The 72,089-nt window shown below is 44.3% G+C and overlaps 2 protein-coding genes, 2 long non-coding RNA genes and 2 pseudogenes across 6 annotated transcripts; 2 read left to right on the forward strand and 4 right to left on the reverse strand.

Annotated features, from left to right (window-relative positions):
• The first annotated feature begins 3,891 nt into the window (after positions 1 to 3,891).
• On the forward strand, positions 3,892 to 6,262 carry LOC100844615 (selenoprotein H). The gene is made up of 4 exons (XM_003577175.4): positions 3,892 to 4,382; positions 5,352 to 5,448; positions 5,569 to 5,628; positions 5,974 to 6,262. Exons 1-4 carry the CDS (start codon positions 4,039 to 4,041, stop codon positions 6,052 to 6,054), a joined length of 582 nt encoding a protein of 193 aa, XP_003577223.1. The 5' UTR covers positions 3,892 to 4,038; the 3' UTR covers positions 6,055 to 6,262.
• A 366-nt stretch (positions 6,263 to 6,628) lies between these two features.
• Positions 6,629 to 47,954, reverse strand: LOC100832065 (annotated as a pseudogene).
• On the forward strand, positions 9,189 to 9,912 carry LOC112272301. Its single transcript, XR_002965910.1, has 2 exons — positions 9,189 to 9,572; positions 9,657 to 9,912. It is a non-coding gene; the product is annotated as an uncharacterized LOC112272301 (long non-coding RNA).
• LOC100831761 lies at positions 18,597 to 28,971 on the reverse strand. Its single transcript, XR_002965909.1, has 6 exons — positions 28,834 to 28,971; positions 20,786 to 20,859; positions 20,535 to 20,603; positions 19,473 to 19,579; positions 19,128 to 19,373; positions 18,597 to 18,920 (listed from the first exon to the last, which is right to left on the reverse strand). It is a non-coding gene; the product is annotated as an uncharacterized LOC100831761 (long non-coding RNA).
• A 10,835-nt stretch (positions 47,955 to 58,789) lies between the features above and the next one.
• Positions 58,790 to 69,310, reverse strand: LOC100832361 (putative disease resistance protein RGA4). 3 transcript variants are annotated; one of them, XM_014902742.2, is made up of 9 exons: positions 69,134 to 69,310; positions 68,079 to 68,177; positions 66,888 to 67,940; positions 63,820 to 65,980; positions 62,308 to 63,333; positions 61,148 to 62,164; positions 60,426 to 61,018; positions 60,282 to 60,339; positions 58,790 to 59,391 (listed from the first exon to the last, which is right to left on the reverse strand). In XM_014902742.2, the coding sequence occupies exons 3-7, from the start codon at positions 67,926 to 67,928 to the stop codon at positions 60,921 to 60,923; spliced, it is 5,343 nt and encodes a 1,780-aa protein (XP_014758228.1). In that variant the 5' UTR covers positions 67,929 to 67,940; positions 68,079 to 68,177; positions 69,134 to 69,310; the 3' UTR covers positions 58,790 to 59,391; positions 60,282 to 60,339; positions 60,426 to 60,920. The 3 variants fall into 3 exon arrangements, with proteins under 3 accessions (XP_014758228.1, XP_014758229.1, XP_014758230.1); XM_014902743.2 differs by lacking the exon at positions 68,079 to 68,177; XM_014902744.2 differs by lacking the exons at positions 68,079 to 68,177; positions 69,134 to 69,310 and having other exon boundaries at positions 66,888 to 67,102; positions 67,239 to 67,378.
• Positions 69,311 to 69,708: 398 nt separating this feature from the next.
• The window catches only part of LOC112268627, a 7,823-nt pseudogene continuing 5,442 nt past the window's right edge, over positions 69,709 to 72,089 (reverse strand).

Consider the following 72,089-nt stretch of genomic DNA (forward strand, 5'->3'; position numbering starts at 1 on the left):
AACTGCTGACTTTTAACCCTTCATTCACTTACTTTTCTGTTCCATATACAGAAGATTAAAGATCGCATGTTTATCCATTTATCGCAGGACTAGTACTTAACACAGTTCGACTTAAATTGCGCCAATGGCAATGAATTCACCGTGAAGACGGCGTAAGTTCAACATTTGCGGCAGATCCTTGGTTCAAGCCACCAGTAATTTACATATTAGTGGCGTGTGTCCGTGGCATGGCACTAGTATATTACCAAAAATACTAGTAACAAAAACACCAGTGGTGAGTAAATATAGGGTCACACCATTAACATAATTTTTAAAATTTAAAAAAAGGTGCTGCTATTATTGAATTCAACAACAATGTCATATGACACGCCGGTAATCCAGATAACAGAACAGTAAAATTAACATCATCCATGCCATTATTGAATTTGGTCCGGGTCAGGCATATTACTCGTTGTGGATGATAACATATTAATGGGGTCACGGTCTTCAGAGTCTTCATGATCTGAGTAGTCGCGGTACTTGTAGAAGAAATAGATGGTGTCAAAAGCATGGTTGAGATAGAATTTGCATCTCCCCCCAGCTTCCAGCCCATAAACATTTGCAAGTTGTGTCCAACGAGGGCAACCAAAATAGCTTCGGTCTGCCTCGTTGGTGACTTGAACCCTGTAGGTCCTGGTGGGCACTGTCATCTGGACCAGGGTGACCTCAAACGATCCCTGGTGACGAATGTCTCTCTTGACATGGTCCATGAAGTCACGCCTTGCGCTGCAGGGAATGGGCTGAGCAAAATTATAAGAAAACAACAATTAGCTGGGCGCAACTATGAAAAACTCAGTCACAACATACATGTTGAATTGAAACATACGTACCGTCCTAATTTCACAGTTCTCGGGGAGCAGTATCACAAACTTCTTATTCTTGCACACGGCATAGCCACATTTGGCGCACGCGGGGAAAATGTGCCGCATGATCCTGTTACTGATGTTTAATGTGCAACTAAGAAATAATTTCACACAATTTGCATCTATGTGCCTAAATCAACTGCAGTAAATCTAAATCAAACTACACTATAACTAAATCTAAATCAACTACACTATAACTAACTCTAAATCAACTACACTATACATCTATGCCTAATAAGAAAATCAAAAGCGTTTCTCTCTTCGTTCATCGTCTGAGCGCCTTTGTATTTCTTTGTAAGTAGTGTTTAGTTGTAGAGCAACGTGGAATGGAATAGAATGGTTATATTCTTATAGGCTAGAATGGAATGAACGGTTCTAGTTTTCTATATTAATTCTAGAAACCAAACACCTCGAATCACTGGTTCCACTTGGAACCAAATGTTTCTTACGTTTTGAGTTACCACATGGTTAAGATTGTTTAGCCATAGGATGCGAGATTGAAATGGCTCAGCCCCTTCAGGGGTGGAACTACCAATATGGCATGCTATGGCTATGCCACACCTCTGCTTTCGGTATTCTATATATTTGACTTAGTTTTGATGCAAGTTAGCAGATCAGGCCGCTACTGCACACACTCTTCAGATCGTGCCAAACCCAACATACTCCTAGGTGCAGTTACCTCCTGTTGAATGTTCTACCATATTGTAGTATATATTCTACTTTATCATTTTTAATAAATTCATATGCAATGTGTAAGATACTCCAATGCGAACTACAAGAAAAAAATTACAAGTTGGAACGTAGTTTTTACTACATTTTAGAAATACCTTCAGATTTGTACACACGGTATGGCTAAAAAAAAACTACATATTCTAACTACAAATTCAATTCCTATTCGTTCTATTGGTGGCCCTAAATATTGACCATAGGTACGTCCCTGTATTTGTCCACTGGACAAAGAGCCGATTTTGGTATTTGTTGAATGCAAGATATTGTGTATACACTATCAGGAACAGAAGAAGGTGATGATGTGGGAAGTAGGAAGATTCCTTTTTTTTTTCTCAATCCACCCCCTTCTTCCCCAGCCCCATGTCGACCTCGGATGAATTTGATGAAAATCCTTCCCTGACGATTAGTTTGTCTTCTTCTTCTCTGACCTGAGGGAGGTGAAGACCTTTGCGGATGTGGTGCATGCGGTGGAGATGACGGCGCATGGCTCTATTGGCACTGGCGCATATACCAAGTGGCCGGGCTAAATTGGCGGGCATAGGAGGCAGGTTGTGGAACTGGCTAGTTTCTGTGACACACCTTAGCCGTACTAACGTGAACTTACTTTGTATGCCTCTGCGGCATAGATTTTTCTCTCCCGTTGCAACACACATGCATGTTTGCTCATAAATTAAAAAGAGAGGAATTGGACGGCTCACCTTGGGGTCGAAGGAGACGTGGCGCGGGCGGAGACGGAGACGGAGATGTAGCACGCCGAGAGGGTCGACGCGGTCACAACGGCGGTCTTTGACGGTGGGAGGAGAGGAGGAAGGGGCGGCAACGGCCCGAGAGGATAGGAAGAGGAAGAGAGGGAGGGCGGTGGCGCGAGTGGGAAAAAAGGGTTTTGGCCGGGGAGGGGGACGCACGGTGGTCTTATGATGTTTGCCTCAGGGGTGGGCTGGGCTGCACTATTGGTAAGGCCCACTAGCCCACGCCACATGCCACGGGGTAGGCTGGCCGGCACTGGCTAGTGGCGTAACTAGTTTTGCCCACCCATGGTACTAGTGTGCTCAAATGTACCACGCCACTAGTGATATGCTCCGGGCCAAGACAATTGGGACCACAAACCAGCAGTGTGTCCCGTCCACAAGCGCGCAACTGCTATCAACTTACATGTGGCATATGGAAAGTTTCACACAACTGGTAATACTAGTGACGCGGAGTTATAGTCATGCGCCACTAATAACGTGTCTCTATTAGCGGTTTCCTACTAGCTTCATCTCAAATGCAGTACTTTTGTTAGACAGAGAGTTTGCCTCATAAACAGCACATATGGTAGATCAACGATCACTACAAATTGGACACATTCTATATAAGCGGCTCAGATAAAACAAGGGGAGATCCTTGCCTTTGTGTTCGCTGTTCGCACCATGTCGCGCGTCGTCCTAAAAACATGGCCTCAGGTGCTGTTGCTGAAGGAAACAGATCACTGTGACGTCAAAATGAGCTGGATTTGATTTTTTGTACTGCTTGTTGGAAAATACGATGCAGGAAATATTGATTCTAGAAGAGGCACGGCCCAGCCTCTAGCATGCTGCAAAAGGATCAAGCTTGCTCCCTTTGCACTACATATATCTTACAAAATACAGAGTGTCTTTTTTTTCTTTTTTCTTTTTTTGCAGAAAGGAGCTTGATAAGGCAAAACAAAATGGGCATGTAAGAGGGAATTGACACCTACTTGATGATCTGAGATGCAGAACTTATTCTTGTCCGGCGCCACAAAACGAAGAACAAAACAATTCATCACCATAAAAATGTGCAGTGTGTATTAATGCTGCCAATGACAGATCTCGAGGATAGAATGGAACACGGCAAACGAATCGGGACCAAGTGTCGCCGTGGAACTGCAAGCTCAGGCATCTGCCGGTACTCAGTAGCCTTATCCTGCAACTGCAACAGAGGTTCAGACAACTTTGGTTCTCGACTATTCATCTCAACTTTTGTACTTCTTCCGTAACATAATTGTTAGTCTCAAATTTGTTTCAAAATGGACGTATTTATTGCTAAAAAATTTAGATACATGTAATATTTCAACAAGAATTATACGAAAACTCTCGTGGAGCTCTCTATTTGTTTTTTTAAGTCCTGGAGCTCTCGTATAACGGCGCGTGCGCGGCATCGTCCAGTACCGGCTGAGCGTAACGGCCGGGCGATATCCCCAGTCGGGGCCTATTGGGCCTGGCACCTGACGCGGAGGCCATGAGCCTATTTGGCATCCCCTGTTGGCGGGAAATGTTCTCGAGTTCTTCCCCACGCGCGCCATTTCCCATCAAACGCCCCGAGGCCGAGGGTTCAATCTCTCTGTCTCCCAAGCGCAAGTCCCCGGAAATCTAGGCGAACCAGCCCAAGCCCAAGCTCAAATCCGGCGATGGCTCCCAAGCGCAAGTCTCCGGCTGCGGCGGCTAAGGCGCCGGCGATGTCGCCGAGGAAGACGCGGAGCATGGCCGCCGGGAAGCGGGGCGCGGTGGCGCCGGCCAAGGAGGAGGGGGAGGCTGAGGCGGTGCCGGTGCAAGCGGCGACTGCGCTGAAAGGGTGGAAGAAGGAGGTGGCGGCGGCGGCGGTGGAGAAGGAGGATGCAGATGCGGTGCCGGTGCAGCCTGCCGCGAAGCAGAAGGGGAGGAAGAAGGCCAAGAAGGAGGTCGCGGCTGCGGTGGCGGAGGAGGATGAGGGTGCTTCCGTGCAAGACGGGAAGCGCGTCGTCGTGGAAGCTTGGTGAGTTCGTTCGCGTGACGGTTACAGGTTTTACCTCTTGGGATTCTGGACGAATTTAAGGAATTTAGGGTTCGATTTAGTGGGGTTTTGGGTATGATTAATAATAATTGATAAAAGAGGCGAAGTTTTAAGATTGTTTTGTAGATTAGATTGGGGCAAAAGGTGCCAATTTTGGGGTGTAAGATGAACTGACTGAACTGTAGTAGGTATCCGATCTATTGGGGTTTACCTGAAGCAGGTATCTGACTTTCTGTTTGCAAGTGTTGAGTGATGCATGAATCATGATCAATTGAAGTAGGTATAGCATGTGCTCCAACTTGTAAAGAAATCCAACAGGAGTCGCAAGCTGCAAACCACGACTAAAAATTAGTTCCATCCAGTAGTTTCCATCTTCAAGTTGGAGCCTGGGTGTCGATTAAGCTGCCCTGGAGAATCACCGATATTTCAAGGGTAACGCACCTGCTGAAATAGTACCATTTCCTTTTGTGGACCTAAAATTTGCTCTCCAGCGGAGTTTGAAGGTTTGCAAGATTAAATTATTTTGGGTAACTAGAGATGTAGAGAACCTCATTTGCACAATATTTATTCGCACCTCTTTTCCATTTTGGAAATTAACAAATGGGAAACTACTAGGAACAAGCAAAACATGTTATTTATTGTTTGCTGGAGATAAGAGTTACTTTTTCTTATGATTACTTATGTAGGAAACTTGGAGTTTTTTGTTACATAAACGCCGAACATTGTTCTGCACTGTAAATTTCAAAATGTTTCAGAGATGACCCCATTTGATGCAAACTTATTTCTTCATTGCACATATGAAAGTACTATTTGAATCTACCTGGCAAGTTGAATGCTCTGCAGCCCATCCCTTTGTAAACTTGATATGATCTTGTATTTGTTTTGTCAACTCTGGCTGGAATTATGGTTGTAGTTTCCTCTTACCACTTTCTTGTTTGTTCAACTCTCCAGCACCCAATGCCAGCACTTTAAGAAAAGAGCTTTGAAGGTGAAGGAGGATTTGGAAAGTGCTGTCCCCGGGCTTTCTGTGATAATCAACCCTGAAAAGGTATCTCCAGTGTGTTACTTCTTCATAATCATCATGAACTTCACCATGCCATGATTGACATTTTGTTTTTGCATCTCATGCTTTTCTTGATCGTCACCCTTTTTACTGCCTCATTCTCAGCCACGCCGTGGGTGTCTTGAGATACGTGAGGAAGGCGGTGAAGTCTTCATATCACTGCTGGTAATCTCACTCATCATCCATGGGATTCTTAATCACATAGCAGTACTCAGTTAGCTATAATCATACTTTTATTTTGCCAAAAGCTTACTTTTGATTCATACTCGTTACAATTCCGTTTGATTGTTTCATAGTACTAGGCAACATTTCAACCAGATCCATAATATATGTGTTGCTTCAGTTGCAAAATCAAACTCTCTGCATTATACTGATAATTGAGGCCTATCAACATGCGTGTTTTCTTACATTGGTTTCTTGCCGCCATTCTAATTAATATTACTGCATTGGTTCAAGATGCGGGGTGACTTTGCAATTTGATTTAAGTAACATGCTGAAATTGACGTGCAGAACATGCCTCGGCCCTTCACAGCGATGAAGAAGCTTGACATGGACGAGGTCATCCAGGACATTGTCAAGAAGATTTCCTGAATCTGATCAGGCATTCATGATTGGAGGCCCCCCTTTTGCGATGGAAAACATGAGCGTTCAGGGCTAATTTTGGGTAGGAACTTGATATCACAGTGGCCATAAAATGTGGAATCACTGGTCTGTTAATTATGCATCTGATGTAGCCGAGACATGTCGAATTAATCGAAGTGGCAAATGGATATTAATGCTCAATAGTCCATGTTCTAGATGTGTGATCTTGTATGTGCTTTCTGTGCTGATCATGGCCTTGGCTGTTTCCTCATTTTGGATTACTTAGCTGTTCTATGTTTACTTAGAAGTCCCCATCAGCCTGAATTGCTGTGCTCATCTTGGTAAGAGATAATCAAATAACAGCTTAGCACTTTAGCAGTCATCTCTGTTCTTCTATGTAACCATTTCACAAGGTACAACTCTAAATTTCCAGGCGTGTCAAATCAGTTCATCTGTTGCACAAATGAGACAGCCATATATGTTCTTTGCTCAATAGCGACAGCGATCGACTAAAGATGGCCTGTGCAGACGGCATCAGCATGAATAGCTGGTATGGATGTACGATTGAATGATTGCCATAAACTTATAGGACTATGTTTGCAAAATTTTCAGATTGCATCAACTGAAGGGTTAGAAATTACATTATGAATTTCATGACACATAAAAGCTCACCCCTCGTTTATACAATACAAACCACACAGTAGTACTATTTGACAAAGAGATGAACCGAAAATTAAAAAATGTTGGAACATTTGATCCATGTTGTGCAGCTCGCATTATGCTTTGGCTCCATTGCCAGGGCTGCTCTGCATTAATGCATAACTGAAGATGAACAAGGCTGGCTAGCTTCACTTCCACCTGCTCACATCAATATTTAAAGTATATCAGTTTCACCGGATATATATAGGACCATGCAGCTGGGTTTAACTTATCGACATTTTACATTTCATCAGAGCAGTTTGACATATCAACTAATCATGCAGTCTGTCGAATGGATCATCAAAGCGATCGCCAATAATACAAAAGGAAATACATGTGTACGTGGAAGTATTGGTTAACAGCTAATGTTTTGCTTAGCAAATTGCTAAGAGGTGTATCAACTTACTTTCTATCCGAGTAATTTTACATATCACCGAAGGAGTCAAGTACCAAGAATGAAATTAGAAGATGTGGCAGAAAAACAATAATACCAAATTAGAAGAGTGCAAGGACGATCTAATTACCAGCAGGCTAGCACCGCTTCTCTTCCCGTGCTTCGCATTTTGCTCTATACCCTGAGCCGGGTGAAGCAAATATTTCCTGTTGCTCCTCTGGGTCAACAAAACAAATGAAGAATGGAATCAGCATGAGGAAGTAAATTGAAGAAACAATATGTGGACAGGGCATTCTAACAGATAATGGAGAGACTTAGAGTAGAAGATGTAGCTCGAAGCAGTCGTGTTAACTTACCTTCAGATTGAGATGATATGCTGGTTAATAAGTGCTGGGACAGTATATCCCTCATCCTGACAGCGTCTTCATCTGCTAACTGGCGCACTTGATCGCTGTAATTCACCTCCCGGTCACTGAGCATGCCTGCACCCTCTTCCATGTCTATCACTATGTTATGCAACCTGCAGCACACGCTGATTGCTCTGGTCATCTCGCTTGGATTGTCCGGGCGCCACTCGCTGTGCATGATCTTCCATGTGCTTTCGAACCTTGCCATCGCCTTCAGCGCGATGTTTCTAGCTGCAGAGTGTCTCCTGTTGAACTCGGCTTGATAAGAAGAAATATTTGGGAGGTCATTCTGTAGCTCATCATAAGGTGTGAGCAGCCAGGGCCGAAGAGGATATCCTACATCACCAATTACGTATTCCCCAACTTCTTCTGATGATACCTTGAGCTTGTTGCCATTCAGCCATGCACCCTTCTCGCACTCCTTGAAGAGCATAGAGTCATGCAAAAAGCTCAACTGGTTCGTGTTACCTACCCGCAGTCCCACCAAAATGCTTGTGAACCTCATATCTGGACCGACGACGCCTTGAAATACAATGCTGTCCTTGTCCTGATGGTCCCAGCTTCTTGACACAGATGTGATATGAGTTGTATGCAAAACGCCGCAGCAGTTTGGCAGGCCATGGATCTCGTCAAACTTGGATTTTATCTTCTCAATTTCATCAGATTGTGGCCAGCGTAGATGGCGCTTTGCTCTCTCCAACATGGCACCAGCAAAACTCTTGGTTACCATCGACACGGTTGACTCGTCCACTCCAATAAAGGATCCTACAATTGCAGGTGAGTCGCCAGAGTTGAGCATTATCAGAGCGATGGCTACTCGCTCCTCTAAAGAAAAGAACCTCACATAAAAAAGGAAGTAGTTGTTCATAATTTCCAAAGACGATTCCTTCAGCAAGCTGCAGACGTAGTCAAAGGTTCTTCTAGGCATTTTCAACACTGACTTGAGTGTTTGTGCATCCTCCAAAATACTAAGGGTTCCTGAAGAAGATGCAAAAGTGGAACATAAATTTCAATGCAACAACTCAGCTGCGACAGTGTTAAAATTTCATCCACAAATTCAAAAAAAAGTATTGTTCGACAACCCATACAACAGATAGAGATCAGTTCGATTTAGACTCTATCCTAAAACTGTAGCTAGGTGTGAGTGATCGTTTGTTAAAACTGTAGTAAGTAATCGTTTTGTTTTGATCAACTTTAGGTGTCAGATCAGACACGTAAAAGAGGAGGCCATCCGACAAAAGATAGAGATCAGTTCAATTAAGACTCTATCCTAAAAAAAAAGTTTAAATTAGACTCACTGAAGACAATATATACGGGCATTGAGTAAATTGCGAAAAAACACATATCCAGCGGATTGAGTAATCCACCAACCCAAGTAATTTTAACTGATACCCACGGGCACAAAACTATTGACTAACAAAACACCCAAAACTTGCAGCTTTGGCGAAGTTCCCACATGTCATAGTCACGAGCCATTTTTTGGCTTGATTCTTCCTCCCGACCCGCTGGAGCCGCATCTTGAGGCGAGCCGCTCACATCTACATCCTCCGGCGGGTTCAGCGGCAGATTCAAGTTGACGAACGCGCAGGACAGTGAACCTGCCGAGGAGGTTGCGGTGGAAGAAGCGGGCGGGTTCCGACCTCGACCGCGAACTCCATCCTCCGCCCAGCGGATCCCATCCGCGCCGGCTCTCTACGACGCCTCTAGCCTCTCGCCGTGGGAAACTGCTGCGGTGCGCCGTCATCGTCGCAGGGCGGCAGGAAGAATATGCGGAGGCAGAAGGCGAACCCCTTCACCGTCGCGTACAACCGGGGTGGGCTCATGGGGCAGTTCCTGTTTGGGTAGGGGGCTCAGGTGGCGGTTGCTGCTCGGGGAGGTGGGCTCCTGTCGCCGCCGGTGCTGGAGGAAGGGGGCGAGCAGGAGGGAGGATTGAAGAGAAGACCTGGCGGCGAATTTTGCCGGCAAATGGATACGGCTCGGCTTCCATTGAACTTGGTCAACAAACCAGGCTCGTGCCTATATGACAGGTGGGCCAGGATCATCAACTTGGCCAAATCTGCGATTTTCGGGTGTTTTGTTACTCATTAGTGTTGGACTTGTGGTCTGTTTAGGTGGGCGTGAGATTACCTTTTAACCTCCTGCGTTGGTACCTCGCCTTGATCGCTGGCCATTCACGTGATGGTACATGGAGGTACCGTCCATCTGCAGCCGTTAGATTTGAAGACATGGACGGTTGCAAAAATATCAAGCACCGGAGAACTTCCCAAAAAACAAAGTGTGGTGGCACGATCTACTGCTGAAGCAGAGTTTAGGTCCACGGCTTCGGGATTGTGTGAATTGATGTGGCTGACGATATTATTATCTGAACTCAAGCTGTTTGATGGTGGACCACTGGAACTCAATTGTGACAACCAAGCTGCAGTCAATCCAGTCATAGGGCTAAACATGTTGAAATTGATAGATACTTTATAAAAAGAAAAGACAGATGAGGGAACTCTCCAAGTTAACTTTGTTAGATCTGAAAATCAAATTGCTGATGTGTTGACAAAAGGTGTTAGGGCCAGTTGTTAAGGCTTCCTTGACCGGCTCCTCTGAAAAGCTGCCCTCCCCAGCTTCATGAAGTAGTCGACAACTAAATTTGATTAGTCTTTGGCCTAAACTACTTTGAAAATCTATCTAAATTTAGGATGCGGCTTCTCCAGGAAGATAGGTCCCGCCCAAGCAATCCCGCTTCAAACCAACCAAATCCATGTCCTCCTGCCAGACAATACATTTTTCCCCGCGCACGCGACGGTGCATTTCGCACCATGTCGGCGGTGCATTCCGCACCATGTCGGCGGTGCATTCCGCACCGGCAGTGCATTGCGTGCCGGCGGTGCATTTGTACCCGCGCCGGCAGTGCATCACGCGCCGCTACTGGTGCACCCATGCACCGCCATCGGGGTAGGCAGTGCATTCGTCGGAGCGCCGCCCGTGCACCGGTGCACTGCCGCCGGACCATCACCGGTGCACTGGTGCACCTCGCACCGGCGCTTTCGCAGGACAGTGCACTTCGAAATCAATGACGAATTGCGCCACCACGGCGCTGCTCCTCGCCGCCGCCGGTCGACGGCAGACCCCCGCCGGTGCGCCGCCGTCACCCCTCGCTCGCCGGCGGTGCGTCACGATCTGCCGCCGCGCGGCCTCCTAATGGTGCGCGCGGCCTATAGGAGAGCCGGTTGCAGAATATACTATACACACACATGTTACTAGCTGCTCGTGGTACACGGTGCAACATCGCTCAACGTGAAATTTCTAATTAGCATGATGACACTAAAAAACAAACTAAAAAGCCAGTAATTGTAACAGAACCAATTAAGAAGAGGGAGCGCAGTTGTGTTTCTTTACCTCCGGATTCCAATGGTTTGCTGGTCAACGACAACATATCCCTCGTTGCGACCGTGTCCTCATCTGCTAACTGGCGTACTTGCTGGCTACGGTTCATCTTCTGATACTTTACTGTGCCTGCCTTACACTCCATGTCTACCACTATATTATGCAATATGTAACATGCTTGGATTGCCCGAGAAAGCTCAAGCTGATTTTTTGGACGTCAACTCTCCGCGCAGGATCTTCCATGTGTCTTTCAACCTTGCTACAGAACTCGACACAACTATTGTAGCTTCTGAGTGTCTCCTATTGAACTCCACTCGACCATCTGAGAGGTCATTCTCCAACTGGTACGGTGTGAGCAGCCAGGGAAGAAGAGGAAATGCTCCATCACCAATTATGTATTCTGCAACTTGCCATCCATTCAGCTTGCTACCATTCAACCAATTACCCTTCTCGCACTCCTTGAAGAGCCTAGAATCCTTCAAAATGCTTGACTCATTCTTGTTGTCTAGCGACCCCAACCAAATTTCTCTGAACTTCATGTCTGTAGCAACTACAAGTTGGATTAGCCTGCCGGCATTCACCTCATGATCACTGTTTTCTGATCCAAATGTGAAGTAAGCTGTATGTACAACACCACAGCAGTTTGGCAGCCGTGAATGTTGTCAAACTTGTACTTGATCTTCTCTATTTCGCTGGAGTCTGGCCACCATAAGTGGTGCGAAGCTCGCTGCCACATAACATCTGCAAACGTCTGGGTGATCAGCGAGATGGTTGCCTCGTTCACACCAATAGAGGATCCTAAGGTTGCAGCTGGGTTGCCAGAGTTGAGCATTATCAACGCAATGGCTACTCTATCTTCTAAAGAAAAGAACCTTATATCGAAAAAAAAGTAGATGTTCATAATTCCCAAAGACAATTCCTTCAGCAAGCTGCAGATATAGTCAAAGGTTCTTCTTTGCATTTTCAACACAGATTCGATTAGTTGTGCATCTTCAAAAATATCCAGGGTTCCTGCACGAGAAGAGGATGCAAAAGTGGTTTCACAATCCATAACTTGAAGTCAAGAGCTGACTTGTCACAGGGTTAAAATTGCATCCATAAATTCAAAAGTAATTGGTCGACAACAGATACAGCAACTAGTAATTGCTAAAACTGAAGTAAATATTCATTCTTTTTTTTAACGAACTTTAGGTGTCAGATCACACACCTAAAAGAGGAGGCCATCCGGCCGGTTGCACACCATATATCAGTTTCAATTAAATACAGTGACGACAATATATACCTGCGCTACCTCATGCACACATATGGCAAATACTCATTTATTGTGTGTCTCTTGCTCCAAACTGCCGGACTCTCAATAGCGGAAGATCATATAACATCCCACACGACACATATGCATATATTTGTGCATCTATTGAATATGGAAATTAGATCAACTTCATGCAAGATCAAGATTCGCCTTTATGCACACATGCATGGTAATTTTGGTTACATATATATACATCTAAAATTCTATTACTAAAGAATAAGGTGTCATCACTCACGATGTAGCTCGGCTTTGACAACCGGCAGTAAATGAACCATTCACACCAGGTGACCTGTTCACAAAGTTAATTAACGTTGTTCTACGGTCGAGGTACTCTATAAAAATATCATTGCTCCAAGTGACGTCAACAGGGTTGTCAAGTTTCTTCTAGAACTTGTTGGTACCAGAAGAAAAATCTAACAGACACAGAAACCAACCGAATTAAGATGCAGCAATATTAGTACTAATTAATTTACCTCCAGATTCCGACGGTTTTCTAGTCAAGTGTTGCGACAATATATCCCTTGCTGCTACTGCATCCTCATCTGCTAACTGGTGAACTTCCTGGCAAAGCTGCATCTTGCGATAGCTCGCTATGCCTGCCTTACACTCCATTTGTATCACTATATTATGCAATGTGAAGCATTCTATGATTGCCCGAGAAAGCTCAAGGTGATTGTTTGGACACCAACTCTCTCCGTGCAGGAACTTCCACGTGTCTTTCAACCTTCCTACAGCCCTCGACACAACTGTCGTGGCTTCCGAGTGTTTCCTATTGAACTTCAGTCGACAATCTGAGAGGTCATTCTCCAACTGGTATGGTGTGAGCAGCCAGGGAAGAAGAGGAAATGCTCCATCACCAATTATGTATTCTCCAACTTGCCATCCATCCGATAAATTCAGCTTGCTACCATTCAACCAATTACCCTTCTCGCACTCCTTGAAGAGCCTCGAATCCTGCAAAATGCTTGACTCGTTCGTGCTGTCTGGCGGCCCCAACCAAATTTCTGTGAACCTCATGTCTGTACCAACAACAACTTGGACTGGCCAGCCGTCATTCACCTCATGATCACAGTTTAGTGATCCGAATGTGAAGTGAGCTGTATGTACAACACCGCAGCAGTTTGGCAGGCCGTGAATCTTGTCAAACTTGTACTTGATCTTCTCAATTTCGCCAGAGTCTGGCCAGCACACGTGTGAAGCTTGCTGCCACATAACATCTGCAAACGTCCGAGTTATCAGCAAGACGGTGCCTCGTTCACACCAATAGAGGATCCTACGGTTGCAGGTGGGTTGCCAGAGTTGAGCATTATCAGCGCAATGGCTACTCGATCTTCTAAAGAAAAGCACCTCAGATCAAAAAAGAAGTAGCTGTTCATAATTTCCAAAGACGATTCCTTCAGCAAGCTGCAGACATAGTCAAAGGTTTTTCTTGGCATTTTCAACACAGACTCAAGTGTTTGTGCATTCTCAAAAATTGCCAGGGTTCCTGCGCAAGAAGAAGATGCAGAAGTGCTGTCACAATCGATAACTTGATGGCAAGAGCTCAGCTGTGAGAGTGTTAAAACTGCATCCACCAATTCAGAGACTAGTACCGATCGGCAACCCAGGCCATACAACACAACAGGTACATACTTTTCTGTTTTAACCACAATATAAAAGAGGAAGCCGTCCGGCAGGTCACACACCATATTCGTGCACTACCTCATGTATTCATATGGCACATACTCATTTCGTGTCTGTTGCTCCAATCGTCCAGATTCTATAGATATATGATAATATAATATAACACGAACCAAACATTTAAATATGGAATTAGGATCAATGTGGTTTGTCAGAATTTTTTTGATCAATGTGCATGTGTGATAGACTCCTTTCTCCAGACATGCATGGTAATTTTGGTTACACATATGTACATCTAAAACTTTGTTCCTACACACACATGCGCATATGTTTTTTTGAGATTGACAATGTGTATATGTACATCTAAAGCTTATTAAAGAACAAGGGGTCATCAGACACAGTGTAGCTCGGCTTTGACAACTGGCAATAAATGAACCATGCACACCAGGTGGTCTGTTCACAAAGTTAAGTAACGTTGTTCTATGGTCGATGTACTCCATACAAATATCATTGCTGCAAGCAACGACAGCAAGGTTGTACATTTTTTATTATTTGATATTGTTTCTGTTAGAACAACTAGCATAACAAACAAGGCATTTGCGTGGCTAGATTTATTTGATATTGTTATGCTCCCTCTGATTCATATTACTTGTCTCAAACTTGTCCAAATATAAATGTTTCTATGTTTAAAAAGCGTCTAGATACATGTAATATTTCGACAAGTAATATGGATCGGAGGGAGTATTTTGATGTTCTGTCCTGTCGGCTGGGACACAATAACGAGTTATAATTCAATTTAATTTGCAGCTACACTCACAATGATATATCAATCATAGTATTGAAAAATTCAATAACCACATTTTGAAAAAAGACATAAATCTTTTTGGTCTCAAACAAAGATATGGTTCCTGAGAAAACTCTGTTAGTGTGAACAATCAGACTTAAAGGAATAATCATATAGTCAATTAGGTTTCTAAACTAGGTAATAACAATCTACTATATACTAAAAGTACATGAAGATAGAAAGACAAGAAAATGCAAAAAAAGGCAAAACATTTGACAGTTAATATGTGGACATGGATAATTACAGCCATTGGGATCTTCCTAATCGTAACGGCGGAAGATCTCTCCAGGAACATTACATTGATACCGCTGATCGAGGTTAGGCCGGGATCCTAGTTACTAAATTTATTAAAAGTGTAAAGAATGTTCAATGTAATAATAATTACTAAAATTAGAAAGTTGTATTTAGTAACATGACCAAACTTCCGAACTTTTGAAAATACATCAGGCATAAACATCAAGTTCTTCTAGAAATTGTTGGTACCAGAAAGCAAATTTAAAAGACAGCCAAACGAATTAACATGCAGCAACAGTTGTACTAATTAATTTACCTCCAGATTCCGATGGTTTGCTAGTCAAGTGTTGTGACAATATATCCCTTGCCGTGATCGCATCCTCATCTGCTAACTAGCGCACTTCCTAGCTACAGTTCATCTTGTGATAGCTTGACGTGCCTGCCTCACAGTCCATTTTTATCACTATGTTATGCAATATGCAACATGCTATGATTGCCCGAGAAAGCTCAAGCTGATTTTTCGGACGCCAACTCTCTCCGTGCAGGATCATCCATGTGTCTTTCAACCTTGCTACAGCCCTCAACACAACTGTTGTGGCTTCTGAGTGTCCTATTGAACTCCACTCGACCATCTGAGAGGTCATTCTCCATCTGGTACGGTGTGAGCAGCCAGGGAAGAAGAGGAAATGCTTCATCACCAATTATGTATTCTCTAACTTGCCATCCATCCGATAAATTCAGCTTGCTACCATTCAACCAAGCACCCTTCTCGCACTCCTTGAAGAGCCTCGAATCCTGCAAAATGCTTGACTTGTTCGTGCTGTCTGGCGGCCCCAACCAAATTTCTGTGAACCTCATGTCTGTACCAACAACAACTTGGACTAGCCTGCAAGTCATTCACCTCATGATCACAGTTTAGTGATCCGAATGTGAAGTGAGCTGTATGTACAACACCGCAGCAGTTTGGCAAGCCGTGAATCTTGTCAAACTTATACTTGATCTTCTCAATTTCGCTGGCACACGTGTGAAGCTCGCTGCCACATAACATCTGCGAACGTCCGAGTTATCAGCAAGACGGTTGCCTCATTCACACCAATAGAGGATCCTACGGTTGCAGGTGTGTTGCCAGAGTTGAGCATTATCAGCGCAATGGCTACTCGATCTTCTAAAGAAAAGCACCTCAGATCGAAAAAGAAGTAGCTGTTCATAATTTCCAAAGACGATTCCTCCAGCAAGCTGCAGACATAGTCAAAGGTTTTTCTTGGCATTTTCAACACAGACTCAAGTTTTTGTGCATCCTCAAAAATAGCCAGGGTTCCTGCAGAAAAAGAAGATGCAAAAGTGCTGTCACAATCGATAGCTTGAAGGCTCAGCTGTGAGAGTGTTAAAACTGCATCCACCAATTCAGAGACTAGTACTGATCGGCAACCTATACAAGACAACTTGCAATTGCTAAAACTGAAGTAAAGAACCATTCTGTGTTATCCAATTAACTAGTAATTACTAGATCAGACACGCAAAAGTGTAGGCCATCCATGCGGTTAGACACGATAGATCAGTTTCAATTGCATTCTATCAACAGAAATATACGTATATCAGAACATCATATAATATCCCATATGACACATACACGCACGAAGGGTAATTTTGGTTACATATATGTGCATCTAAAACTCTGTTCCTACACGCACTATGATATGTACATCTAAAGCTTGGCAGTGAATAAGGTATCGTTACTCTGTCCCTTGGCTCTGACAACTGGCAGTACATGAACCAAAGTTAAGTAATGTTTTTTCGGTCGAAGTACCACATAATGGACCATGCATTTGTGTGGCATATCTGTGTTAATTTTACGAACAACTAGCAAAATGGACCATGCATTTGTGTGGCTAGATTTAATGGTTATATTTAATTGAGGACACCACTGACCAGTAATTATTCAATTAATTTGCTGCTACACACTGATATATCAATCAAAATAATGAAAAAAAAATCTATAACCACACATTTTGAAAGGAAAAAAAAGGACTGTGTATAGTTTTTTCTTCTCCTTTGCTTCCAGCTGCCGCGAACTCCACGAATGACTGCCCATTCATGTGCGTCACTCTATTCTCTATCTTACTCTTGTCGATGTATTTTCTGCTGGACCCATGCATGTCGACGCATCTAACACATGCTTCATTGGCATTTGGCACTCCCTCACAATATATTGCATACTATCAAATAGAAACCAAATCAATAAAGTGCATCTGCAATCCCACTATGTATCTACATCTAAAACAATACTCCCTATGTTCCTAAAATTATGGCGTATTTTGTTTTGTTTGACCGAGCCATTGACCAAGAATTATCCTATTAATATATATTTTTTGTGAAATCAATCAAGATAATTGCATTCGTATTAAAAAGTACTTGTTTGCAGTTATGATTTGTATTACATAAGTCACACGTCGATGGAGTAATCCTTGGTGAAAGCCTCGGTCAAAAGAAACAAAATATGCCATATTTTAAAGAACGGATGGAGTACAGTTACTGATACATACATTTGCTTGAAGATGGAAAAAATTGGTGGGGTTTGATCTACTTTATTTTATATTTCCAAAAGGAGATAACCTTTGGCCTCTGTATCGATTTATGCACATAGTTATATACTATTAAAACCAGGCAAAGCTAGGCATAGAATCTTAAAAAGGTTGAATTAAAAAAAAGACATCGTATACCTCGCGACAGTAAATCCACCAGACTACCACTAAGCCTACGGTAAAAGGACAAAACAAACGAAAAGACATAACTCCTAGGCTAAGCCTTCAAGAAGGGATCGCCACACGTGTGCCGATGATGACGAGTCGTACCGTAGGTTGGACTCGAGATTTTGTACCCTTTAGCCGAGCTTGAAGCCACCACCTTCAACGAGGGCATGGCGCTAGTGTGCATCGACCTTGTCTTAGCAGCGGTCATGTGTTTCCACTAGATTGCACATAATCGTCATCGAAGTTGCAACTACAATCAACACTTGACCGGCTAAAGACACCTCACTAGCAAGATACTGGTCTAAAAGAGACTAGAAGCCGTGACGTGCCACACCATCACACTTGTCGTGTGTGAGAGCACGGACACTGGGACTGACGACACCCCCTTTCATGTTCGGTAGGGAGGGCGCGCACTACACGACGTCCCAGTTTTGGAGACAGCCAAACTGCCGGGAAAAGTGGCCTTTGCCGGCAGATAGAGTGCCCCGAAACTAGTTTTGCCGGCAGGCAGGGCTGCCCCCTCAATCGCTCCGGCAAAAGTCTTTGCCGGTAGTTAGACTTTTGCCGGCAGTTCCTCTGCCGGGAAAAGTGTCCTTTGCCGGCAGTTCTTCTGCCGGGAAAAGTGGCCTTTGCCGGCAGTTCCTCTGCTGGCTGTTTTGAACTTTTGCCGGCAGTTTCTCTGCCGGCTGTTTTGTATTTTTACCGGCAGTTCGATTGCCGGAGGTAATAGTTTTGTCGATAGATGGTTGCCACTGAAATATACAGTTTTCCCGGCAGGCAGATTGCCGAGCATACTTTTGCCGGCAGTTTACACGGTATGCATAAAAATATGAAATTCACAGCTGTTTCAATTCCACAATCCGAAATTCAAATAGGCTTTGACAGACAACCAAACAAGAACACATTCAATTTGCTCACATACAAAATATCTCAAAGTTCCGATCAACACAAATGCACATCACAACATTTTGTGTTCTGAAGAACATCATATATTATACAAAAGGCATTCACTCGATCATAGGTAGCTTCATCATACCCAGAAGTGCAAAAGACACATGTAGTATATCTAGAAACCCAAAATGATAGCTGGTTATGTTCTAAAGGCCTAATAGTCCATCTATAAACCCAAAATGATGACTTGTAGAGTTTGTGAACTCCATTCACACATGTAGACGTCATCCAGAATGTGCGCCGCCACCGACATCCGCTCGAACGGGTCGCGGAACCACATGATGTCCACGTCCTGCAAGCATAACATAGGTATGTTATGATTTAGGGTTATTAGGATCGCAAATGCTAAAATGCAACATAATTGTAAAAAAATGCTTGAAAACCGACTACATATAGAAGTTTCGGTGCTCATGTGCTGCATTTTTTTTTTGGCCTGACACGCCCCCACATTAGAAAACATCTGCTAGTTGTTTGTACGTGACTAAAACATGACTCACACCTCAAAATTTCGCACATTGACGAACTGACAGAGGCTCGAGGGATCTTTCTCTTTTGCCTCGGTTTGGAAAAAAAAGAGAGGATGTTTCTGTCAATGCCCACATCGGACCGTTTCTGAACAGACAGTGATTAGTTCCTCCAACCAATTCACACCAAAAAACAACAGAAAGTAGATAAAACTGTTGGGGGTTCAGGCTCCTTCAGGTGGTGTTGTTGGCTTCCCCATGGACCTTGGGTCCACCTCCATCTACATGTATACAGATAACACAAGACACATTACTATGTTCAAATAATTAAGACATACTCAAGATGGAAAGATATATTGCTTCAGAAGGATTCAACCTACATGTTTGGCATCAAAACACTTCCAAGCGGGTGAATCAGCAGGATGTCTTAGAAGTCCATCCTTGGTCCTTTCCTCATCATGCCACCTACAATTTCTTGCACTCAACCCTGAAATGAACAGCCGTCTAAGTCTCTTAGGAATCAGAAAATACCGAAGAACACTTCTTGGGACTTTGTGTACATGTCTCCCATCAGCTTTCTTCTTCACAGATTTCCAGCGAGGGGTTTTGCATATAGGACAACTATCTGCCTCTGCATGCTCCTTCCTATACAAAATGCAGTCGTTCTCGCATGCATGGATGCTAACAGAATCAAGCCTAAGGCATTTGACCATTTTTTTAGCTTCATGGAAGTTTTTAGGTAAAGATGCTTTAGGGAAGGCCTCTTTCAGCAATTCTAGCAGCATGTCAAAACTTTTATCACTCCAACTACCAAGAGATTTGGTGTGGAGTAACCTAACAGCGAAGCATAGCTTTGAGAAGCAAGTGCAGCCGGGATAAAGCGGTTCTGCATTGTCACTTGCTAACTGTTCGAATATTTCACTTTCATCATGCTCAATAGGATCCTCATTTTCACTATCACTAAACCCCCCTACCTCATGTCTCATGTCTCCAATCATGCCAGCCATCTCATCATATTCTTGAAAGAAATCCCTATCCTCAGCCTCGTCGGCTTCATCCAAATCAGCTTGATCTTCCTCGGCTTGACTAACATTAGATGGAAGTTGAGATGATGCCTCCCCATGATATTCCCAGACTATATATCCCTTCACAAACCCATAGCAAATTAAATGCTCACGAACAATAGCAGCCTCATGCTAAGAAAGGTTAAAACATTTCCTACAAGGACATAATATCGTGGTTCCTCTTGCTGAATGTGTAAAAGCAAACTCTAAAAACCCATCTACTTCATCGGAATATTTTTTTGTGTGTGTACCCTCATCCATCCAGCTCTTATCCATTTTATCTATTATGCATTCACGATTCAGCAACCCATAAGCAACAAATATCACCATTCACATGAGCAAAGGTAGATGCATGACAAAGAGGGGTTGAACATATACCTCTAATCATTGGTAGAAGCTAGGTGCAGTATCCTCTCCTAAGGGTCGCAATGCACACTTCGTCTGTGTCTGAAAACATGCACAAACAAGAATTATTCAGACTACTGCAATGTACAACCTGGATGCATTATGCAATTGAAAGGAAATAGACCCTAGCAGGCTGGCAGCTCATCATTGCATACTTAATTTGACCCTAGCAGGCTGGCAGCTCATCATACAAATGAAAAAAGTGTGAGAACAATGATGCTTACATGATAAAATAGTAGCACGGGTATCCCTTCTTTGTCGCTTCCACCTTAGCACCCAAACCTAGCTTGTACTGCTCCTGAAAGTGCACAAAATTAGTTAACAACAATGAAAACAATGGCCGGACAGATTACTTTAGTAACAACACAAAACAAGCGGGATAAACAAAGAGTCTATTACACTGCTAGGTAAATCACAAATGCAACCCTATAATGCAAAATGTATGTCTTATATTTCTGATAAACAAAACTGATGAGTTTTACTAAGAACACAAAAGAAAATGTTCCATACATTTTTTGACTGAACATGCAGGAACACTGCCATAGCATTTAGTTTCAGGAACAACAGTTACAAAGGGAGGTAAAAGGAAACAAAAAACTGTACTTTCACTAGCATAATACAAGAACACCATGTAGCCTGGCAGAGGCCAAAACGTTAACCTATCTTGTTAGGGCATTTTCCAAGTCAAGAATCTCATCCCTAATTAGCCAAACCGCAGCTATAGGGGGAGTCAGAAGAAAAACAAAGAGATGTGTACTGACCTGGACGAGCGTTGCAAGGGCGGAGGAGGGGCGGAGATGTGTGCTGACCTTCTCGTGCTGCCCGTGGCTGCCTGAACTGCTCGTTGCAAGGGGCGGAGGAGGGGCGGAGGAGTCCAGGAGGATCGAGCGGCGGGTGGAGGGAGGCGCGCGGGTGGAGCGAGCCAGGGAGGGAGGCTGAGGCGCGCGCGGGTGGAGGCGGCGTCGAGTGGGTGGAGGAGGCGCACCTCGCGGGTGGAGGGAGGCACGCAGGGAGGGAGGCGCGGCGGGTGGAGGGAGGCACGGCGGGTCGAGGGAGAGGAGCGGTGGGTGGCTGCGGCTAGGGGGAGCGGCGACGGAGTGCAGCGGCGGCGGAGGTGGATCTGCGCGATGGGGAGGGAGAAAAAGGCATCTGCGGGGAAACTTATTTTCCTTGCGCGCGTGAAGTTGCTGCCAGCTCGTTGGGTTTTCCCGCGCGGCCGCGCCATATATATTTCGCTTCTCCTCATGTACATGTGCCGGCAGCAAAGGTGCCACCAAGTATCTTTCCCGGCAGCTAAGCTGCCTCTAATATTTACTTTTGCCGGCAGATGCCTGCCTGCGTTTCCCAACTTTTGCCGGCAGGTAACCTTCACCGGCAACTAAATTGCCACCATATGTCCATCTTTGCCGGCAGTTTTGGGCCACCAAATTTGGGACGTGGTGTAGTGGCGAGAGCGCTACGAACCATCATTGTACCCAGGTTCAGGGCACCCAGAGGTGTAAAACCCTTTGTCCTACTTTTGTTGTATTGATCGAGTGGATTAGCTAAGGTATTAAACTGGCGGGCTTGAGCGGCCGGCTCAAGCCTTGTTCTTGGTGGCTGGAGTGGAGGAGAGGAACTCTCTCTCCCTTCAATGGTTTGAATCCTAACCTTTACTCCGGCTCGAAGCCTCCCTTGCCTTGACTACCCTATATGCCAACCTTGCCGAGGAAGCCAACGGCCTCCTTTTATAGTATAAGGGGACACCACAATGGCGGACAAGGCCACGCGCAGTGCATGTTGCTCTAGGGGAACATCCTAGTTGCTCTAGGGGAACATCCCTCGCTACAAGACGAATATGAAGCTGGCCGCCTGCTCTGTGGCTGTCCGGGGGTACTGTGCCAGGCCCGTGGCACAGTGGGTCTTCAGCCCCCATCAGGGCCAAATAGGTGATAAACCTGCACAAAAGGACTTTAGCCAGTCAAAACTTAAAGGCGGGACTGCTGCACCCGGCCTGTAGCCCTGCGTGGCAATCGTCACTTCCATAGTCACGCAGTTTGACCAATACCCACTTTTTAAGTGTTTTAATGAACTTTTGGTGCTAATCATGTTTAAATTTGTGCTTTTTGAATTTGTATTTGAACTAATTAATTCACAAAGGGTCAAATCGTTCATTTTACAGCCATGTTTGCTCTTTTGCATAAAAGGTGCAAAAAGGCACCAAATTCTCCTCAACTACTACTCCCTGAAGAAAAGGAGCATGAAGCACTCAACATGAAGGAGCTACAAGGTGTGATCAAGCAAAAACGTGGCTTAAAGTTGGGATGTTCTTTAGAGCAAAGGAAGGAAAACAAGGGCTTAGGTGCTTAATTCTCAGAAGATGCTTTGGTGATGTTGAGTTAATGTTTGATGCAAGTGATTATGCAGTTGGAGCTATTCTTGGGCAGACGAAGGAGAAGCAGCTGCATGTTATTTATTATGCAAGCAAAACACTTGATGATGCTCAAGCAAATTACACAACAACTGAGAAAGAACTGTTGTTAGCAGTGGTTTATGCCTTTGATAAATTCAAACCATATCTAGTTGGGTCCTGAACTGTTGTATACATAGATCATGCAACAATTAAGTATTTGTTGAACAAGAAAGATGCGAAGCCTAGATTGATACGATGGATTCTCTCCGGTCAAAAAAAAAACCTTTTCCGGTCAAAAAGATAAGATGGATTCGCATGTTGCAAGTGTTTAATGTTGAGATTAAGGACAAGAAGGGGACTGAAAATCTTGTTGGAGATCGCCTGTCAAGAATTATTCATGAAGGCCAAGATAAAGCAGACATCAATGACAGCTTGCCAGGAGATCAATTGATAAAGATCAACCACAATCTTCCTTGGTAGTTGATATTGTTAATTATCTGGTTTGCAATCACATGCCACCTAATGTGACTTTTCATCAAAAGAAGAAATTTCTGCATGATGTGAAGGAATTCTATTCGGACGAGAGCCTTATCTGTATAAGCATTGTGGTGATGGAATATTTTTTTTTACCGGAGTGGTGATGGAATAATTAGGAGATGCATTCCTCAGGAAGAAATGCAAAGTATTATATATCATTGTCATGCATCTCCTACTGGTGGTCATGCTGTTGTTTCTGAAACTTCAGCAAAGGTTTTGCAGTCAGGATTTTACGGGCCAACTATATTTAAAGATGTGCATCTATTTATTCAGAAGTGTGATCCTTGTCAGAGAACTGGGAAAATGTCTAGAAGTAATGAAATGCCACAGCAAGGAATTCTGGAAGTAGAGTTGTTTGATGTTTCGGGTGTGGATTACATTGGTCCACTTCCTTCTCAAGCATACAAGCACATATTAGTGGCAGTAGATTATGTATCCAAATGGGTTGAAGTTGTTCCCACAGTCCATGCTGATTTAAAATTAGTGTGCAAATTGTTCAGAAATGTGATTTTTCCAAAATTTGGTGTGCCTAGAGTGGTGATCAGTGATTGAGGAACTCATTTCAATAACCAACAACTAGAAAAGCTCCTTGCTAAATATGGTGTGTTCAGTCACAGAGTGACAACACCATATCATCCAAAAGCTAATAGCCAAGTTGAGCTATCAAATAGAGAAATTAAGCAAATTTTGGACAAAGTGGTCTCCAAATCCACAAGAGATTGGTTACTGAAGCTTAATGATGCAATTTGGGCTTACAGAACTGCCTACAAAACTCATATAGTATGTCTCAATTCAGGCTGGTCTATGGGAAAGCATGTTATTTGCCTGTTAAACTTGAGCATAAAGCACAGTGGGCAATCAGAAAGTTGAACATGGATATGGAAGCTGCTGGTGAACTTAGGAAGCTTCAGTTGTGTGAGCTTGATGAGCCGAGGCTTGATGCTTATGAGAGTGCAAGAATTTACAAGGATAAGACCAAGAAATGGCATGACAAGCACATTCAGAGGAAAGAATTCATCCCTGGTCAGTAGGTGCTAGTTTATGATTCAATATTTCACCTTTTTCTTGGGAAATTCAAATCAAGGTGGTATGGTTCATGTATTGTGAAGAAAGTCTTGGGGATGGTGCATTGGAAGTTCAGAGTCCTTCAGAAGAGATTTTTTCAGTCAATGGACAAACAGTGAAGCACTACTATACTGGTGATCCTATTCTTGATCTTAATGTAATTTCTGAAGAAGAAGAGTTGTGCCTTGACAGTGGTCAATCATCTTGAACAACTACAAAACCAGGGGTCAAGCTAATGACCATAAAAGAGCGCTATCAGTAGCCAACCTGAATAATAAAGTTAAAATCTTCTCATTTGCCTCTATGAGGTTTGTTTTATTTTTTTCTTTTCTTTCTTTTTGTAGGCCACAAGCTGGAACCAGCAGCAGGAAAAGCAGGATGAATGAGAAAACTTTCAACAAATTATGTCCAATATTGAGAAACCAATATGCTGAAAAATCTGGTGAGTTGTTTCAGTCTTCACCTTCTAAAGATTTGGTACTTAATTCTGTGAATCGGCTGCAATTTTACCCATCCTGATCATCTTGAAAGCAAATAACTTCTATATCATTTTCATTTTATTTCTTAGTCTCAGCACTGTTCATGGTAATGCTTTGTCATGAAACGTTTAATTGAAGTTGCAGTATTAGTTGTCTGTTCAGAATGACTATATAAATTGTACTACCTCCGTTCCTAAATATTTGTCGCTGTTTTAGTTCAAACGGAGGGAGTATATCTCAAAATTTAATGATTTCTGGTGCATCAATTTTGATCTTTTGTCAATTAGTTCAAAGACATTGAGTTCTGCAACTTTAGTACTTCTCTGAGCTAATTGCTTGATGCCACTAAGTAGATGTCATGATCCTGGGATTATGATATTTGAAAAAAGTGTCACCGAGCATTGCTACTTCAGTTTACTTTTCTATTTTCTGGAATTCAATAAGTGGCATGTCCACGTGGTTAATCTTTCTCTAATAAGTGACTTTGTCACATTGCTGAAATAAGTGGCTCTGCTAAAGTTCTTTGCTCTATGCTTTACAAATTGAATAAGTGGCTATGACACAGTTTGAGTTTTCAATAAGTGACAAACATGTCACATTCTTACTGTTCTTTGCAAATAAGTGGCAATGCCACAGTTTCTGAAGTTTTCAATAAGTGGCTAAGCCACATTGCTTTGGTTTTTATCTGCTTTTAAACTTTAGTACCTCAGCTCAGTTTAGTACTTTGTTTTAGATATCAACGGTCTATGCTCATTCACCCTAGATCATTGTTTGATGCCTAGAAATCATTGAAACGTTTGATATACAATTTATATGAACATTCTGACAGAGAACTAAAATTTGTCAACTACCTTTACATGTTTTTCACCTTGCATTGCTGTTTACTGATGGTGATTAGCAATTACTTTTACTTGAGGACAAGCAAAAAATTCAGGTGTGGAGGTATGATCGGTACCCACTTTTTAACCGTTTTAATGAACTTTTCGTGCTGATCATGTTTAAATTTGTGCGTTTTGAATTTGTATTTGAGCTAATTAATTCATAAAAGGTCAAATCTGTCATTTTACAGCCATGTGGGCACCAAAGTCTCCTCAACTACTAGTTCCTAAAGAAAAGGAGCATAAAGCACTCAGCAGGAAGGAGCTAGAATGTGTGATGAAGCAAAAAGGTGGCTTAAAGTTGGGATCTTCAGAGCAAAGGAAGGAAAAGCAAGTGCTCCTTTGCCTTGTCTTAAACTTCAATTCTGCAGAACCTCAAATTTGAAGTGTTTCTACTGCTAGATCATCTACTTCCTTGTCTTAAACTTCAAGTCTGCATCAAGAAACCATGTAAAGCCAATCCTGCTCTTCCTTCTCTCTAGTTCTTCTTGCTGTTCTTGTAACCTGCTGCTGAATCTCAACTTGTAACCTTGATTTGTTGCTACATCTCAATTGCAATTGTGATGTTCACAATGTGATGTTTGTTCTTAAAGTTCGTGTCAAGTTATGTTCATGTGTGTGTTGCTACTTTCATGTCAAGTTAATTGTTCTTGCTGATAGAATTATACCTGAACTGCATGAGTTCTTCTCCCTGAACTTCAATTCTTTCCCTTTCTTAAGCCTGTTGTTCCCTTCTTCCTAGATCTGCTAGTTGGTGTCTTTTTCTTCAGTTAGTTCACTAAATTCAGTTTCGTTTTGTCAAGATTTGCTACAGTTAAAGAAAACCCCAAAAAGATATGTTTAAATCTGTTGCACTTTTAAATTGCTGTCAAACCCTGAATATTTGTGAGTTTAGCTTGAGAATAGGCAGAATTAACTCAATCTCCGAAGAGAACTTCATTTTTACTGCTAAATCTACAATTGATCACAGTCCTGAGGGCGCTAAAGGGCGGGCAGGTGCGTGCCGGCACGACTCGTGGGGTACCAAAGCTGGGCACTCGTGGCTAGCTGATGTAAGGGATGAGCATCCCCTCCCCGGGCGTCAGGCCAGACGCCCCCGTGGAGCCCCGGGATCTGGGACCAAAGGGAGAGAAGCGAACTCCGAGTTCCCGGGAGTCGCTTCCTGGGAAGCCATCCCCGGGAATACCCCTCCCCAAGGGTCGTGGTATAGTTGTTGATGGGCTCGCAGCCCACCCAACAAGGATCTGGGATACCCTGGCAGCCCACACAGCAAGGATCTGGGATACCCTGGTATTCCCGGGGCCAACAACGCTTGTATCCACTATCGCACCACCTTTGGCTCCCAGCAGCAACAGGCATGGCTTGACGCCTAAGACACCGTGCGTAGCATCTGCCGGCAACATGCGTGATTTGGTGCCTCTGCATGAGACGCTGCGCGTAGCACCTGATGAGCCGGATCGAACCCGACCTGGAGGTGGAGGGGGCGCCCCATACCATCGCCGGCCTTGGAAAGGCCATCACCATCCCAAGATCCAGCAGCCACATTGTCCTTTCATGACCACGGAGCTTGCCGCCGACAAAGAACTAGGACCGTGCCCCCTCTTGCCAAACTCCTGCACTGCCATCGGACATGCCGCCCGTACGACGTGCTGAATCTCCCACCACCCAACACGCTAGCACTGGGGCGCTAAACGCCTAGCCCTACCAAGCAACCGGCCACCATGAACCAGGATCTGATCCATGGAAGGAACGGGGGCATGATCGAGGTGGAACAAGGATGCGGTGAAGGATTGCTTCCACCTTGCTTGGAGGGGGCATGGCTTTCTAGCAACCTCCTCGGGCGGCAGCAAGGGAGGCCGCGGAGGAGGGTTCGGCCATTTGGGCCGGCGAGGTTGGTGGCGGCTGATCTACAGTATTCCTCTGTCCAACAAAAGATGTCTCAATTTTGACTAAATTTGAATGCATCTATACACTAAGTCATGTCTAGATACATCCAAATTTTGACAAACTTGAGACATCTTTTGTTGGACGGAGGGAGTACTATTTTTCTCTCAAAAAGGGGGAAGTCCATTCAACAACTATACCACGACCCTCAGGGAGGGGTATTCCCGGGGATGATAAATACACTTCAATCTTTCCAGTGCATTCCTATATATACGCAGTGAAGCCATGGCCACGGAATACAATGGAAAGATTGAAAGACACATGGAAGTTCCTGCATGGAGGGTTGTGTGACATTGGAAGAATAGCGAGTCTAGACGCTGGATATATAGTGGTGAAGTGTATTTATCATGCACGGATCGCTGTGCATGATAAATACACTTCACCACTGTATATCCAGCGTCTAGACTCGCTATTCTTCGAATGTCACACAATTCACCACTATATATACGCAGTGCATGTCTCCTAAGCACGCTTTAGGCAAAATTTGAGAGTCACAACTGACATGCACATGCATGCAACTATACTGCGAATAAATGCGGAAAACTGTATCAGTGCAATTCATTTTTAAGCAGGCATTTTCCCGGAGGCGAAATGGCTACTCATATAGACATCCTATGAACAGTGATACTGCATGGCAGCATTGGCTAATAACAATTAATGAGAGCACATAGATATGGTAGAATATTCAACATGGGAGTAACTATACCTGGGAGTACCTTGGGTTTTCCATATATATATATATACATACATATATATATATATATTATGTATATATATATATATAATTAAACTGAATCACAACTATGCAGCTTATGTAGAACGTCAGAGAAAATTAACGGGAGCACATATATAGCGATAATGCATGGCTATCCGTGAAAGTTTGAATTAGTACGAGAAGATTACATTAATTAGAACGACAGATAAACGATATAGAGAGATTGAATGAATTAAGATGCAGAGCAGTTGTGTTAATTTACCTCCAGATTCCACTGGTTTGCTAGTCAAGTGTTGCAACAATATATCCCTTTCCATGACCGCATCCTCATCTGCTAACTGCTGCACTTCTTGGCTACCGTATATCGCATACCTCGTTGTGCCTGCATTACACTCCATTTCTATCACTATGTTATGCAACATGCAACATGTTTGGATTGCCCCTTGCAGCATATATCGATTTTCCGCGAACCACAACCCTCCATGCAGAAACTTCCATGTGTCTTTCAATCTTTCCAGTGCATTCCTTGGCATAACGGCCATGGCTTCTGAGTGTCTCCTATTGAACTCCACTTGACAATCTGAGAGGCCATTCTCCGGGTTGTAAGGTGTGAGCAACCAGGGAAGAAGAGGATATCCCGAATCACCAATTACGTATTCTCCAACTTGCCTTCCATCCGATAAATTCAGCTTGCTACCATTCAGCCAAATACCCTTCTCGCACTTCTTGAAGAGATCGGAGTCATGCGAAATGCTTGACCGCTTCATGTTATCTGACGATCCCAAGTACACACTTGTGAACCTCATATCTGAATCAATGGTGACTTGCATTAGCATGTCTTCATTCTTCTCCTGAAGGTTGATGTTTTGAGACCCAAATGGGATTTGAGCTGCATGTACAACACCGCAATAGTTTGGCAGGCCATGATCTTGTCAAACTTGTACTTGATCTTCTCCATTTCAGTGGTGCTTGGCCATCTTTGTGAGACCATAGCCTGAATAAAGCTCTCGGTTACCTGCGAGACCGTTGACTCACTCACACCAACGGAGGATCGTATGGTTGCAGGTGTCTCGCCAGAGTTGAGCACTATTAGAGCGATGGCAACTCGGTCTTCTAAACACAACAACCTGCCATCAGGAAAGGTGTATTTGTTCATATCTTCCCAAGACTGCTCCTTCGCTAAGCTGCAGACGTGGTCGGAGGCTCTTCTTGGCATTTTCAACACAGACTCGAGCATTTTTGCATCCTCAAAAAAGATAGAGTTCCTGCATGGGAACAAATGCAAAAAGGGGAGGAAAAAAAAACGGTTACATAATTAATCCATTACTTGCAAATCAAAGATCGTATCAGCTGTGGTACTGTTAAGATGCTACCCAGAAATTGAGAAAGTGTTATTTTGATCTTACAGCCCGGCAGCCATAGAACGTGCCGGTACAGCTAGCTTTTTTCTCTTTTCCGAAAAGATACAACGTACAACTAGTAATTGCAAAAACTGAAGCTACGTGCATGTTCGATTATATGCTCCAGCATGCTGAGCTACTTCATGAGTAGAATAGTCTCTTGCATACACACATATAGTACTGATCCGCCCACAACTAACAGTTTGATCTGGACGCTTGCCACACGTTACTAATTAGAAGCTCACCTTCTCTCAGATGCAGTATGCACGCACTAGCTAATTAACACTTAACATGCATGTGTAAACGGATCACATTATATAAATGAAAATAAAAATCTTAACTAGCTAATTTAGAAGCTCTCATTGTGTGCACACGCCGCAGTCATGACTCAAAAATAAAAAATCTAAGCATGCCGAGGTACAGTATACAAATGAAAAACAGAGTTGGCGAATAAATTCAGATGGAGTTATGATGATTTACCTCTAGACAGGAATGATGGGTTGACATTTGTGTCGAAGCTGCACGGCCCTCTTGTGTACAACACATAGAAATCACGTGTGTATACCCCTCTGGCCTTGACATGCTCGACATGGCTGAACTTGTCAAACTCAGGGCCAGAATGTCCTGTCGCAATGGAAGTGAGCAGAGTTAGGCTGCAGTTTTACCTCCAAGTGCCTCGGGGTCACGTCTCTCACGTATTCAGGGAGTGTTTCAATCCAGCCATCCACCAGCACCAGCCTCTGCAGAGCAGGCACGTCCTTCAGGACCTTCAGCTTTGGGCATCTGGTGATTGTGAGCTTCTGCAGTTTGGGGAGATTACTGATCGTCTCCAGGTCAGAGCTTCCAACCACTGTAAGCTCAACAACAAAAGGAATGTTCTCAAGGTATCTGAGATGCTCGACACCCTCCAGGACCAGCCTCCGAAGTTCAGGAACATCCTTCAGAACCTTCAGCTTTGGGCATCTGGTGATGGTGAGCTTCTGCACTTTGGGGAGATTACTGATCCTCTCCAGGTCAGGGCACCAATCCACTGTAAGCTCAACAACAGAAGGAAATTTCTCAAGGTAGCTGATCTGCTTGACTTGTTGTATTGATAATTTTCTCAAAGCCCATGCATTGGAGGCAAGGCCAGGAGGAACAAGCCTGAGTTTGCAGCTTTGAAGGGAAAGCTTCTCCAAACGGGACATGGCTTGCACTTTCTCCTCCCACTCCCACTCCTCCCATTCCACCATTCCTTTTAAGACCATCTTGTTTAACCTCGGAAATGAAGCTGCCGCCGGCTGGGACGGACGCAAGAATTCAGTTCCAACACGCTTGATGCATGGAGCGCGGTTGACCTTAAGCACCTGCAGACAGGGGAGATGGCACAACCCATTGGGAAGTTGGGTGCAACAAGCTAGACCAGACAGCAATAGAAACTTCAAGTTGTTCAGGGGCACCGTTGCTGTCGACATCATCCAACTTGGGACTTTCTGACCAAAATACCCATCAATATCAATATTTTCAACACTGGACGGAGGACAGAGCTGATTGAACACCTTCTCTATTCGTTGCTGCTCATCCAACTCATTATGTCCCACTGTGGGGGTGCAGTACAAGAGTAGGTTGATAAGATGTTTCTTCTCTGTAAGGCTAGCATTAGCAGCAGAAGATGCATTCTCCAGTTGAACCAATCTCAGAAATCTGAGTTCGGAAAGAGGCCCCAACTCATCCAAACTGCACCAATCACCATCCATCTGAGCTGGAAACCCACCTAGAATCCTCATATTTTTCAGACAGTGGAACCCCCTAGGTATCATACTTACTTCGTCAGGAAGGTTAAGACACCTCAGCTGGACAAGCTTCACAATGCTATCAGGAAGATTCACCAAATTTTCACATTGTTCAAGGTCAAGGTACTGCAAAAAATTCATCTTGCCAATGTTCCATGGAAGTGCAGATATATCAGGACTTTCTAGATGCAAATACCTCAGGTGCTTGAGCTGATGCAATGATTCAACTAAAGCCACATCTGCAGAGTCTATATATAGAGTCCGCAGACTAGAAGAAGGAACGAATAAATCACCGGGCTCCATCTTGATTGGGATAGCTGAGATTAATGTTCTCACTGATTGCTGCTCTTCCAAAGATTTCCAGTCCAAATCATCTGATTGCACTTCATCGGTTTCTATAGACAACCGAAGAAACTTCTTGGAATTAAGTTTGCCAAGAATATCAATTTCTCCATCGTTGGCTACGAGTGCTTCACTTTTAGCCATATATTGGCCAAATGAGCGAACAACATCATGCATGCTGCAGTACTTTTGACCATACCACAATCCATCTACCTCTATAAGGTTCCTAGATATCAAGTCCTTGTGGTAATTTTTTCCCAATTCTTCTAAATCATCAGAGTCTCCATGAATAAATCCTTCACTAATCCACGTGCCAATGACATTAAGATCAACGAAATTGATACTCTTAGGAAGAAGAGAGTAATATAAAAAACACTGCTTTAGATAAGCAGGCATATCTTCATAGCTCAAGTATACTGCATTATTGAGATCTTCGGGCATTTTATTCATTGACCATTTTGAATCATCCAAAACCTGCTCCCAGTCACTACGTTGCATCTCCCTTTGACGCAACAGTCCTCCCATTACTTTGATGGCAAGTGGCAAACCACCACATCTTTGTATGATTTTCAATCCAATATCCTTCAGTGTATTGACCTGGTATTCATCTGTTTCACTTGAGAGTACCTGCAAACATGCAGACATATAGAGTTAATTAACTGCGCAGAAAGCTCTTTTAAGACCCTCAAATTTACCTCTTAAGAGACAAGAGGAGTATTGCATTATCTAATCACCAACTGATCAAGAGACAAGTGAACGAAGAAGTGCTGTTTAGAAGAAACAATGGCTTGCTAAACAATTACATGCCATGCATTTCTTGGCTGACGAGAGCAGCAGCAGTACATGGGGACAGACCTGCTTCTCTTTGTTTGCTGTTGCGCACAAGAAAAAGTGCAGCAGAGGAGAGGAAGAAGATGAGCTATTGGCGTGTTGTGTGTGTGTGCAACTTATGACCTGCTGTATTGGGATATATTTTGCCTGGTGAAAGGAAGAGGAAAGAGCCGCTAATATGTATGCTTCTTTTTTTCCAAACGACCTTTCGATCGGCTTCCATTATTGAGATAACGGAACAGGAGTTCACCCAAAAACATGCCACAAAAGTACCAGGCTGCAACGCAGTCCTGAACATACGCAGATTCTTAAAAAACTGGAAAAGAAACTGAAAACAAAGCTAATTACAGACGATATGGAAATTATGGTCATGAAGACTGGTGATGCTTCAGGGCTCTAAAACAGGGGGAGAATGATGATGAAGTCGGTGCCATCTATTTGCATCTTGGCATAGTAACGAGTGTGGTGTAAGCTAGATAATCTTAGTGGTCGTAGTAAGTGTCATATGCATGCAGTTGTAGCAAGATGACTATGGTGCTTAACCCATGCCCATCTTGAGAGGCATGAGTTATCCCAATATCACGAACCTTTGTTTCATAGGCATGAATAAAATATGGAAAATCAAATTGGTGCTCTGACGACATTATTATTTACTTCTTCATATTTGTTTACATCAGCCCTACAAGATTTTTGTCAGCCTCTCATCTCCCAGGAGGTAATAGTAGATATAACCACTCTAATTAGCGCCCATATACTAATTTGAAAGCATCCTAATTTCTCTTAACTACCTAGTCTGATCATAAATAGATGGATACAAGATTATTCACTTGATTAAGACACTAGTGTTTAACTACTTACATACCTGTTTCTTGAGCAATAACCAAGCGTCATCAGGCGATAAGATGTCGATGTGGTGGTGGGTCCACGTGGCTTTCATCCCTCGGGCAACAGCTTCATGTCTAGTAGTGATAAGGACTCGGCTGCCAGAAGCAGCAGCATTGACTCGGGCTGGAGTTCTTCAACCCAGTGCTTCACGTAGCGGCTTGCGTTGGCAGGGAGACCCCTCCCGGGGCGGTGGAAATTGCCCGCTACTTGAAGGGGGAGGCTCTCCCGGAACGTTGCCGCGGAGCGAGTAGCGCGGCAAGCCAAAATGTACACTGTGGTGGATAGAAACCTCTACCGCAGGTGCGCAAACAGGGTCAAGCTCATCTGCGTGTCGCAAGACGAAGGGCGCGCGCTGTTGGAGGAAATACATCGAGGCACATGCTCACACCATGTGGCCTCCCGGGCTTTAACCGGCAAGGCGTTTCGGCACGGTTTCTATTGGCCCACGGCCCTGGCCGATGCGGAGCGGCTAGTGAAGACGTGCGAAGCGTGCCAGTTCCACTCGAAGAAAAGCAACCAGCTGCCGCAGGCCCTACACGTCATCCCTTCCTCGTGGCCGTTTGCGGTCTGGGGGCTCGATATCGTCGGCAAGCTACCAAGAGCAGTTGGTGGTTATGAATATTTGTTCGTGGCCATCCAAGTGGGTGGAAGTGGAACCAGTACGCAGGTGACCGCCTAGGCGGCCATCAAGGTTTTCAAAAGCATTGTGTGCCGTTTTGGTGTGCCTAACGGCATCATCACCCACAACGGCACGCAGTTCACGAGCACAGTATTCCAGGCCTACTGCGAGGACATGGGCACCAAGTTACACTTCGCGTCCGTTGCCCATCCGAGGAGTAACGGGCAGGCGGAGCGAGCCAACGCAGAAGTGCTGCGGGGGCTCAAGACGAGAACCTTTGACAAGCTCAAGGGCCACGGGAAACACTGGGTTGAAGAACTCCAGCCCGTGTTGTGGTCAATCAGGACCACACCTAGTCGGGCAACGGGCGAAACTCTTTTTGCCCTTGTCTACGGGGCAGAAGCGGTGCTGCCCCTCGAGCTCAAGCACGGATCTCCCCGAGTACGCGCGTACGGCAACACCAGCCAACACGAGCAAATGGTGGACGATCTAAACTTCATCGAAGAGTTTCGATGCCGGGCTGCTGTGCGAGCCGCGCGCTACCAGCAAGGACTCCGTCGTTATCACGACAGGCGAGTCCGTTCCCCGGGGCTCGAGAATGGAGACCTTGTCCTGCGCCGGATACAAGGAACGAAGGCCGGGAACAAGTTGACTCCAAAATGGGAGGGCCCCTTCCGGGTAGTGCAGGTGACCAGACCGGGGGCTGTCCGGCTGGAAACCGAAGATGGCTTGCCGGTGCCAAATAGCTGGAATATTGAGCACCTGCGCAAGTTCTACCCGTGAAGTGACGGAGCCCGACCCTCAGGTGATGCCACCGATGCATACCTCTCGAACTAGTGTAGCCGGGCAGCCCCCGTGTGTAAACCACTAGTTATTGTGAATAAAGATAAGTGTTTCTTTCCTGAACTTCAAAGTTGCCTTGCTTATTTGTGTGTTCCCCCCTTCTTCTGTCTCCTGCTTTTGGTGCACGGAAGTGTCTTTCCATACTTGGTTGTGAGCAGGGGGCTGCTGGAGCCTCGAAAGTGAAAACCCCGTTGCCGGATCACTCCGCCACGGGGCATGCCCTCACCGGATTAACCGCGACGTGCATCATGGGACATGCAGTTGCCGGGTTTCCCACAACGTGCACCTCGGCTGGGAAATAGAATGCTCACATCCAAGTTTGGCATCAACCCTTCCGTGTCCGGGGGCTGGGAGGCAGGAGATTAATCGTGTTGCTTTCTGTATTTTCGTGAATTTCGAAAAAAAATTGCAGCACCTCGGGCCTGGTAAGAATCTGATCTGCAGGAAAAAGTGGGCTGCCCACGGGTCGCGGCATGCAGCAGTGCCTTGTGGTGCGGGACGACCGCAACACGAGGGACTCACCGCACTCCGAGGCTCTTAACTCAGGAGGGGGCCGCCACGTGTGCCACCGCCACTTGGCATGCAGGGTGGCGAATACTGCACCACATTTCAAGGGGAGGGATGCCACGGGTGCTGCATATGTTGGAAATATGCCCTAGAGGCAATAATAAATTTGTTATTATCATATTTCATTGTTCTTGATAAATGTTTATTGCCCATGCTATAATTGTATTGATTGGAAACTCAAATACATGTGTGGATAAATAAACAAATACCGTGTCCCTAATACGCCTCTACTAGATTAGCTCGTTGATTAAAGATGGTTAAGGTTTCCTAACCATAGACATGTGTTGTCATTTAATAACGAGGTCATATCATTAGGAGAATGATGTGATGGACAGACCCAAAACTAAACATAGCTTTTGATCGTGTCACTTAAGTTTAAGTTGCTTATGTTTTATTATGTCAAGTATTATTTCTTTAGACCATGAGATCATGCCACTCCCTAGTACCGGAAGAATACTTTGTGGGCATCAACCGTCATCTCGTAACTGGGTGATCATAAAGGTGTTTTTCAGGTATCCCAGAAGGTGCTTGTTGGGTTGTATGGATCAAGACTGGGATTTGTCACTCCTTGTGACGGAGAGATATCTCTGGGCCCTCTCGGTAATATAACATCCTAATGAGCTTGCAAGCATGCGACTAATGTGTTTAGTTGCGGGGGTATTATATTACGGAACGAGTAAAGAGAACTTGCCGGTAACGAGATTAAACTAGGTATGGCGATACCGACGATCAAATCTCGGGCAAGTAATATATCGCGAGACAAAGAGAATTGGATACTGGATTAATTGAATCCTCGACATAGTGGTTCAACCGATGAGATCTTCGTGGAATATGTGGGAACTATTATGGACATCCAGGTCCCGCTATTGGTTATTGATATTTGATCATGTCCACATGTTCTCGAACCCGTAGGGTCACACACTTAACGTTTCATGTTGCTTGGGTTAGATGAGATAAATGATGATGATATCGAATTATGATTCGGAGTCTTGGATGGGATCCTAGACGCAACGAGGAGCTCCGGAATGTTCCGGAGATAAAGATTTATATATGGAAAGTTGTTTTCAGGGTTCTGGAAAGTTTGGAATATTTCCCGGTTTTGACCGGGAAGCTTCTAGAAGGTTCCGGAGGGATCCGGAGGGTTCCACCTTGAGGCCCACCTATCCCTGGGCTAAATGGGCCTGTGAGGGAGCACCCTGGCCTTAATGGGCCGAGGGGCTAGCCCACAGGGCCCATGCGGCCAGGAGGAGAGTCCTGGCCGCGGGAGAGTCCTGGCCGCATGAGAGTCCTGGCCACGGGATAGTCCTGGCCGGCCACGCCTCCTCTACCCCTATATAAATAGAAGGGGGGGCAAGGGAGAGAGACACCCCAAGCTTTCAGTTGGATCTCTCTCTCCCCTGAGCCCTCCTCTCCTCCTCTTCTCACGCGCACGGCGTAGCCCTGCCCGTGAGAATATTCACCATAGTCATCACGCCGTCGTGCTGCCGGGATCTCGTCTACCTCTCCCTCTCGCTTGCTGGATCGAGGAAGGAGGAGATAACGTGAAGCTGAACGTGTGGATACCAAGGAGGTGCTGTCCGTTCGGCACTGAGATTGATCTCATTGAAAGTTCCACTACACCAACAACGATCTCGTGATCGTAACGCTTAGCGGTCTACGAGGGTATGGTGTTCATGATCCCTCTCGTTACATACATCTAGTATATATATATTCTTGGGTTTCTTCCGCACTTCTCGTAGGAAAATTTTTGTTTCCTATGCAACGAACCCAACAGTGGTATCAGAGCTAGATCTATGCGTAGATGTTTTGTACGAGTAGAACACAATTTAGTTGTGGGCGTTGATGTTCATATTGCTACCTCCTTTGTGCACTATCGGATTTTGCGGGATAGTGGGATGAAGCGGCTCGGACCAACCTTACTTGTCTTCGCACAAGAGACCGGTTCCGCAATTAACATGCAACTTGTATTGCATAAGGTGGCTGGCGGGTGTATGTCTCTCCCACTATAGTTGAAATTTGATTTGCAATGGGAGGCCTATATGGTTAATAAGCAATTTGTATATCACCGTTGTGGCTTTTGCGTAAGTAAGAACGGTTCTTTTAGTGCAGCCCCTAAAGCCACGTAAAACATGCAACAACAAAGTAGAAGCGTCTAACTTGTTTTTGCAGGGGCATGTGATGTGGTATGGCCAAGATATGATATAATATATTTGATGTATGAGATGATCATGTTTTGTAATATTTCACGACTTGCATGTCGATGAGTTTGGCAACCGGCAGGAGCCGTATGGTTGTCTCATTAATTATTGTATGACCTTCGTGTCAATGATTTAATCGCCATGTAATTGCTTTACTTTATCGCTAGTAGTAGCAATAGTCGTAGTAGCAATAGTTGGTGGAGGCAACTATACATGACGCCCGAGGACCTAGGCGCCATGCTGGTGATGATGGAGATCATGCCCGTGCTTTGGAGATGGAGATCAAAGGCACACGAAGAGAAGGCCATATCATGTCACATTATTTATGCATGTGATGTTTATCCCTTTTATGCATCTTATTTTGCTTAGTTGACGGTAGCATTATAAGATGATCCCTCATTGTTAATATCAAGATAATAATGTGTTCTCCCTTAGTATGCACCGTTGCAAAAGTTCGTCGTTTTGAAGCACCACGTGATGATCGGGTGTTATAAACTCTACGTTCGCATACAACGGGTGTAAGCCAGTTTTACACATGCAGGAATACTTTGGTTAACTTGACGAGCCTAGCATGTACAGACATGGCCTCGGAACACAAGGAACCGAAAGGTTAAACATGAGTCATATGAATGATGTGATCAACATGCTGATGTTTACCATTGAAGCTACTCCATCTCACGTGATGATCGGACTTGGTGTAGTGGATTTGGATCATGTGTCACTAAACAACCCGAGGGATGTTGATTTTAGTGGGAGTTCATTAGTAATTTGATTAGCTTGAACTTATTATCATGAACTTAGTCTAATTGCCTTTGCAAATATGCTGTAGATCAATGGCTCGTACTACGTTCAATATGAATACTCTCCTAGAGAAAGATAAACTGAAGTCCAATGGAAGCAACTTTACGGACTGGTTCCGGAATGTGAGGATTATCCTCGAAGCTGCCAAAAAGGCTTATGTTTTTGATGCAGCGCTTGGTGCAGAACCCGCAGCAACTGAGTCTGCTGACGTTAGGAACGTTTGGCTGACTCAATCTGAGGACCACAATGTAGTTAGGTGCGGCCTCTTGCTTGGTATGGAACCTGAGCTCCAAAAGCGTTTTGAGCACCACTCGGCATATGCTATGATTGGGGAACTGAATACTTTATTTCAGACCCAAGCCCGTGCGGAGAGGTATGATGCCTCCGAAAGGTTCTTTAACTGCAAGATGGAGGAGAACAGCTCCGTTAGCGAGCACGTGCTCAGAATGTCTGGGTACGCCGACCGCCTGAGACAACTGGGAATTGAGATTCCTAATGAATTAGGCATTGACCGGGTTCTTCAGTCACTACCACCTAGCTATAAAAGTTTTGTGGTGAACTACAATATGCAAGGGATGGATAGGACACTTCCTCAGCTCCTCGCGATGTTAAAAACCGCGGAGGTGGAAATCAAAAAGGAGCATCAAGTGTTGATGGTCAATAAGACCACCAGTTTCAAGAAGGCAAAGGGTAAGAAGGGAAATTTCAAGAAGGGTGGCAAAACTGTTGCCACTCCCGCGAAGAAGCCCAAATCTGGACCTAAGCCGGATACTGAGTGCTTCTACTGCAAGGGGACTGGCCACTGGAAGCGTAACTGCCCCAAGTACTTGGCAGATAAGAAGGCTGGCAATGTCAAAGGTATATTTGATATACATGTTATTGATGTGTACCTTACTAGTACTCGTAGTAGCACCTGGGTATTTGATACTGGTTCAGTTGCTCACATTTGTAACTCGAAACAGGAGCTACAGAATAAACGAAGACTAGCAAGAAATGAGGTGACTATGCGCGTCGGGAATGGATCAAAAGTTGATGTGATCGCCGTCGGCACGCTCCCTCTACATTTATCTTCGGGATTAGTTTTAAACCTTAGTAATTGTTATTTGGTGCCTGCGTTGAGCATGAACATTATATCAGGATCTTGTTTAATGCAAGACGGTTATTCATTTAAATCAGAGAATAATGGTTGTTCGATTTATATGAGTAATATCTTTTATGGTCATGCACCACTTGTGAATGGTTTATTTCTATTAAGTCTCGATAGTAGTGACACACATATTCATAATGTTAATGCCAAAAGGTGCAAAGTGGATAATGATAGTTCAACATATTTGTGGCACTGCCGTCTAGGTCATATTGGTATAAAACGCATGAAGAAACTCCATTCTGATGGACTACTTGAATCACTTGATTTTGAATCATTTGATACATGTGAACCATGCCTCATGGGTAAGATGACTAGAACCCCGTTTTCAGGCTTAATGGAACGGGCCAGTGACTTGTTGGAGATCATACATACTGATGTGTGCGGACCAATGAGTGTTACAACGTGCGGTGGATATCGTTACTTCCTAACCTTCACAGATGACTTGAGTAGATATGGGTATATTTACTTAATGAAAAACAAGTCTGAGACATTTGAAAAATTCAAGGAATTTCAGAATGAAGTGGAGAATCATCGTAACAAGAAAATTAAATTTCTACGATCGGATCGTGGAGGTGAATATTTGAGTTATGAGTTTGGCACGCATTTAAGACAATGTGGAATTGTTTCACAACTTACGCCGCCTGGAACACCACAACGCAATGGTGTGTCCGAACGTCGTAATCGAACTTTATTGGATATGGTACGGTCTATGATGTCTCTTACTGATTTGCCACTGTCGTTTTGGGGTTATGCATTAGAGACAGCCGCATTCACTTTAAATAGGGCACCATCTAAATCCGTTGAAACGACACCGTATGAATTATGGTTTGGCAAGAAACCTAAGCTGTCCTTTCTTAAAGTTTGGGGATGCGAAGCTTATGTAAAAAGGCTACAACCTGATAAGCTCGAACCCAAGTCGGAAAAATGCGTCTTCATAGGATACCCTAAAGAAACAATTGGGTACACCTTCTATCACAGATCCGAAGGAAAAGTGTTTGTCGCTAAGAACGGGTCCTTTCTAGAGAAGGAGTTTCTCTCGAAAGAAGTGAGTGGGTGGAAGGTAGAGCTCGATGAGGTTATTGAACCTTCTCTCGAATTTGAGTGTAGCGCAGCACCAGAAACTGTTCCCGTGCATCCTGCATCAGCTAGAGAGGAAGCTAATGATAATGATCATGAAGTTTTGAATGAGACAACTACTGAACTTCGCAGGTCGACGAGAACACGTAATACTCCTGAGTGGTACAATGTTCGTGTCATGAATGTCATGTTGTTGGACAACGATGAACCTGCGAATTATGAGGAAGCGATGATGAGCCCAGACTCCGAAAAATGGTTAGAAGCCATGAAATCCGAAATGGGATCCATGTATGAAAACCAAGTATGGACTTTGGTAGACTTACCGAATGACCGAAAGGCCGTTGAGAACAAATGGATTTTCAAGAAGAAAACAGATGCTGATGGAAATGTTACCGTCTATAAAGCTCGACTTGTCGCAAAAGGTTTTCGACAAATTCAAGTAGTTGACTACGATGAGACTTTCTCACCCGTAGCGATGCTAAAGTCTGTTCGGATTATGTTAGCAATTGCTGCATTTTTCGATTACGAAATCTGGCAGATGGATGTCAAAACCGCGTTCCTTAATGGTCACATTGAGGAAGAGTTATACATGGTTCAGCCCAAAGGTTTTGTCGATCCTAAGGATGCTAATAAGGTATGCAAACTTCAGCGTTCCATTTATGGGCTGAAGCAAGCATCTCGGAGTTGGAATCTCCGTTTTGATAAGGTGATCAAAGGGTTTGGATTTGTCCAAACTCACGGAGAAGCTTGTATTTACAAGAAAGTGAGTGGGAGCTCTGTAGCATTTCTAATACTGTATGTGGATGACATATTGCTGATTGGGAATGATATAGAACTTCTTAAAAGTGTTAAAGGCTATTTGAATAAAAGTTTTTCAATGAAAGACCTTGGTGAAGCAGCTTACATATTAGGCATCAAGATTTATAGAGATAGATCAAGACGCCTGATAGGACTTACACAAAGTACATACCTCGACAAAGTTTTGAAAAGGTTCAAAATGGATCAAGCAAAGAAAGGGTTCTTGCCCATGTTGCAAGGTAAGATATTGAGTAAGACTCAGTGTCCAGCTTCGGCAGAAGATAGAGAAAAGATGAATAGTATCCCCTATGCCTCAGCCATAGGCTCTATTATGTATGCCATGCTGTGTACTAGACCAGACGTGTGTCATGCTATTAGTTTGACTAGCAGGTACCAAAGTGATCCAGGAGTGGAACACTGGACAGCAGTTAAGAATATCCTTAAGTACCTAAAAAGGACTAAAGAAATGTTTCTCGTTTATGGAGGTGACGAACAGCTCGTCGTAAAGGGTTACGTCGATGCTAGTTTTGACACTGATCCGGATGACTCTAAGTCTCAATCCGGATACGTATTTATTTTGAATGGTGGTGCAGTTAGCTGGAGGAGTTCCAAGCAGAGCGTTGTGGCAGCATCAACAACTGAAGCGGAATATGTGACTGCTTCAGAAGCGGCACAGGAAGGAGTTTGGATGAAGGAGTTCATATCTGAACTTGGTGTGGTTCCGAGTGCGTTGGATCCCATGGACATCTATTGTGACAACACTGGTGCCATAGCCAACGCCAAGGAGCCGAGGTCTCACAAGAATTCCAAGCATATTAAACGCCGGTTTCACACTATTCGTGAATATGTCAAGGATGGTGACATAAAGATTTGCAAAGTACATACGGATCTGAATGTCGCAGATCCGTTGACTAAACCTCTTCCACGAGCAAAACATGATCAACACCAAGACTCCATGGGTGTTAGATTTATTACAATGTAAAGTAGATTATTGACTCTAGTGCAAGTGGGAGACCGTTGGAAATATGCCCTAGAGGCAATAATAAATTTGTTATTATCATATTTCATTGTTCTTGATAAATGTTTATTGCCCATGCTATAATTGTATTGATTGGAAACTCAAATACATGTGTGGATAAATAAACAAATACCGTGTCCCTAATACGCCTCTACTAGATTAGCTCGTTGATTAAAGATGGTTAAGGTTTCCTAACCATAGACATGTGTTGTCATTTAATAACGAGGTCATATCATTAGGAGAATGATGTGATGGACAGACCCAAAACTAAACATAGCTTTTGATCGTGTCACTTAAGTTTAAGTTGCTTATGTTTTATTATGTCAAGTATTATTTCTTTAGACCATGAGATCATGCCACTCCCTAGTACCGGAAGAATACTTTGTGGGCATCAACCGTCATCTCGTAACTGGGTGATCATAAAGGTGTTTTTCAGGTATCCCAGAAGGTGCTTGTTGGGTTGTATGGATCAAGACTGGGATTTGTCACTCCTTGTGACGGAGAGATATCTCTGGGCCCTCTCGGTAATATAACATCCTAATGAGCTTGCAAGCATGCGACTAATGTGTTTAGTTGCGGGGGTATTATATTACGGAACGAGTAAAGAGAACTTGCCGGTAACGAGATTAAACTAGGTATGGCGATACCGACGATCAAATCTCGGGCAAGTAATATATCGCGAGACAAAGAGAATTGGATACTGGATTAATTGAATCCTCGACATAGTGGTTCAACCGATGAGATCTTCGTGGAATATGTGGGAACTATTATGGACATCCAGGTCCCGCTATTGGTTATTGATATTTGATCATGTCCACATGTTCTCGAACCCGTAGGGTCACACACTTAACGTTTCATGTTGCTTGGGTTAGATGAGATAAATGATGATGATATCGAATTATGATTCGGAGTCTTGGATGGGATCCTAGACGCAACGAGGAGCTCCGGAATGTTCCGGAGATAAAGATTTATATATGGAAAGTTGTTTTCAGGGTTCTGGAAAGTTTGGAATATTTCCCGGTTTTGACCGGGAAGCTTCTAGAAGGTTCCGGAGGGATCCGGAGGGTTCCACCTTGAGGCCCACCTATCCCTGGGCTAAATGGGCCTGTGAGGGAGCACCCTGGCCTTAATGGGCCGAGGGGCTAGCCCACAGGGCCCATGCGGCCAGGAGGAGAGTCCTGGCCGCGGGAGAGTCCTGGCCGCATGAGAGTCCTGGCCACGGGATAGTCCTGGCCGGCCACGCCTCCTCTACCCCTATATAAATAGAAGGGGGGGCAAGGGAGAGAGACACCCCAAGCTTTCAGTTGGATCTCTCTCTCCCCTGAGCCCTCCTCTCCTCCTCTTCTCACGCGCACGGCGTAGCCCTGCCCGTGAGAATATTCACCATAGTCATCACGCCGTCGTGCTGCCGGGATCTCGTCTACCTCTCCCTCTCGCTTGCTGGATCGAGGAAGGAGGAGATAACGTGAAGCTGAACGTGTGGATACCAAGGAGGTGCTGTCCGTTCGGCACTGAGATTGATCTCATTGAAAGTTCCACTACACCAACAACGATCTCGTGATCGTAACGCTTAGCGGTCTACGAGGGTATGGTGTTCATGATCCCTCTCGTTACATACATCTAGTATATATATATTCTTGGGTTTCTTCCGCACTTCTCGTAGGAAAATTTTTGTTTCCTATGCAACGAACCCAACATTGTGGTGCGGGACGACCGCAACACGAGGGACTCACCGCACTCCGAGGCTCTTAACTCAGGAGGGGGCCGCCACGTGTGCCACCGCCACTTGGCATGCAGGGTGGCGAATACTGCACCACATTTCAAGGGGAGGGATGCCACGGGTGCTGCGCTGATCCGTCGCACACAGTGGCAAGCCCCTCCCCCGCGCCTATAAAAAGCGCGCCCCAGCCATGGAACGGCTCAGAGCGGAGCCAAGAAAGGGGTTGTTAAGGAGGGCGGTGCCGCGGAGGCGCGATGGCAGTGCATACCATCAGCGCCTGGCGCCGACGGGTGCACTGCCACCGTGCCCTTGCCGCGCCTCCTCTAGCGAGCGGCTCCTGGGCGAGGGCTGCCGCGGAGGCATTGTGGTGGTGCATTCCATCGGCGCCCAGCGCCGACGGGTGCACTACCGCAGTGCCCCTGCCGCATCCCTCCAGAGGACACCTCCGCAAGGAGCAGGGGCTGCCGCGGAGACGCTATGGTGGTGCATGCCATCGGCGCCCCGCGCCGACGGGTGCACCACCATCGTGTCCCTGCCGCATTTCCCTAAGAGAGTGCCACTATAGGCGGGGGTCGTCGCGAGGACGCTGTGATGGCGCCGGTGCCGGCGTTCGCCGTCCGTTCCGGCCCATCCCCGTGTCCCTGCAACGGCCCTCGAGCAGTTTTGCTCCCAGGCAGTGAGGGCTGCTGCGGGAACATCGTGGCGTCCTTGCCGCCCGCTTTCGGCGGTGGTGGCGAGGAAGCCACGATGTCCCTGTTGCGGCCCTCAGACAGGTTTTTCCCAAGCAGCGAGGGCTGCTGTGGGGACGCCGCGATGTCCTCGTCGCCCGCGGTCAGCGGCGGTGCCGAGGAAGTCACGGCGTCCTTGCCGCACCCCTCGGAAAAGGCTCTTCCGAGGGCAAGGGTTGCCGCGGCGTCCCCGCCGCTTCTTTTTATCAGGCACTTTGCAAGGACGACGAGCCAGGAGTGCACCTCCGGCGAACACTTCGGGCGCAAGACTGAACGAAAAGCTAAGTGCTGACGCCTAAATGGCAAACCCACTAAGAACTGAACGTAATTGAACGCTGCTTCGCCAAGTGTGGCCCCGGAACCTGTGCGTGGCCGGAGTGTTAGAAGGACGCTTGCTGGGGGAATGCGCTCCCCGTGTGGCTTCCAGGGTCCGTCCCGGAAGGGCACGGCTTGGAGTAGTTACCCCGCAAGTGGAGTGGCTCCCCGCTACCGCTTGACCCCAGGTCGGCACTGCGGGTCCGTCCCGGGTCCCTGGTCTGGTCAAGGGTGAGGCGCGCGAGTCCCCGGTAACACAAGGAAAAACACGCCAAGGCTAGGGGAGCCGCCCCGCGAGGCAGCACCGGGAACAAGGAACAAGAATTAAGGAAATTAAAGAGCTTGATTATCTAAGTGTTAAACGCCAGCCGCTGTGGGGTTGCGGCAGCTCCGTGGGCGAGAGGATGAGCTCTTGGGGGTCTTCCACTCGGACCCAGCACCAGTCGCCCCGCCACTCCTTCTCAATCTTCTTCCCCGACCGGATGATGAACTCGGACTTCATCTGGTCACGGGCGCGGAACACCACCCTCGACGACATCGCTTTCGCGTTGTCAATCCGGGGGTAGAAATAGTGGCGGAAGAGCGCCACCGACGGCATCACCCCCACGAACGCTTCGCAGAGGAATTGGAAGGTGGCGAGGAGGAATAGCGATGTGGGGTGAAGCTGCGCCACCTGCAGCTGGTACGACTCCATCAGTGCGTGGAGGAACAGCGAGAACAGCGGCACCAGCCCGGTGAGGATGAAGCGCCCGAACACCCGGAAGTTCTTATCCTGGTGCTCGGCGCCCACGGGGAAGATCAGGGTCTCCCCGTGCTCGTTGAACTTGCAAGCGACGGCGTGCCAGATCTTGTCTAGCCCCTCGCCGTTGTAGTCAGGCCGATAGAAGGCGAGCGTGGCCTACATCTCCTGCTTCCTCCAGTCTTTGTCGGCGGCTGCCTTGGTTGCCGCCTCGCTCCTGCTGGCCGCCGCTCTCTTTGAGACCTGCACCTCTTTTTCCTTCCTGGTGGTGGGGGGCGCCATGGGGAGCAGGGGTGGAAGCTAGCAAGAACACTTGGGTGCAAGATGCGAAGGAGGGTGAAGGCGAAGGCTGTGGGGAGCAGAGTGTTTCCCCCTTTTGGCAATAGTAAGAGCTTTATAGCGCCCGGCCGTTTGGTAACGGCCGGCTCCGTACCCTACGGGTGCGCGGGGATAACTCCTAATCAAAAGGAGTAATGCGAGGAGTGGCCTTAACTGTCCTGTTTAAGGGGGAGGTTAGGGCGGAAATCACGCGCTCACTACTCCGTCTGTAACGGCGTGGTACTAGGGGCAGCAAAGGGACGCGGGCCCGAGGCGGATCGGGGCCCACGCGTCGGTTGTGGGCGTAGCCCGGCAACTGACCAGGGGAAAGCTCGTCCGGGAACAGGTGCTGCCGGCCCACGCCCGGGGGCTACTGTCGCACCAGTGGCACCCGAGGTACCACCGTTGCACGACGCGTGGGCTCCGTCCCCGAGTTCCCGGGAGGGTCTCATCTCGGGCAGCAGCCATGAGCAGCCCGGCAAGCTACCAGGTTGGAAGGGCTAGCGGGGCTTCGGGGAATATTCCCGCCTGGACGCCTCCTGGGGAGCCACTTGCCGGGAGGGGGTTCCCGGTGTGTCAGGCCTGGGTGTCCTACAGGAAGCCACTTGCCGGGAGGAGGGGTTCCCGGGCGCAGGCTCCCGCCTGGGTGCCCTACTGTCGCCCAGTGGGTAGAGCAACAACGCCACGTGGGCGCGTGCCGGGCGTCGAGTGTGTAGTCTCGGCAGGGCGAGGAGTGAAGCGCACGGCGCATTTAATGAGCCGACAGGAGGGAAGTTACCCGTCTAGTCAGGTAAACAGTGGCTGTCCAGGGCTAGTTCTTAGGCCTTAGGCCCTTAGCTGAGGAGTTGGCACTCATGCATGCCACCAGCGCACTGAGGGGGAGTTGCCATGTCTTCCTGCTCGCCACTTGTAATGCATGCACCGTGGCACCTGTTGTATCTCCTTGGTTATAAAAGGAGGACCCCCGCCAACGGTCAAAGGGTTCGACGATCACACGGTTCGACGATCACACGGTTCGACGGACTCACGGTTCGCCACTAGCAGTATCCAAAAGTAGCCAAGAGCACTTAGCCAAAAAGAGAGCACCCGGGGACTCTCCCCCCAGCAACGTTTAAACACCTGGTTTTGGGGCAATACAAGCTCAGACAAGCAGGACGTAGGGTTTTACACCTCCGGGTGGCCCGAACCTGGGTAAAAACGTGCATACACGCGTCCTTAGCTTGTAGGTACTCTGGGTACATTACTTTGCAGTTCGTGTACGCCATCGGCCACACCGGCGATCGCCGGAGCGATCCCCGATGCCCCTGCCGAACCTAAAAGGGGGCATGAACGCACGCCCCCGGTGTCGGAGCCCCGTGCGACGACATGTAATATCACAAATTATTTCGTAACATCATAAGCCCCGTGCGACGACATGTAATATCACAAATTATTTCGTAACATCATAAGAAAGGAGTATGTATTGTAACATTAAGGTAGCAGACATCAGTAAACCACTGGATTAACATGATGGTAACATGAGGATAAAAGGTACTCTGGGAATAATATGTACTATGAAAACAGAATGTACTCTGCAGACAGGATGTACTCTGAGGGTACAAATTATATTTCAAAGAATTCCAGAAAATGTACTGACGTTACAATTGTCCAGTAATTATTGACTTTCATTATCCTGGTATTGACTAAGTACCGTCGTTATACTTGCCATTAGTGAAAAGGAAGGTTGCTACTGGTGGGTCCTACAATTTTGAAATGGGTGCTTTCGGTGGGAACTTGAAACATGTGAGTCTGAGTCATGCCTTCCCGGATATACAATTTTGAATCCATGGGAGGGAAAATCAGTCCTCTATAAATCAAGCCTCCCCTTCATTGCTATCTGTTTCTTTCTTCCCACTCATATCAGAAAGAAAGAAAAAGCTGGCTCCCATGGCAGCAGTAATTTCCTCAGGCGAATCCTTCGTTGTTAGTGCTGCATCTTCGTCTTCAGTGAATGGAATATCTCCACATAATTCTAAGGTAAATATTGTTCTTTGTCTCTCAGAAGTTGTACCCCGTTTTTTTGTTATTATCTTCACTTTTAACTTGCCTCGTTCCAAAATTCCTTCGAAGGTTATTTCTGGGGATTTCGATTCCGAAGATGAGGACAGCTATGCTGCTGATTTTGAAGAGTTCCATGAATCACTGGAAGAGGATACAGGATTTGGATCGGGACTGGAGGAGGAATCATATCCTGTAAGAACGTTCATAAATAGTTGTACTTCTTTGTACCTCTCTATTCATTGTTATAATTCAATTATGGTCACAGGAGAAGGAGTTCGAGAGAAATCCTGTTCTTCCCGTGATTGCGCAGGAAGAAGAAGATGTCGTAGGAGATAACTTTGCATATGCAGCCAATGTAGATCTTCACGATCAGGCGGATGAAGAGAACCATATGTACCCCATGTCAGAGGAAGGTTCTAGCTCGGAACATCCGGCCATCACCCAGCATGAACAGAAAGATGATGCTCTGGTTCAGGATGGAGTGGAGAAGAAGCGGAGGAAGTTGGAGTAGTTTTCCTTTACATGGATCCTGCATTTTGTTCTGTTCTTAACTTGTACCTCTAAAGTAAGGTTATAACTATCAAGTACCTAGAAGTGATAACATATTTTGGATGTGAAGAACTGATCGTTGTACTCAATGATCTATATGTACGAAGCAGTAGTACTTTATAATTTTGGATGAAACGTGATTCCGTAATTTTGTATGAGCTCTTTCCTTTCATATTTTATAATTTCTGAACCCTGTGTGAACGTAGCAGCAGAGGTGCATGCAGATTAATTTATTTGTACCGAACTAATTTTTTTGAATGATATATAATTAGGCGAGAATTTCTGAACCCTGTGTGAACGTTAGCTTCAGTTTACTCCGTCAACTGGGAGGTTTGGAATTAATTTTTTACTCATGCCATGGGTCCCACGGTATGGTAACTCCTTGATATACCTATCCCCTCCACTTCCTTCGTCACAAGAGCACATTCCACTTCCTTCATCAAAACAGCACATTAGATCCGCAGCACATAAGGGTTTTTGAGTCTGTCCTGTGCCGGACTAGCGGCGCCGGAAGCTTCGCAAAAATCTCCGCCGGATATCTTTCTGTTGCTAACCAAAGCTGCGAAGATAAGTAAGCATTTGTAAGGTACCGTTTATCATTCGGTTCGTACTTTGCTCTCTCATCTCCATCTAATTTGTTCTTACTTAGATTAGATTCGAGCCGCCGTTTTTTATACCTTACATCCCTTCTTGTACATCACTTTGTACTCGGTTAGATTCGTCGATTATTACTTTTGTTTATCAGATTTGTCTTCTCTGCATGCTCGATTACTTCCGTCAGATATAGATCTGTTATTCAAAGTACCAATTGTACAAAGTTTTGTTACCTCGTACATGTTTTTCTATTTAGGACGCACGTTCAATTCCTTAGGAGGTTTGTTTGTTGTACCAATTCAGTGATGGCAATTGATGGAAATCTGTTGAGAACGAACACATTCAGATGGTTATTGAGTTTTATTAGTATACGCTATTATTCTTCTGTATTCATGTTGTTGATGTACCGCGATGTACCAGCTTCTATGTAGCAAGTACCTACACAAATTATTTACCTTGGACATTGCAATAAAATTATGTAACGATTCGTACTCACACATTGTTAAACTTGCTTTATAGATATGTTCAGAACACCGTCGAGGGGACGTACTCGAGGTTCTGCCAGTAGAATAGCAAATGCAGGTACACATGGAGTAGTATGGCACCATATGTACTTGTGTACCAATTTCGTTACGGAATATAAAAAACAATAAGTACTTAAATCATCATACAAGTTCTGTTAGTAATAACTGGTACCATATGTACTTGTGTACCAATTCCATGTTAATTTTTAAATTACTGAAAATACTCAATGAAATTTTGTGTCAGATATGGACGCATTTCCAACAGTAGAGGCCGTAGCACCCGCAGCATTCCTCCACCTGCTGATACAGTTTGGAGCCCAAAGCTCTTTGGTTCTCATAAACCAAACATCTTGCATGAGGTATTTCAAAAATGCAGTCCATTCAAGATAAGTTTGTTGCAAGATATCACTTTGCATGGGATGCTTCATATTCCTAAACAATCGTGGAATCGGCAATTCTCTCTTTGGATATTGAACCAAACGAAAGTAGATGGCGAGCCCATTGAATTTGAGTACCCGGATGGTCTGAGAGCACCAATTTATCCATCACATGTACATCAGATTTTAGGTCTGCGAGCCGAGGGTACACACATTTCTGTATTGAATGATGATGTACCAACAGAGATAGAGGATGCAGTACAAATGGTATTGGGGGTTCAGGACTTGACAATCACGAGTGCCATGGAAGTTGTTGAAAGGTCCATCGATGAACATAGTACAAAGGAAGAGCAGGAAGCTTTCCAAATTGGAGCGGTTATTTTGTCATTCTCACTTATGCTGGACTGCAGAGAACGAGATCCGAGAATGCCAAGATTTTTGCTGCCTCATCTAACTAGTATTGAAAAGTTCAAAAAAGTTAACTTAGCACAGTGTGTGCTTGATTGTATTGGTATTGCTGCTAGAAAGGTTGAAGATGTGAAGAGAAATGGTTATTCCACTTGCACAGTTGCGGATGTTGCCTTGTACCGCAGGTACTGTTCAATACTAGTTTGTTGCAGAAAACTAGAATAGTTCAATTCATAATATACGAAATAATTTATTCCTATGGACAGATATTTTATTTGGATTCAGTCAATTTTGGAGTTCACAAAGCACCAGCCGATGTATTTCCACGAATCAGATGCTATGGGAAGGCGAAACTGGACTTATAAATTTGGACAAGAATTGTCATAGTGTTAATCTAAGCCACTGGTATGGTTATTACAAGGTAATTGTTGGTACAGAAGTAAAAATTCCATTCTTCGCAACAATGTATTGTTCTTGTATGTGAAATATTGTTTGCAAAGGAATAATTAGGTTAAGTCTGAGCACAGAACGGCAGGTGAAGCATCAGGCTCAGGAAAAAAGAAGAAGAAGTATAAAAGTGACAGGCAATCTAGGAAGCTCCGACGTTACAATGCGTTGGTCAAGGTTGTTGAAGATCATCATACGGGAGATGGATACATTGTGGAAGACTTGAAACGACATATTCATAAGCGCAAGAATCTTCTTCTCCATCTGATAGCAGATCATATGGAGAATGAGAGCTCTAGTTCATGTGATGAATCAGAGGAATATACAACAAGTGATGAACATGGGATGGAAGGTATGTGGAAAACATGTATGCAAAAGTTGTGAGTACTTGATATGTGTACTCCATGAGGTAACGACGCATGTAATATATTTTTCATAGCTTTGCATGGTGAAGATGAGTCGGTTGATGACGACGCAAGGACAGGTAATTTGTTGTTTGAGGTGAGTGGTTGGGTTGAATGAACTGTTTTAAGTCAAGTAATAATTGATTAACACACTTGTTTAGGTAATACATGTTTTCCGCGACCAAGTCGTCTCCCCCGAAATGCAGGTGTCTGGATAAGGGAAAAAAAGTTGTAAAGAAAGGTTTGGAATGAACAAATTAAATTGGGATATCAATTTTTCATTATAAATTGAAATGTACTATAGTTTTTGTTTGTTATTTATGTTTGAACTGTTCCCAGTGCACGAAAATGAGGAAAACGTTGCTCAGGGGAGCAACATGAGTCAAGTCGGAGATAAACGAGGAGCAGAGTGTGAGTACTGCTGCAGTTTATATTGTATGGAACAACTTCCTCATATTGTGTTGACATGACAAATGTGTTTCCAGGTGGAAGGAACTCAGGCAGCCAGTCTTCTAAAAGGTACATTTCATACATCTAGTTTTGTCCATTGTTTTTGAGTACCGCAACGGATGTACAAAACCTTTATTTCATATTCAGGTGCAAATTTTCTGGCAATGATGGTCAAATAGCAGGAAATGTTTCGCACAGTCATGTTGAAGGTCAGTTTTTGTTGCACACTACATGTATTTTTAGGTGTTGATTACTACATGTACGTATTGGAACAGAGTACTAATCTGGTTGTGCAACATATTTGAACTTCCTGAAGGACCGTGCCCTGTTCCAGAGGTTGAAGAAGGAAACCGTCACATTAATGAATCAGCAGGTACCTTTTCCTTACTTTCAAGTACTTGTCATAGTGCAGGTAGAGAAAGTACATCCCAAAGGTACCTCAGAAAAGAATTTCTTACTTGCATACATAATCTTTCACTGCTATTCGTTTTATTTCACAGTGCTAGAGAAAGTACCTCGGAAAGGTACATCATTGGATGCACATAATTCAATAAAAAAAAATTTTGCAGAACAACTAGGGCTTATGAAGCAGACATGCACCATACCTCGAGCAAGCAAACCAGTCAAAGGATTGCGGCGAGTTAAGAAAACAGTCAAAAGGAGGCAAGTTTAATATATGTAGTTTCACAGTTATGATTATCAGTACATGTGGCATTAACAGGAACTATATTCTGTTCCAGGGGTCCCTCTGCTGAAGAGGTTGGTGCAGAGAAAGAGAACGAAGAAGAAGATAATAATGAAGAACCGAATATAGTTGGATCAGCTTTGATAAATGATGTTCCAGTTTCATCAAGTTAGTAATTGCATGAGCATTATCATTTATATCCGTTTGTTTTGCATGTTTGTTAATGTATGCTGTCATTAGTAGGTAACAAAGGTTGCAACATGGAGAAATAAGTAACCCCAGGTGCTTCATGTTACTTCTGTTCTATACCCTTTATTGAAAAGAATTTATAGTGGTAATACTATATGTCTAATAAGATACGGTTCGTATGTTCAATGAAGATGCTATTATTCACGATGTACTGAGAGATATTCAGACCAGTCAATCTAGTAGGCATGAAGGTGTGCAAACCATTTTTAGTAACAAAACGTATAAGCAAGAATGTTTTGAATTAATAATTTTTTTTACCAGAACAATATGAGGAGGTAGGGGTACAAGAAGAAATACATGTTGACGAGAGAATAGAGTCCATTCCTATAGGTACGTCATTGCGATGAGAAGTTACATTGTAAAACTCGATGAAAACATGTAAGCAAGGATGATTGTAATTAAGAATATTTATTTCAGCAGAACAAGGTGAAGATCTACCTGTAGAAGAAGAAAGACATGTTAACGTGGTAGTTCCAGATGGAAAACAATCCACTCTTACAGGTACTTATAATATATATATATATTATAGAAGTGGATGTAAGCGACATGAATTTACTTATCTTCGATGTTTCGTATTGGCTAGTTCCCAACTGGGATATTAGCACGGAGAAATCAGGTGTACCCAGGGTTTGGCTGGAGGTTCAGACAGTACAAATTCAGGGAATGTCAATGATCTCGTAAATAGTTTCTTCGTGACGACACCTGTGGAGCAGACAATGGGAGGTATTTTGTTGTACAAACATGATGAGAAATATATGTCATGACTGAGAACAAATTTTGGATGTACATATGTCATATATGATTTTGTAGTACTAATATTTTATTTGTACTACAGATACAGTAGGTATGGGGAACGAAGAAGTCATTATTGAGAATGTACGAAAAGACATTGGAACCAGCGAATATACTAGGCATGAAGGTGTGCAAACCTTCATTCCTGGACTAGTAATTACTGATTATTTATTCAAATTGATAATATGCTTTTGAGCAGAACAATATGACGAGGTACGTGTACCAGGAAGACATGTTAAAGTGCCAGTTACTGATGGAGAAGATTCGACAATTATAGGTACTTATACTATTTATATACTACTGAACTGGGTGTATGGGATTTAAATTAATTGGTGTCCATGTTTCATAATGGCTGAGAAGTACCAGATGGTTTCGCTGTACCTTCAGGAAGCACAAATTCAGAAAATGTGCATGACTTCTTGAACACTTTATTCCTAACGACAGTGCCAGGTATTTTTTTTCTACCTAAACCATGAACACATGAGTTCGTACTGAGAACGAATGTTTCATGTGCAGATGAGTTGCGCAATCTGGATACTCTGAATCAACCTGAGGATCCTATCTTTGATACAACACCTGAATGTTTGTAACTGTCGTGATTGAATGTACTATAGATTTTAAGTTTTTTTGGTAGTTTCGATGTACTTATTTCGTATTTTGAACTATCCAGGTCTCTTCAAAGATTCAACTTTCGTATTTTGACTGAAGAGTAGGATGTGAATGAGTTGAATGAATGGTCCAAGTATTGAACGTGGAAGGAGCGTTTGAGTTGGAAGAATAGTTGTGGCAACTCATCCAAAAAATTATAATCAGCTGGAGTGAGAGCAGGTACCTTGATGTACCTGTTATTTCCTGAAGGTACCGCTAGGAAGCTTAATGTACGAACGGACATTGAACATATGTGATATTTTTCAGTTTTGTACCCTCATGTACCTGGATGTACTATATTACTGACAGTGGTATCGAAGATGTACTATATTACTATATTACATGAATATTTCTCAGATATTTGTAGTTTTGGGATTTATAATTCATATGAACAGTTATGCGTTTGATGAAATAATTTGGATAGTTATAGTTAAAGATTTTAACTTTTATTGCTGTCCCTAAGAAAGTAGATGTACAAAGCTGTGGGGGCCACGTCGTGTTAAATCTATAACAGTGCGAGCCGTACAGTATCACGGCCTTAGGTATTTGCACTCCGTGGACTAGCGGAAGACTGGTGGAGCGCGAAACCACCTAAATCGGCGGCCGATTCACCGATTCACCGGCTTTGGTGGGGAATCAGTTTTCCTCGCGTGAGTTGCTCCTGGTGCTGAGTCAAGAACATCTCCTCAGGCCAGAAGCAGAAGGGAAGCAGGTACAGTACAACCATTTCGATGTTGTTCTTCTTAGATTTTTTATTTTGTTCTCATGGACGAACCCACTAGATTCGCATTTGCAGCAGTTGTCTTCCGTTAGTAGGTTTACCATAGATCTGATCATTCATCGTTACCCAATCGAGGTTGAATATGTGGTGGTAGATTTCCTTATAGTTGTGCAAAAGATTGCAGGTGATTTCCTTGTAGTTGTGCAAAATCTTTTTGGGTGGATTTGATGTACGATTGTACTTTTACATATTAGAAAGATGGATTTGGAAGTACTTAGGGTACATGTAAAGATTTAGCTCCGTGAGGTACTTTCTCTGGTACTGTACAATGATGTACCAGAATTTGTGATTTCCTAACGGGAATCAATTTGGGTACCTGCTACATTGCAAATTAAGTTTCGTTCCTTCAAATAAATCACTTTCCATGTGCCATCATTTTTATGAAATCGAGATTCTATTAGGGTACCTATTATTTGCACTGATACGACTTGTATCTTACTTTGTTAAGATATGGTTATATCACCGTCGAGAGCACGTCCGAGAGGCAGACCATCAGGTTTTAGAAGTGCGCATGCAGGTAGGTGTGACATGCTGTTTGTTTATGCAGTTTGTTCAGATGGAAATAACTTATGTGTACATATTTTTGTTATTGTTCATGTTGTTTGAGTACAGTACATTATGTTTGTTTCAGTACTGAACTTGTACTAATTTAGCTTTACATTATCTATTTCTCAAAATGGTACTGATTGAAGTTAACATATTTTACTAGAAATGGAATCCAGTGCATTACTAAGAAGAGGAAGAACTGCTGGTACTCCTAGCCGAGGGCGTGGAAGCAGAGGACAGAGCATTCCTTTACCTCCTCAAGAAATTTGGAATCCCAAATTGTTTGGCTCTCAAAAGCCACACATTCTGCATGAAATATTCTTAAATTTGATCCTTTCAAACTATTATTGATGAAAGATATTTCTTTTCATGGGTTGGCAGAAATGCCGAAGCAGCAATGGAATCGGCAGTTCTCATTTTTCTGCCTATTTCAGACAGAGGCTGATGCGGATCCTATAGAGTTTGAGTACCCTGATGGCACCAGAGCACCGATGTACCCATCACACGTAGAGGACATCATAGGCATCAAATCTGAGGGTACACATGTTTCTGTTGTTGATGATAATGTTCCTGAAGAGACGGTGGCAGAAGTTTGCAGGGTTGTAGGAGTGCAGGAGTTAACACTGTCTGCTGTTTGGAATGTGGTTGAAAGGGACATTAATGAGCAGGGCACCAAACAGGAGCAAGAAGCCTTCCAAATAGGAGTTGTCATTTTGGCATTTGCATTTATGCTGGACTGCAGAGACCGTGAACCTAAGCTGCCAAGATATTTACTTCCTTACCTTACTTCTGTTGAGAAGCTTAAGCAGGTGAACCATGGAAGGTGTGTACTTACATTATTGGTATTGCTGCTTCAAAACGGTTCAGGAAAAGACGAAAAGTGGGTATTCAACATGCACAGTAGGTGGTTGCTCAATTGTCTCTCAGGTTCGATTGAATTTGACATTATATGAAATTTCTATTACATTCTGTTCTGCATTGTACTGGCGAGGTCATATGAATTTAGTGTCACATTATGTTCCGCAGATATTCTATTTAGATTCCCTCGATTTTGGCGTTAGGAAAGCACGGTCAGATGTTTTCCCCAGAATCAAGGCATATGATAAGGAGAAATTAGATTTGCTTATAAGTATGGACAAGAATACTTATAATGTGAATCTGAGCCAGTGGTACGGTTACTGCAAGGTAAATGTCGTGACATGTGTAATCTGTTATTAGTTTAGTGTGATAGATGAATTTTTTGATATGTGAATTATTTTTTATAGATGACTGTTTCAAATCATTGCCAAGTCTCGTATTGCACTAGTGAACATAATTTTCATGTGAACACATTAGTCATTGAAGTAAGTACATTGATGTGGGACCATGTTTTGGAACGTATGGTTTGTTACCAGATTAGGATACTTTTCTCGGAGGAACTGGGGCAATGTTGCAGCGCTAATTTGATTCGTTGTACCGGAGTTCGTTGGTACGGAATGCAGCAGGGCAGGAGTTGGTCCTGATCCGGTGGGTAGAACAACTGGTTGTACCATAGTTGGTGACATGGTGGGAACTCGAACAGTACCCCTTGCGTTGAACTGCATGGGAGAACGAGTAACTGAGTTTGTAAGAAGATGCTTGAACGGAAGTAATTGTGTGGGTACTTGCATGGCAGAATGAAAATAACAACTGTTACCTGGTTGGCTCCGTAACCACCTCCTGGCCTAGTGTCAACTAATATAAGTTTGTTAAGTACTTCTGTTGGAAAAGCCACCATACGAGGGTACATGTTCTTCCGAGGTTGCAATGGTCCAAGTAAAATATTATCTAAATAATGTATCTGAGAATGGAACGATAGAGGATTAATGCATAAGATAATGAAGAATTCATGAAGGGGTCATAGAAGTTCGTTTATGTACCCGCAGAAATAGATGGCAAGCAGATATGTTGGAAACAACTTTGTTCATGGATAAGTCGGCTTGTACTTTCTGAGCGGCTTTAATGATACCTTTGATAATATATGTGTCACACCAGTGGCTCCCGGGGTACCACCGTTGCGCGACGCGTGGGTCGCATCACCGAGTTCCCGGGAAGCAGTTAACATGCTGCCCGGCAAGCTACCAACCCGAAAGGACTAGCAAGGCTTCAGGGAATATTCCCGCCTGGCCGCCTCCCGGGAAGTCACTTGCCGGAAGGAGGGTTCCCGGGCGCAGGCTCCCGTCCTGAGGGCGGGACCAAGCAGGCAGAGCAACGGCGCCACGTGGGCGCGCGTCAGGCCACCAATGCGCAGTTCTGTCAGGGCGAGGAGTGAAGCGCACGGCGCATTAAATGAGTTAGTTCTTAGGCCTTAGGCCCCTAGCCAAGGAGTTGGCACCCATGCATGCCACTAGCGCACCGAGAGGGAGTTGCCCAATCTCCCTGCTCACCACTTGTAATTCATGCACCGTGGCATCTGTGGCATCCCCTTGGCTATAAAAGGAGGACCCCTGCCGACGATCAGAGGGTTCGTTTTGGTGGTTGGTTTGTTGATTGGTTGGACCATCTCGCAGTTCAGCATTAGCAATAGCCCAAAGTAGTTAGGAACACTTAGCCAAAGGAAGAGAGTACCCGGGAACTCACTCGGCAACTTGTAAACACTTGGTCTCTGTGATAATACAAGCTCAAACAAGCAGGACGTAGGGTTTTACACCTCCGGATGGCCCGAACCTGGGTAAACGCTCGTGCATGTGTTCTTAGCTTGCATGCACTTTAGGTGTACATCTTTGCAGGCTACGTATGCCATTGCAGCATCGGATATTTTTGTCATATACTTTTAGATATCCCAGCTTGTTCACAGAGGTACGCCATTGCAGCATCGGATATTTTTGTTTCTGGGCCTAGTACATCACGATGTCCGCATGGAATACCAAATACTTTGTTGACATCCTTTGGTGTGAACTAGAGCCTACGAGCTTCATCTAGTGCAATTGCAAAGTCTATGCAATCCACTTTAGCAAGAAGCCAAGTACTGAACATGCGATTAATTGCCTCCAAAACCTATTTCGTTGACCAACTGTCTCTTTATAGAATTGAATTTCTTGATGACCCAGTAAAGGGTCTTTGCGGATGTCCTCGATGTTGCCGATTTGGTACTTGAAGAAGTTTGACTTTCTTCATTGCTGTCGTAATGTGTGACGTCTTCAGTACTGAGTGGAGCAGCAGTATCAGAAGTGGCAGCATGACCTTTTAGCTGGGAAAATGAACAAAAGAGCGTTAGACGGCAAGGAATGTCGCATAACCGTTAAGAAGTATGATGGTAGTGTAACTTGGTCGTAGGTACGTAAGGTACATAACGATTTACATGAAGTACTTCATGGCATTGTAACTATACGTGCTACTATGCGAGTAGTGTGAACACAGGAAGCAGTATGAAAACAGATTTTACTTTGTGAAAAGAGCATGTACTCTGAAAAAAGCATGTACTACTACGAGAGTACATAAAAAACTTTGAAAGTAGCAGGTATTATAGAAACCGTAGGTTATATGAAAATACGATGTACTCTAGCAGCAGTACGTACTATCAGAAATGCATGTACTGTGAGAACAAACAGCGGTATAGTATTTCAAATTATTGACATATTTGATATGTACATAGTGCTGCGAGAGTACATGAAGAACTTTGAAAGGAGAACATAGTATGTAAACCACACGTTAGATGTAAAATAGCATGTAGTATGGCAGCACGATGTAATTTCTGAAACTGCATGTAGTGTGAGAAAAAACATGGGTATACTATTTGAAATGTAGAAAATGTGTGAGAGGTACATAACGGACGGAGTCCGTTATGAAAATGTTGTCGCTGTTTTACTTCAAATTCGTAGTAGAACAGCAAAATGGCTTGACATGTACATAATCTTAGTAAGCAAGAGGCAGATGGAAAATTGGACGGGACAATCTCGTAGACGAGTTCATAGTTATATAGACAGCACATGAATAACAGTTCAGAACGTACATGAAGTACTTCATGGCATTGTAACTACATGTACGAGATGTATGAGAGGTACAGTTGAGAAGGTACATGCATTTTCAGAATCATGTAAAATGGAGTACATAAGAGACAAAGAAGTTGGTACAGAATACCTTGGAGAGACTCATGGAATGGAGAAATTTATTAAGAGGAAGGCGATAGTGTTGAGACCTACAAATCGGACGCAACAAAAAAGGAACAAAATTAGCAAAGTGAAAGACAGCAAGAGAACAAAACATAGGACGGAAATAACAAACCTGGAAAACAATGTTGGTACAAATCAGGAGTTCAGAAACCGAGGTCGGTACATTGTGAAGTTGACCAGAAACAGATCGGAAATAGAAGCTCCGTAAGAAAAGATGAAGCGGTGCAGATAACAGATGTCGACCAGAACAGAACGATGGAGAGCAGAGTCGGCGAGAGAGTAGAAGAGAACTGAAGAACTGAAGAACCGAGGAAGAGGAAGAAGAGAGGAAGAACAGGATGAAGCCGGAGAGAGAGAAGGAAAGCAAACGAAGCCGGAGACGAAGACGGTATCTGACAGCAAAGTGGGACCGAGACAGGACCGGACGAGACAGTGGGACCCGAGACAGGACCGGACGAGGCAGCACAGGCCTAGGAAATGCGTCAAATCAAGGGGGAACAGTGTCATCCCGGCTGAATTTCCAGAACCGTCAGATCGAAAGAACAGGCGGATCGAACGGTAAACATCGTGGGGGTATATCATGGGGAGAGTACCAAGACCTTTGGCGTCACCCTTCATCTTGCCGTCGGATGATGCTACTTGATGAGTCCTCATGTTGATCCCCTGAGATTTCATTCCCTGACCCGGATGGATTTGCTGAGAGGCCTAAGTAGACATAGAATAATTAAATGGTGGAACCAACAGGAGGACATTAATATGAAAAAACCAAGCAGAGAGAGCAACCTAGCCAGCAAAGTAATATTTAGCTAGGACCATTTGTGTAAATGAGATCACCTTGAGATTCGGATGAGCTTCTGATGAAGTTCTCTGACAGTAAATCCCTTGCCCTGGCAGCATCCTCTTTTGCTACCCCGCGCACTTGCTCGCTGTAATTCACCTTGTAGTCCCTCGCCATGGGTGCCTCCTCCATGTCTATCACTATGTTATGTAACATGCAGCAGGCCTGGATTGCCTTCCACATCTCACATGGGATTTTCAGGCTCCCTCGATGCAGGCACTTCCATGTGTCTGTCAACCTTGCCAGCGCCTTCAGCGCAAAGCTTACAGCTACGGAGTGTCTCCGGTTGAACTCCACTTGTGAGTCCAATTGGTCATCCGTGTCTTTCTGCTGGTAAGGTGTTAGGAGCCAGGGGAGAAGAGGGTATCCTGCATCACCAATTACATACTCCCCAACTTCTGATCCTTCTGATGATACCTTTAGCTTGCTTCCGTTAAGCCAAGCACCCTTTTCACACACCATGAAGAGCTCAGAGTCGTGCAAAAGACTCAACTGGCTCATGCTGTCTGGCAATCCGAACCAAATGTTTCTGAACCTCATATCTGGATCGACGACGGTTTGCATTAGCTCATATTCATTTCTCTCATGGTCGCAGTGTTCTGATCCAAATGGGATGTGAGTTGTATGTACAACACCACAGCAGTTTGGCAAACCAAACATCTTGTCAAATTTGGATTTGACCTTCTCCATTTCACCAGAGCCTGGCCACGTTCTGTGGTGCCTTGCTCGCTCCCGCATAGCATCAACAAACCTCTCAGTTACCAGTGAGACGGTTGACTTGTTCACACCAACAGAGGATCCCACGTCCTCCAGCGTCTGGCCAGCGTTCAACATTATCAGAGCAACAGCTATTCGATCTTCTAAACACAGCACCCTCCCATCAATAAAGGTGTAGTTGTTCATATCTTTCAAAGACGGCACTTTCACCAAGCTGCAGATGTAGCTGAAGGTTCTCCTTGTCATTTTGAGGACAGACTCAAACATTTGTGAGTCCTCAAAAAGATATAAGGTTCCTGCATGAAAAGAAAATATGCAAAAGTGGTTACAGAATCCAAACTTGCAAGGCTAATGTACTGGAAGAACTTTAGAAACCAAGTGTACAAAGCAACCTAGAAAGCAAAGTAAGATTTGCCCAGTAGCATGTGCTTTAATTTACCTTGAGACTGGGAGGACCTTCCGATAAAATGTTGCGACAGTAAATCCCTTACACTGACAGCATCCTCATCTGCTAATCTGCGCACTCGCTTGCTGTAATTCACCTCAAGATCCCTCACCATGGGCGCCTCCTCCATGTCTATCACTATGTTATGCAACATGATGCACACATAGATTACCCGACACAACTCCTTCGGATCTTCTGGGTGCCACATCCCTCCATGCAGGCACTTCCATGTGTCTTTCAACCTTGCCAGCACCTTCAGGACAAAGGTTAGAGCTGCAGAGTGTCTCCGGTTGAACTCCACTTGAGAATCCAAGAGTTCATCCATGTCTTGCTGCTTGTAAGGTGTGAGGAGCCAAGGACGAAGAGGGTATCCTTCAGCACCAATTACATATTCCTCAACTTCTTCTGACCCATTGGATGACAACTCGAGCTTGCTGCCATTTACCAAAGCACCTGCATCACACTCCTTGAAGAACTCAGAGTCGTGCAAAAGGCTCATCTGGTTCATGGCATCTGACCCTCCCAACCAAATGTTGTTGAACCTCATATCTGGATCAACAACGACTTGCACTATAATATCATCATTCGTCTCATTGTCGCAGTTTTGTGATCCAAATATGATGTGAGTTGTACATATAATACCGCAGCAGTTTGGCAGACCGTGAATCTTGTCAAACATGGACTTGACCTTCTCTATTTCACTGGAGCCTGGCCAGTTCAAATGGTGATCTGCTTGCTCCCACGTAGCATCAATAAACCTCTCTGTTACCAGCGAGATGGTTGACTCGTTCACACCAACAGACAACGCTACGGCCTCCAGTGGCTCGCCAGAGTTGAGCATTATCAGAGCAATGGCTACTCGATCTTCTAAACACAGCACCCTCCCATCAGTAAAGGTGTAGCTGTTCATATCTTCCAAAGATTGCACCTTCACCAAGCTGCAGATGTAGCTGAAGGTTCTTCTTGTCATTTTGAGGACGAACTCAAATCTTTGTGCGTCCTCGAAAAGAGATAAGGTTCCTGTATGAGAAGAAAATGCAAAAGTGGTTACAGAATCCATAACTTGCAAGGCAATATCTATACTCTTAACAGTATTCGAATAGACTATTCAACTTTATTTATATAAGGAAATACAATTGTTCTACTCTTAATTTGTTAACCTCAATGTAAACTAGGGGAAGAGATGACCACCAGATAGAAAGTGGTATTCTTCTTTTAAACAAAGTAGACATTACACAACCAATATAACCAGTACTTCATTTTTGTCAAAAAGGAGGGTATGTAGTACTTACTAAAACTGAAGTTGCATGTCTAGTATTCCAGCAAGAAAAGTTAGTGATGTATATGATGACATTACTACCATATTTTTATTGTCCAACTCTAAAATGGGAAGGTAGGGATATATTTAGACTCTAGCAAACAAACATATGAAATGCAGAAGACAAAGAGAACAAGGTAAATGAACAGAGCAGTCTAAAAAATTAAGAAATTAGTTATATAATTTACCTGTGCACATGAAAGAGAGGTTGATATTTGTCTCCAAGTTGTAGGGGTGTTTTGTATACAAGACATACCATTTCCTTGGATTGTTTGCACCATCATCTGCATATGCCTTGACATGCTGAACGTGGCTGAACTTGTCCCACTCAGGGCCAGGCATGGCTATGGAAGTGAGAAGTGCAAGGCTGGAGTCTAGATGGAAATGACTTAGGTTTATACCTCGCACGAATTCTGGAAGTGTTTCCATGGCATAATCTTCCAAAACAAGCCTCTGCAGTGCACATACACCCTCCAACACCTTCAGCTTTGGGCATTCGACGATGACAAGCTTCTGCAGTTTAGGAAGATTAGTGATCCTCTCCAGGTCGGGGCTTTGATGCACTTCAAGGTCGACAACAGAAACAAGGTTCTCAAGGAAGCTGAGCTGGTGTACGTGTTGCATGTGTAACTGTTTCAAAGCCTTTCCCTGGAAAGCAAGGCCAGGAGGAAGACGTCTAAGTTTGCAATTATCAAGTAAAAGCTCCTCCAACACAGGAAAGGCTTGCACTTGCTCCTCCCACTCCCACTCTTCCCATTCTACCATTCCAAGTAATTCCATCCTGTGTAATCTCGGAAACACAACTGCCGCCTGTGAAGCACGAGGACTGAGGTGACAGCAGGGTCGCAAAAATTCAGGTCCAACACGTTTGATGGATGGAGCACGTAAGATCTGAATGAATTGCAAACATGGGAGCTGAGACAAGCCATCAGGCATTTCAGTGCAGCAAGCCAAGTCTTCCATCATTAGAATCCTCAAGCTCTTCAGACATGATGCTGATGTTGACATCATCCACCTTGGGAACCGTTGGCCAAAATATCCTAAGATTTCAAGCCTATCTAAGGTAGGGGGAGCGCAAAGTTCGTCAAACACCTCTTCGATTTGTCGATGCTCTTCCTCAGAGACGCCTTCTCCCGCATTAATAAGCCCGTCATATCCCAATCTACTACTGCAGCTTAGTCTTAGATAGGTAAGGTGCACCTTCTCACCAAGCCTTACCTTTGTAGCAGACGAGGTAGCTGCATCTGATACATTTTCCAGTACCTTCAGACCAAGAGCCCTGAGCAGGGAAAGGGGGCCCAACTCTTCCAAACTAGACCAATCACCATTCACTAGGGCAGGAAAACCATGTAGTGCCCTCAAATTTGTTAGAGCAGAGAACCCCCTAGGTATCCAACTTATACAAGTTTCACGAAAGACAAGACACCTTAGATTCCCTAACTTTACAATGCTACGTGGAACTTTCACAAATTGTTTGCATCCTTCAAGGCTAATGTACTGCAAGAATTTCATATTTCCAATGTTATCTGGCAGACTTGATATATCAGACCTCTCTATCGACAAGTACCTCAGGTGCTTGAGTTCATCCAAAGATTTAACCAATAGCGCAACATTTGTAGAATCTGTGTGGAGGGTCCTTAGGCATGGAAAATGAACTGACGAATCACGAGGCTTCGTATTTATATTGCCAACTGATATTAGTGTTCTCAGTGTCTTCTGTGCCTTTAAAGAACTCCAGTCTAACTCACGTGATTCTGATAATTCGCTTTCTAGATCTAGAGACAACCGAACAAACTTCCGTGCACTAAGTTTACTAATGATACCAGTTTGCCCACTGTGAGCTGGTAGTGCCTCTTCTCTAGCCACAAACTGAGCAAATGCACGGACAACATCATGCATGGTGCAAAAGTTTTGATCAATATACTCTATCTTTGGCTGTATAAGGTTCCGCAATATCAACTCCTGATAGTACTTGCTTCCCAATTCTTCCAAATCATCTGAGATTTCGTGAAGGAATCCTTCGCTAATCCACATTCCAATAATGCAACTTTTGAGGAAAACTGCATTTTTAGGGAGTAGGGAGTAGTATAGAAAACACTGCTTGATGGAAGGAGGCAAATCTTCATAGCTTATATATATTGCATAGTTTAGCTCTTCGGGCATTTCAGATACTGACCATATAGAATCATTCAGAACCATCTCCCACTCAGAGCGTTCTCTTTTCTTCTGACACAAGAGTCCACCCATTACTTTGACAGCAAGAGGCAAACCGCCACATTTTACTACAATTTGCAACCCAATATCCTTCAACATGTCAATCTCATGGCCATCTTTTTCACTTGAGACTACCTGCAAGAGATTTCAACCGATAGAGTTAACAAGAAGCAGTTAAAACCACCACATTTTGCAACAATTTGCAATCAAATATCCGTAAGCATATCAATCTTAGGTCCATTTGTCTTGCTTCAGATAATTACTATTAGCAAGCAGTATAAATGGATGAAGTTAATAAGGAGCGGTTTTCCTTATAAGAAAAGTGAGTTTTAGTGGCAAGGATCCATTTTTTATTTATTAATACGTACGTAAAACACCTTAGTAATACATTCGCCTAGAATAAAGGAACTAAGAAAAACTTAATTTTGTGCCAATGGATTGGCAACTAAGGAACTAAGAACCTAGGGCATGAAGAACTATTGCCATAGCATGCTCACCCAAACAGGTGCCAAGATGCTAGTTAGTGATCTACAATCTATAGTAATTAACCAGTTTTCTCGTGTAATTTATGCAGATAGATATAATAATATATACTTAAAAAATAATTATATTTGGTATATGATGACTATACAATAGTAATATTTTTCATATTTGTATGAATGTTTCTTCACAGAAAACATTCTCATCTATCTACGGACCCAACCGAACGCCGTCTGCTTCAAAAAATGCCCATCTCAAGGAATTGACCAATGCTTTTTGGCTAGACTATTTAGGCCGTGTTTGGCATTATGGTGGATTCTCGTATCCCATTTGTTCCACCCTATTTTTCTATTTAATTATTTGGCTAACCGACTTCTTCTTGCTTTCGCAGTGGTCGGTCAGCTATATCCTTCTTAACATCCCGTCTAACATCTGCCTCACCCCGGACCATATTTATCCCATTGCACAGCTTGTGACTGCGAGTGTATTTAAAATATTACTATCTCTAGTCCAAAATATGGAGCAAGCAATTAGGGAACGAGCATGTAATTTAGTTACAGACCTGTTTCTTGAGCAACGACCAGGCATCTTCATCATTCAATGTGTCAACACGGTGGTACGGCCTCAAACCTTTCATCCCACGGGCAACTCTTTCATCTCTAGTAGTGACGAGAATTCGGCTACCTTGAGCAGCAACATAGGCCAAGGTCGTTTCAAAAACATCGCCCCATGCCGTGTGGCTCCACACGTCATCCATGACCAGCAAGAGTTTCTTCCCTGTCAATGCAGCAGTAAGGGCTGGCTGAAGCACAGCTAATGCATTTTCACTATGTTGGTCTCCCCCGGCAAGGGTGACGGCTGTCCTGAGGAGCTCAACCTTGTCGAAGTATTGATTGACGCTCAACCAGATTACCTTGTCAAACTTGGCATTTATCGCTTCATCGTTGAAGACTTTCTTGGCAAGGGTGGTTTTGCCGATCCCACCGGCGCCTACGATGGCAACCACCATGATTTTGTTGTACCCTTCTTTTTCGGTCAACAAGATCTCCACCAGTGCTCTTGTGTCTTCTTCCATCTTCTCTCCAACCACACCTGACCGGTCGAGCTCCCCAGATGTCTCACGGCTAGGATTGCCACGATTAGAGGCATGCATGTTCCGGCAATGGTCCTCATAAGACCCAAGATTGATGAAGCCAAAGGCAGTACTCCGCTCTTTGATAGAGTCAAGCTTCTTGTTGAGCCTCTTGATGCGGCTGCCGATGTCATGGGCATGGAAGGGATTCCGGATACAGAACAGCAAGGGATTTAAGCACCCTGCATCTAAAGAGGATGCTTCACGCTCCATGGCCTTGAGCTGACATAGGTCAAGGATGTCCGTGGCATCATACATAGCACGCTTGAGAAGTCCTACCCACTCTTGCACGCTGTTGTCGGTGATGTACCTCCTGTCGGCGTCGGCGAGGAAGTTCTTGAGGTCCTTAAGTTTGTCCCCCAACTTGTCGATCTCGACGGAGACTCCGAGCAGAAGGTGCACCTCTTCTGCCGCCATCTCTGTCAGCAGGCTTTGTAGGTAGGATGCAAAAGCATCCAGGACCATCGCCATGAATTCTCTCCACTAGTGGAAATTAAGATAAACAAAATATCATCTATGTTACTGGAATGCTAATGAGATGATCAGAAATGAGTTATAAACATGAGAAACAAGACAACACAGATTTGCAAAGCTATATGGTTCTGGCCAATTAATATTTACCTTCACAATGGTTGGATGAGATAATCCGGTTCTGCTCTTGAGCAGCTCGTGGTGATGGAAGGGGAAATTAATTCAGAGCATGGACCAGGCTCCATGTTACTGTATATGATTAAATGAGCCAATGGGAATTTAGTCATTTATTTAACTCTATCTCGTACACATCGATCAAATCCTAAAATGCAAGTTCACATTTACAGTTGGTCGGCATCTGCAAAGAAAAATGGCCGGCATCTTTTTGTCCTCATGCAGAATGCACAAGGGACATATCTATGTACAGTTGGTCACGATGGACACAAGACAACAGTCGGTGTCAAATGGATCAAGAGATCATATACATAATACAATGATATATCAACCCTATGCCGGCCTGCCAGCATTCTATTAAATCTGATTTCTGGCCAGCAGCCAGCACAAGATGGTGGCAGGCAGGCAGGCGGGGGAAGAAAGACAGAGAAGACCAAATTTTGAATAAACTGACGTGATGGAGCAATGGAATTTATTTCAGATCTGCACGCATAGTACAAAGTTCAAAGGAAGTACAGAACCAAAAGTTCTTGGATTCTAGCAATCAAAATGAAGGGAATCTTGCGTAGTAGCAGCAGTGAGTGTAAGAAGTAAAAACTGCTTGTGTGCCTTATTCTGTTGCCTTGGCTTGGTTGTGCACTGAAAATTTATGTTTCTTATGCTCAAAGAAATAAGAAAATAAAGAAAGCATGGCTCAAGGTTTTTGTTTATGTTTGAGGGAGGCTCAAATTTACCTTTATATGCTGCCGATGCAAATTCATTTGAATAGAAAAATACATCCTTCGTAATATTAGGAACTTAGGATTACACGGGCACATGAAAATGCATATGAGATCAAGCAGTCAACACTCTGAAAACTAACCCTAGGAATTTTCAGAGCATGCAATTCTCTCTAGATCTCTTTTTTCCCGGTGATCGAACTTGGCAGTGCAGAACATACAGGAAACTAATGGCTGAAGGGAACAACCACTGACTCACGCTGTATGCGTACAGGGGTAACAGTTTAATGGCGGGAGGGAAGAGCCACTGACCGTGCGTGCGTAACTAGCTCCGTCGCCGCCGCCCTTCCCTGCGCATGCGGAATCTTCCGGCCTTAGGTAATGGGGGTAAGGAGGAGTCCATGGCGGAGTGGAGGCGCGGCCGCCGGAGCCCGAGGCGGAGCGGCGAGGAAATGGGGGCAGAAGGCGGCGGAACAGCGAGAGGAAGGCGACGAGACATTTTATTTTTATTTTTTTGAGGGAAGACATTTCCATTTGGGTGGAGGAAAAGCCCACATTGCCTTCATTCAAAAGCCCATTTGGCTATGGCCCAGCAGTCACGCCCATTATCTCGCCCATTGGGCCCAGTTTATTTTGTTGTTAAGGCGTTGTTGGTTCTGGTCAGTTTTCTTTTGCCAGTAATACAAATTTCAGGCAAATCTTATCCTTGACCCTTCCCAACTTTCTACAGGACCATTTGTTTCGCTTCATTTTTTCTACTTCTTGGAAAACAGGTGCCTGTACATTCACTGGTATAATTTCGATCAGCTACTCTCTCCAATGCATAATAAGTGTCACCGATTTAGTACAAACTTATACCGAGTTTACAAGAGCAACGACTAATAAAATGCAGAAACAACATATATATACACGGTGGTAATCAGAAAAAAAAAATCTTTTTGTTTAGCAGCCGCAGCCTGCAAATAGGTGATAATGTCATATCACACAGTACGGTTGACAGCAGACACACAAGAATGTAATGAAATATGCAACAGTCTTGCAATATGCTGCCGCTGTATATATCTAGTAAAAAACCAGAACAGTGTCTTCGCCAAAAAAAAAAGCCACAACAGTGGACTGGAGCCTTGAAGTACAGCATTCTAATCAGCTAGCCACGGTGCAGCAGTATCTGCTAATGAGTGGGGCCTTGAACAGAAAGTACTTCATTTAGGTGTAAATTAACTACTTCGCGCCGTTTCGACCATTCAAACAAGCAGGGGTCGTCGTCAAGACTGAATGTTGCACGCGCGCTTGCGGAATAGGATTTCAAGAATATACAAGCTAGTCATGCATGCGATGATCCGAGGAGCCCTTTCAAGAATATGACAAGTGCTGGCAAAGGGGCAAACCAAAAAAGTGTAAGTACAAGCCACCGATCCGCCAGGGTAAATGCAGTACTCATGATACCAAACGAACAAAAACACTGGATCATATGAAGGTCAAAAGGATTGAATTACCTGACTGGACTCAACACAGCAATTTCTCAGCTACCGGCATAGCTCAAGAAAGATTTGTTGGTTCACTGCATCCAGTGGAAGAACAGAATGAGGAACGAGACATTATGGATATATAACAAGTGAGAAACTTCAATGATACGTTAAGACCCAAGCATAATCACCGGCTGTGTGCTCCATGCAGCTCGAGAACTGTTTATGGCATTGAAACTGCATCGATCCACCAAACAGCAGCATTCTTGTGGTGGGACAAGAATGCATAAACCGAACCCTTGGCCACAACACCTTTTTCCATGATCAAATGAGGCGTCCAAGTTGATGATCTACAAACTAAACTAATATTGTAACTAACGCTAGCATCCATCCATATGTATCCCTATGTATGTGTTTGAAATAGGGAGATTCACAAGAATGAGCACTTACAGACTGGGTTCAGCAGCAAGCAGACCCTCTGTAGAAGAAACACCGTGCTTTAATGTTCGCTATTCAGGACAGAAATCGTGCTCTTTTGTCAGGGGCGGAAATGCCGAAAACATTTTCTTTTGCAGAAAAAGGTACTTACGCAGACAATCTCGCAGTTGGGAGTTGACCACACAATACGTGTGTCATCAGTACCTTGAAATAGAAGCCACTGCTAATCTCATGCTACAGCGTGCCTTCGCGAGAGAAGTTTGGGCCAAAGTGGCTGAGGCCTCGAATCTTGCAGCCCCCGCCAGCTCAAGACATCTTGGATTGGTACTTGGTACATCCAGAAAGAGCAGGCCTGTCAGCGTCACACTGACTTCACAAAGTGGCGGCCATCATGACCCCAACCTGGGACACCCAAAAATAATGGAACAGGACTGTTCAAGAAGACTTCAGAGAATGCCGACCAAATTGTGATCAGGATCAAAAAAATATTTGCCTATGAATAACAGGAGCTTGCTAGCATTCAGAATGTCTTCAAGACACTACATTGTTCAGATTACAGGACCAATGATGTCTTGTAATCTGAACTCGCTGCAGGCATATGCTGATATCCATGAGGAATTGAGGATCTCTTGATCATCAAAAATGAACTTTCCAGCTACACCACCAAGTGTTTATGAGCAGCAACCAAATGCAAACACAACATATCTAGATGCCGACCCAGAACATATAAGAACACCTGCACAGCAAGCAAAGAAAAATGGTGAATGCAAATACACCTAGAAACAACGGCAATATAGCTGAGGGTGAGAAAATTGCAAACCTGCGAAAAACCAAAGTTCTGTTTATTCCACTGATATTTTGCCCAGCACCCAAACTACACTCTTTATTAGTAACGTCACCCAAATTAAAATGGAAAGTATGTAGAATCTTGAGAAAAAAAACCTGTACAGCAAGCAAGAAAACATTGTAAATACAAGAACACCTGGTATCACTAGCAATGTGGCGGTGCATGAAAAAAATTGCAAACCTTAATATAGGTAGCAAAACATCACGGTCTAACTTATTAAGTCTTGATGAGTGTCGTGCACACAAATTTAAATGCAAAATTTTTAGAAGCTTGTGAGAACAAAAGCAAAGAAAACCTGCACAGAAGACCAAAACAAATGGTGAATACATGACAGATTTCTTTCTTTGAGAAACAAAAACAAGAAACTCTCAAAATGAATAGCCTGACAATTACGTCAGTTCCTATATACCATAAAATTTCATTGAACTAAAAAAATAGTGATGAGTGCAAGAACACTTGATGTCGGTGCAAATGTACGTAGCGCCAAATTTAAAAAAACTGAAATTGCCAGGTACAC

Source organism: Brachypodium distachyon, chromosome 4 (genome assembly GCF_000005505.3).
Source record: "Brachypodium distachyon strain Bd21 chromosome 4, Brachypodium_distachyon_v3.0, whole genome shotgun sequence".
Lineage (NCBI taxonomy): Eukaryota > Viridiplantae > Streptophyta > Magnoliopsida > Poales > Poaceae > Brachypodium > Brachypodium distachyon.

Bases quoted from the DNA above. Each gene is read 5' to 3' on its own strand.
- LOC100844615 (XM_003577175.4), top strand. From the start codon at position 4,039: ATGGCTCCCAAGCGCAAGTCTCCGGCTGCGGCGGCTAAGGCGCCGGCG. The intron at 5,449-5,568 runs GTATCTCCAGTG...CCTCATTCTCAG, and splicing joins TGATAATCAACCCTGAAAAG to CCACGCCGTGGGTGTCTTGA. The intron at 5,629-5,973 runs GTAATCTCACTC...ATTGACGTGCAG, and splicing joins AAGTCTTCATATCACTGCTG to AACATGCCTCGGCCCTTCAC.
- LOC100832361 (XM_014902743.2), bottom strand. From the start codon at position 67,928: ATGGCGATGGTCCTGGATGCTTTTGCATCCTACCTACAAAGCCTGCTG. The intron at 63,334-63,819 runs GTAAATTATATA...CTTCTCATACAG, and splicing joins CCTCTCTTTCATGTGCACAG to GAACCTTATCTCTTTTCGAG. The intron at 62,165-62,307 runs GTAAATTAAAGC...CTTTTCATGCAG, and splicing joins AAGGTCCTCCCAGTCTCAAG to GAACCTTATATCTTTTTGAG.